We start from the raw sequence: 60,948 nt of genomic DNA, 5'->3' as shown, positions 1-60,948 counted from the left end.
TGTATTCACAAGTTTATAACTCTGAGTTACCAAAACCAACACAAAGTCCATTCCATTCCCTCATGCTACTGCCCAAATCAGATGAACTTTGACACAAATGGATTCAAGCCATAGTCTATTTATACTTCCACAGAGAATGCTATGCTGTGTTTTATTATGAGTACTAACATTGTTTCAATTACAGGTAAATTAAAATATTACACATATTATACAGTAATCCCCCGCTCCATCGCGGTTCAGTTTTTGCGGTCCCGGTAATTCGCGCTATTTTAATTAGGACCCATTAATTGGGATATCGCGGTCCCGGTAATTCGCGCTATTCTAATTAGGACCCATTAATTCGGATATCGCGGTAATATTTCGCCATTTCGCGGTTATGTAGCGGTGAATGAGAGAATCAGAGCGAGGCTGTGGTGGAACGCATGCCTCGCTCGTGGACCGCACCGAGCGCGGTGACGTTAGAGGGGGCGGTAACGCGATTCGGAGCATGTGCAGATGTGCTCCTTTGCCAACTACAAGCAAGAATGCCCGCAAGAATGCCACCCAAACGCCCATCATCTAAGGCTAAGGCTTCTGGCGAGCCAAAACAGAAGAGGAAGTTCCTTACAATTCAGGAGAAGGTGAAACTTCTTGATATGATAAAGGAAGGACAGAGTTATGCTGCTGTAGCCCGCCATTATGGTATGAATGAATCAACGATTCGATACATCAAAAAGGATGACAAGAATATCAGGGCAACTGCTGCACTGTCCATAAACCAAGCTGCAAAAAGAGTTGTTTCTTCCCGCAATAAAACCATTGTTAGGATGGAAACTGCATTGGCCATTTGGATCCAAGATTGCAGAAAAAAAAGCATCACATTGGATGGTAACATCATCAGGACACAGGCAAAGAAGCTGTACGACACTTTTGCCAATGAAGGAGGCTCTGAAGAAGGCTCTGCCGCAGCCGAACAGTCAGACAACGACAATCCTGATCAGCCTTCTACTTCTAGTACAGGTACATCTTCATCAGGAGACTTTTCTGCCAGCAAGGGGTGGTTTGACCGCTTCCAGAAACGCTATCAGTTGAAGAGTGTTTCATTGCAAGGTGAAGCTGCATCTGCCGACAAAGAAGCTGCTGAAAGGTACACCAATGAGACCTTCAAGAGTTTCATCGAGGAGGGTGGGTACAAACCAGAGCAAGTCTTTAATATGGATGAGACCGGCTTGTTCTGGAAGAGAATGCCCAAACGGACTTACATCATGAAGGAGGAAGCCCGAGCCCCTGGATTCAAGGCTTATAAGGACAGAGTAACCTTGGTTATGTGTGGAAATGCTGCTGGGTTTATGATCAAGCCAGCCCTGATCTACAAGGCCAAGAACCCCAGAGCATTGAAGCATAAAAACAAGAACCAGCTACCAGTCTATTGGATGCATAACCCTAAGGCTTGGATGACTAAACGCCTCACAACTGAGTGGTTCCATAATTGTTTCATCCCAGCCGTCAAGGTCTACCTTGCCGAACTTGGCCTTGATTTTAAAGTGCTTCTGCTGATGGATAATGCAGGTGGCCATGCCATGGATCTATCGTACGAAGGAGTGCAAGTTGAGTTCCTTCCACCCAACACCACGTCTTTAATTCAGCCTATGGACCAGGGTGTGATACGAGCATTCAAGGCTCTGTACACTCGCAACTCCTTGAATCATCTTGTTGAATCCATGAACAATGATGATAATTTCAATTTGAAGAACTACTGGCGTAATTACACCATTGCAACTTGTCTGGAGAACATACAAAAGGCCCTCAAGGAGATGAAGAAGGAGACCCTGCATGCCTGTTGGAAGAAGCTTTGGCCAGAAATTATTCATGAATATAAAGGGTTCTCTCCTGACGAAGTTCATCATTCAGCTGTGGACAAATCAATTAGGCTGGCGAAGTTGCTAGGAGGTGAAGGTTTTCAGGATATGACCCAGGACGATGTCAATGACCTAATTGAAACCCATTCAGCTCCACTAACCGATGAGGATCTGACAGAACTCACCAAGTCAGCGAGTGAGGAGGAAATGGAGGAACATGAGGGGGAGGAAGAAGAGGAAGGCTTGTCAATTGAGCGCCTTGGCAGGGTCATGCGTACGGCCAATGACCTGAAACAGATGTTAGCTGATTGGGATCCTGACATGGTTCGTTCACTGCAGTTCCAAAACAGCATTGATGGAGCCATTCAGGTGTACAAGAACCTCCTCGCCCAAAAGAAGAAACACGCCCAGCAACTGCCTATAACTATGTTCTTCACAAAACAGAAGAAGGCCACATCCCCCCCAAGTACCTCCACAGGCACCTCTGATGTAGAAGTGGAGGTCATGGAGCAGCAAGAAGACAACCCACCTACACCAAAAGAAGCGCCTGCTGAACCTGCGCCTTCAAAAGGACAGTAGCTGCTCTTATTTGCTGCTTATCGTCATCTTCTTTTCTGCTGAGTACAGTACAGTACTGTACAAATACTGTACAGTACTCTTATTTACTACTGTACATTATACAGTACTGTACTTTTAGCACAATAGTTTTGTGTTTTTACAATGCTCTTGCTCTCTCTCTATACAGTACTGTACAGTACTCTTTTTTTTACTACTGTACAGTACACAGTACAGTACTGTACTGTTAGCACAATACAGTACAGTAGTTGTGTTTTTACAATGCTCTTGCTCTCTCTCTATACTGTACAGTACAGTATTTTTTTACTACTGTACAGTATACAGTACTGTACTGTTAGCACAATAGTTTTGTGTTTTTACAATGCTCTTGCTCTCTCTCTATCTTTTATGTGTTTTTATTGCTTAAACGTTTGTTTAAAGACCTTTAAATGCTATTAAAAAGTTAACAAAACATGCCTAGGGTGTATTTAAATAGGGTCTTTCTATTTCGCGGATTTTCACTTTTCGCGGGTGGGTCCGGAACGTAACCCCCGCGATGGAGGGGGGATTACTGTATAATGTTATCTGTGAACTGTGTTAAAATTGAAAGTATAAGTTCATCTTTAAAAAAAAAATAATACATTTTGCAGGTAAAAAAAAAAATGTGCATTTATTTGCACACTAAAAGGAGGCATCAATGAAATACCACACTGCTCAACAGTGCTGTGGTAGTTCATTGAGAACTACAAGCCAATAGCTACAAAGGCTGCCGGACATTGAAACAAATTGAATAGTTGGTACAAGGCTATGCCGAACCAGCCCAAACTCCCTTCCCCACTGAATTCATGGAAGAAACAACTATAGGTGTCCCAGGGGAATTTGAGTGGAGGGGCTGGAGATAGTCAGTATAGTAATAAGAGATATAAAGAGGAATATATAAAAATTATACATTTATTGATTTATATTAAAATTCAACAGAATAACAAAAGATAAATTTTAAAATAAACATTCCATATACATATCCTGGTAGGGATAATACATTAGGGGTTCATGGAGCAGGTGAGTGTGTCCTCCAACATGTTTCGGAATTTTTGTTCATATAATTCCTTCTTCAGGGAAGTTATGTACACACAACCGTGCATTCACCACCTGTGTATCTACGGATGTATAGAATATAGGCAATATTATTTTGAACAGGTACATAAACAGAGAGGCAAACAGTATATCTCATCGTCAACAGGGAGTCCCCATAGTCCCATAAGGGTAGAGGATACCCATAATAGGCATATATATGTATATATATCCTTAAAAATGGACAAGAAATGTAAGGATATCAACTTACCCCTAGGGGGAGTATGGAGCAAAAAACGTCCTTCCAGTTGTCTCCTTACAGAGAATGTACTAAGGAAATGACTGTTTGTATAGCAAAGGATACCCTGCAAAAATACAATGTCCCTGCCGGACATTGTATTTTTCTGCTCACCAAACTCTGTGAATGAGTGATGTGGCAGGGTGGCGCAGAGAATAACAGAGTGCTGGGGAGGAAGATCGCCGGGGAGGTTTGGGGGCCGCTGGATTTGAAACATGTTACATGTTACACCCTGAATATGGGTGTAACGTGTAACATGTTACAAAAGGTAAACTTTTCCTTTAAGCGACTGTGAAAAAAATGCTGTAAAGTAGGAATCATTTCAAGAATGATATTATGAAGGATGATGAGTGAATCTGCCCGGGTTTGGTTCGAAAAAGTTTCAGAAAACCCAGTGTGGAGAGACTGTGAAACCCAAACTTAGCATTGAACCCTACTGAAGTCTATAAGAGGCAATTTTTTTCTGTTTTTTAAGACCAATAATCCTTGAAAAAAGGAATGAGGGCTCTGCCATATGGGACATGTGCCAATGCAAAAAAAAAAAATGTTTTTAAATACTGTACAGCAGGGAGAGGGTCTTTAAAACTACTGTGCAGTCAAGAAGCACTTGTAGTTTATAGAAGACTTTATCCAGATGTAGGTTATTCTCTGCTTCCCCCTATCCTATCCAGAAACAAAAATTACCAACCTGACAGATCTGTCCCATCTTGACATACAAGCTTGTAGGCAGGTGCAGTCAATTTTCTCCACTGTAGGCGGCGCTCAAACGCAGCTGAATTGCAGTTGGAGTGGAAGTTGAAAGGAACATGGTTCCTCTATGATTTTGTGGGTCACTGGGGAAGCTATCCAATTGGATGATGCCGCCCCATGTGACTCTGGCAGCCATCTTGGGTCAGGCAGAGCCTACTTAAGGCCCTGGCTCCCAGGCTTGGCACGTATTTAGGTAATGTAGGGACAGGTCACCTGTCTGACAGGGACAGTGATTAGCGACAGGGAATGGTTCCAGATTAGTTGTGAAAGAATATGGACAGGCCATCCTTCCTGTAGACCTCCCCATTTGGGTATGGATTGGCCAGGTTCAAGACAGATGCTGTCAGCACACCCAAGGCCTGCTCTGCTACATATCGCTGTTGAATTTTATGAGCGTTCCCAGGCAGGTACCGTACCCATCAGGCTTGTTGTGAATTTCTGAACTTTAACTTTGTTACAAATTCTGTTCTTGCAACTAGACTCTGAGTGTTTACTGCTCCGGCACCACATTGCACCTCCCCACACTTGACAGAAATCGGCAGGATATGTTTCTTCTTGTAGTGCATGCAGAAAAAGGAGCAAGAACCATTATGGCACAACAGGATAGACTAGAAATAGTTGTGTGCCTATATCAGGTTCCCATTCGAAAAAAAACCTGACACAACTAGAGGGCCTCTTTGGACAGAATGTGACGATCCCAGAGTTGAAGCGCAGATTCTTTTCTTGGAGGCAGCAGGAGGATGAAATCCTCACTCATTTTGCGGTAGCACTCCAGAACCTCTGGAAACAGCTAGAGAAAGAGGGATGTACGCAACTTTGCTGCTATCACTGACTCGAATCACCTGTTGAGGGATCAGTTTGTGGTAGGACTGAAGGCTGGTAGTTATTATCTATTGTACATGAAAGAGGAGACCCTAGCCCCCTTACCTCTGTCAGCCATACATGCAGTGTTAAGGGAACTCGCCCTAGCAGCATGTATACGTAATGAGACCAAAACTAGCTGATAACTCTCAATTACATATTTTTAACAGTAAACTAAAGCTTAACAGTTTTGTTACGGTTGAAAGAGATACTCTGATCAGAAACCAGAAAATTGTCAACATGAAACTTACTTTATCCCTACAGGTGGGATACTACCAAAGGCTCTTTCTGATGTTTGCCAAAAAAGCCACCCAGCTTACCCAGCTTCTGAACTGCCTTGCCAACCAGAAGAAAGGTAGTTCTCAATGCTCCATCCTAGCTCAGTGTCATTAACCCCAACAACAGGACTTGCTTGAAATGCTTAAACAAAAATTTACTTCGGCACCATTATTGGCCTATGCAGGCTATTCAAAGCCCTTCCATATGTGCATGAATGGGAGTTTTCAAGACCTGGGAGCTGTACTGGCTTGGATAAAAGATGGCTGTGAACGGGTGATCTCATAGGGGAGGACATAGAAGCCTTCCCTGACAACAACCCCCTTGCCTACTTGGACACAGCAAAGCTAGGGGTGCTGGAGGAAATGTGAGCCTCCCTCCTGGCATGATTTATGTATAAGATCCCCCAAAGACCTGGAAAGCTTAACGGGCACGCTGATGCTCTGTCCAACTATCTGGTGGAACGCCCAAGGGAGGATATGGACTTTTGCCAAGAAAACATTGAGGTAGCCCCCGACTTGCCCATGGCAGCCACCTCGTGCTCACTCAAGGAACAGGAAGCGGTCCCCCCTGGCATAGTCTACTGAAATTTACAGTCAAAAGGAATGAGGGTTGATACAACGGAAGGACCCATATCTCATGCAGGTGCACTTCCGTTGTCAGCAGCGCAAGCTGTCCTCACATGAGTGTCAGAGACTGTCCGTTTGAGCGATTTTGCAGCTTCTACCACCGCACCACGCTGCGTGTTACCTGCCGCTACCCCACGCTGCACATCTCTGCAAGCTTCTATCAGGAATCAGGATGTCTGGATGTCGATTTTTTAGCAAGGCTTGGTGAAAGCAGAGATTGGCCTACAGATATGTCATGTGATCTAAACTGGACTATGTTTTGTTTACAGTACTAAGGCCCACTGACACTGTACACTAAGTTGAACCCCACCTTTAAAGCTGCACAACTAGATTTTAGTAAGGCTTTTGACACTGTCCCACATAGAAGAACTTATCAATAAACTGCAGTCATTGAGCATGGGCTCCCATATTGTTGATTGGATTAGGCAGTGGCTGAGTGACAGACAACAGAGGGTTGTAGTCAATGGAGAACATTCAGAACAAGGTCATGTTACCAGTGGGGTACCTCAGGGATCTGTACTGGGACCAATTTTGTTTAATATCTTCATAAGTGATATTGCAAAAGGCCTCGATGGTAAGGTTTGTCTTTTTGCTGATGACACAAAGATATGTAACAGGGTTGATGTTCCTGGAGGGAAACGCCAAATGGAAAAGAATTTAGGAAAACTAGAAGAATGGTCAGAACTCTGGCAACTGAAATTTAATGTGGATAAGTGCAAGATAATGCACCTGGGGCATAAAAACCCAAGGGCAGAATATAGAATATTTGACACAGTCCTGACCTCAGTATCTGAGGAAAGGGATTTAGGAGTAATTATTTCAGAAGACTTAAAGACTTAAAGGTGGGAAGACAATGTAATAGAGCAGCACGAAATGCCAGCAGAATGCTTGGATGTATAGGGAGAGGTATAAGCAGTAGAAAGAGAGAAGTGCTTATGCCGCTGTACAGAACACTGGTAAGCCCTCACTTGGAGTATTGTGGGCAGTACTGGAGGCCATATCTCCAGAAGGATATAGATACTCTAGAGAGAGTGCAGAGAAGAGCTACTAAACTAGTACATGGATTGCAGGAAAAAACTTACCAGGAAAGGTTAAAGGACCTTAACATGTATAGCTTGGAAGAAAGAAGAGACAGAGGGGATATGATAGAAACTTTTAAATACATAAAGGGAATCAACTCGGTAAAGGAGGAGAGCATATTTAAAAGAAGAAAAACTACCACAAGAGGACACAGTTTTAAATTAGATGGGCAAAGGTTTAAAAGTAATATGAGGAAGTATTACTTTACTGAGAGAGTAGTGGATGCATGGAATAACCTTCCTGCAGAAGTGGTAGCTGCAAATACAGTGAAGGAGTTTAAGCATGCATGGGATAGGCATAAGGCTATCCTTCATATAAGATAGGGCCAGGGACTATTCATAGGATTCAGATATATTGGGCAGACTAGATGGGCCAAATGGTTCTTATCTGCCGACACATTCTATGTTTCTATGCACACAGTATTAGGCTCCTTTCACACGGCCGCTCCGTGTGAAAGGTCCGCTGCAGGACTTTTTTTTTTTTTTTTCCACGGAGCGGATGACATTTCTGTCATTCGCTCTGTGTGCCCGCATATCATCCCATCCGTTTGCAGATGATATGCGGACATAATGTAAGTATATGGCATTGCGGATGTCAGCGGATGACACCACTGACATCCGATTTTCCTTCCTTTCCGTTTTTTACACGGAAGGAAAAATAGGGTTCTGTTCCGTTCATAAAAACGGAACAGAACTGACAGGAGGAAAATCGGGTGTCAGCGGATGGTATTCCGCTGACACCCGCAGTGCCATTCACTTACATTGATGTCCGCAAATCATCCGCTTACATCATCGGCTTACCTGAACAAGCCGAAGTTAGGAGCTGATTGGCTATCATGCACAGTTGAACCAGATGATGGGTTCTCCAGTTTTAGTAAATCTTCCTAAAAGTGTCAGTTAGCATCCGTGATGTGCCAGTTAGTGGCAGTGTTAGCGTCAGTCTGTTTTAGGTGAGATTAAAAAAAAAAAAGGTTTTATATTTAGTGTCAGTGTGTTTAGGTAGGTAAATAAAAAAATGCATAGAATTGTTTCTTGGCCCTACTACGAGAGCATCCCCAGTAGAAGTCATCTGTGACGAGCGCATTGGGTCCGGCGTGCTGACGTCGCCACGCAACCCGGAAGGACAGGCTATACTATGAGCCGGCCGGCTATCTGATTTATGCGAATATTCTGTTTTATGTGAGTGCAATTTTTATTTATTTAATGAATGTGTGTTTTGCGGTTTAACACTATGGAGCCTATTATTCTCTTATGTGACACTACCGGAGACAACATCAGGGATTAGTGCTTTGGAACAGCGTTGTTTGTATGCTATATACCACCTGTGGCCATAGTGGATCTGCCGAGGAACGTGTTTATTAATGAGAAGTGGTGATATGAGTATTGGCTTTACACAGGCTCTATTTCATTTAATCTCTGGTAAGCGCATATGCATGCCTATTGATTGAGCACCGTGGTGGAAGTCAGCAGCGTTGACAGTTATCTTCACTTATACTTTCTTATCATTCACCACCTTGGGACTCTTATTATTTGGGACTCTTTCATACTTACAAGAGAGATACACTCTATTGATTTGTTCACATCACTTGTGATTCAATTTTGTTCACAATATTTGTGATAGTTTTTCCTCATTTAATTTTTGTGATTTATTGTACTTCACTTATATTATTGGTCACATTTAATATTTTCAATAATTTTGTATTATTCACAACTGAGATATTTCAGTAGTTCTTCTTCAGATTAGCGCAGCTTGCTTTTTTCTTTGTTAACGTTTGGTGATATCTCACTTTATGAGCCCATTCAGACTAGTGCGACACGACTTTGGGGGGCGACCTGTGAAGTCGCGTGCACCGCGACTTCGACGCGACTTGCAGAGACTTCACATAATGGAAGTCTATGCAAGTCGCTCCGTGGTCGCCCCAAAGTAGTACAGGACCCTTTTTCTAAGCCGGAGCGACTTGTGTCGCTCCTATTAGAATGGGTCCTGTGCTAATCAATGGACCGCGACCGAGCGCGACTTGTCAGGCTGACAAGTTGCCTGACAAGCCGCGCTAATGTGAATGGGCTCTAAAGCTGCAGCTGTTGATTATTTGGATTTATTAGCGCGGTTACACACTGGTTACACACTGGTTACACAAAGAACAAATTACACACAGATGTGGTATGACTGGGATTGTCAGGAGTAGGAGAATTTATTTTGCAGGTTTTTGGTGGTGAGTCATTGTAAAGGCATACAAATATACAGCAACATTTAAAAAATTATTTTTCTTTACTATTTAGGGACAGTTTTCCTTTAATAATAAGGATTTTAGGAGATATCCATTAATAAAAAGCCACCAAATGAAAGCCCAATCTGACCTGAAAAAAAAAAGGTACAATCCACCTGAAAATACTAACTAGTTGCGATGATATGTACGGCTATACTAACACATGTCAAAGTTGCAAAATTGGCCTTGGCTGTAAGGTTTGTCTTGACTCTGGTCATGAAGGGGATCATTTACATAAACCACTATCAAAAAAAAAAAAACTTAAAAAAAATATATACATATAATTATTAGTATTTTTATTTTTATTAATTAGGAAAAAAGTTTCATATGCGAGAAATGGACTTGTTTTATAGGCAAACTGATAAAAATGTCACAGCCCACAAGTCATTTCTTTACAGCCTCAGACTTTGCACTATGGGAATAGTTATTCTGGGCGCTTTCTTCCAAGAATATATTTCACTTGGTTCAGTTCAACTGTTGGAATCAAAGGACATGATGTCAGAAGGGGTGTGGCTACTATTCTGACCCCTCCCAGTCCCTGTCCTGTCAATGATCCCTGTACAAACAGTGTGGATTTCACTCTTCCTTCTGATTCCTCACTACAATGGCTGCATGTAAGAAGCAGGCTGTGTTCTTTCTGGTCTTTGCACTGCAGTTCCTCTCTATGGATGGGGCCAAAATCCTGACAATCTGCTTTGTTGGTGAGTCCTTTCATATATATTACATATAGTATTTTCTATATAACATGTTCATATAATGTTCAGATAAATTCACACTCCTGACTTACAAAGACTAAAAATTAAAAACTATTCCTGTGTTATCCATCCTTTTTTTTTTATTGCCCACATTCTTTGTGTTATGTACTTTGACATAATTGAGGAAATTTCAGTATTTTGCAAGTCCAATAAAACTGCAATTTTAGACATAATCTGCATTTTTGAGCAATTTTCAAACCAGAAATGAGCAGTATTTCAATCAAAATTATATTTTTAGTGTTTGTAGAACTTTTCAAAGTGAGCAGTTTTTTTTTTTTCAACCTCAGAGTGTGAAGTGAACTATTTGCAATATACACATTTATGGAATGCATTTATATATAAAAAAAAATCAGCATGCACATTTGCTTTGTGCAGATTCAGCAAAAATTAACGTTCTTTAGCCTATTTTCTCTTCTGAACGAATGCTGTTTTATTATGGGCAATAGAAAAATTCCACAATATGGTCATAAGATTGAGCTGAGGAGAAGAGGAAAAGCATATGTCTTTTTAACAAGAGATACCATGTAACAATTGGTTACCATGTAATCAGTGGTTACATTTATTTGCTAAACCTAGGTCCACACTAGTGCTGCTGCATAGCTATGCATCTTACAGGGCATATTTGTAATGCATTTATGCAAATTTTTTTGCATTTACATGCTTCATGCCTCCTGCAATATCTGCCATGGCATTGTTAGAAGGAGGAGACTTTAAAGGGTAACTCCACTTTCATGGGGAAAGAAATAGCAAATACAGAAAAAAACTATAGCGTATACAATTGCGACACAAAACATATTGTAATTGAATGTTATTAAAAATTAACTTTCCTTATCAATCTGCAGCTGTTGTAATATTTGGAAAATGCAATGCAATATGGCTACCTGAAGCTGTTCTGTACACAGAATGTATACTGCCCACACCCCAGAAACATTTGCTGCTTGTATGATTGGCTCACCAATTTTCTCAGAAGTCTGCACTAAGATGCAAGTCAGATTTCAGGCATCCCCTGCAACAAAAATGTCATTTTTGGTGAGATACTCCCAATAGCAACACATCTAAAGGGATGCAGGCCCAGCATTTTCCTCATTAGTGCTCTGCAGCTGCCACAGCTGAATGATAATTATGAAACCACTCCCATTTGACCCACTCATCACAGAGGAACAAACAATGATTTCTTCAGAATAACATAAGGTAGAAATCTGCAACAAAATTTTGGAAAATTTCTGCAATGTACATAGATCACCCAGAGAGGGAAGTTTTTTTTCTCAAAAAAAGTGGAGTTACACTTTAATTTAAAAAAAGCACCAATGCATGTACATGTGTTTATTTGCACTCCCATTGAATGTGTGTTGTCCAGGCAGGGTCTAAGGCCGGCCATACATGTTCAATTCTCTTGTGCAATTTCTGTTAGATTTACCACAAACCACATAATATGAGGTCAAAGCTAAACAACACTTTCACTTGTATCCAATTAGGGTCAGCAGGGCAGAAAATGAGGGGTCAGTAAGACAAAATACATGGGTCAGCAGGGCAGAGGATGAGGGGTCAGCAAGACAAAATACATGGATCAGCAGGGCAGAGTATGAGGGGTCAGCAAGACAAAGTACAGGGCCCAGCAGGGAAAAGTACAAGGGGTCAGCAAGACAAAGTACAGGGCTCAGCAGGGCAGAGAATGAGGGGTCAGTAAGACAAAATACATGGGTCAGCAGGGCAGAGTATGAGGGGTCAGCAAGACAAAGTACAGGGTCCAGCAGGGCAGAGAATGAGGGGTCAGTAAGACAAAATACATGGGTCAGCAGGGCAGAGAATGAGGGGTTAGTAAGACAAAATACATGGGTCAGCAGGGCAGAGTATGAGGGGTCAGCAAGACAAAGTACAGGGTCCAGCAGGGAAAAGTACAAGGGGTCAGCAAGACAAAGTACAGGGCCCAGCAGGGCAGAGAATGAGGGGTCAGCAAGACAAAATACATGGATCAGCAGGGCAGAGTATGAGGGGTCAGCAAGACAAAATACATGGATCAGCAGGGCAGAGTATGAGGGGTCAGCAAGACAAAGTACAGGGCCCAGCAGGGAAAAGTACAAGGGGTCAGTAAGACAAAGTACAGGGCCCAGCAGGGAAAAGTACAAGGGGTCAGCAAGACAAAGTACAGGGCTCAGCAGGGCAGAGAATGAGGGTTCAGTAAGACAAAATACCTGGGTCAGCAGGGCAGAGAATGAGGGGTTAGTAAGACAAAATACATGGCTCAGCAGGGCAGAGTATGAGGGGTCAGCAAGACAAAGTACAGGGCCCAGCAGGGAAGAGTACAAGGGGTCAGCAAGACAAAGTACAGGGCCCAGCAGGGCAGAGAATGAGGGGTCAGTAAGACAAAATACATGGGTCAGCAGGGCAGAGAATGAGGGGTCAGTAAGACAAAATACATGGGTCAGCAGGGCAGAGTATGTGGGGTCAGAAAGACAAAGTACATGGGTCAGCAGGGAAAAGTACAAGGGGTCAGCAAGACAAAGTACAGGGCCCAGCAGGGAAAAGTATAAGGGGTCAGAAAGACAAAGTACAGGGCTCAGCAGGGCAGAGAATGAGGGGTCAGTAAGACAAAATACATGGGTCAGCAGGGCAGAGAATGAGGGGTTAGTAAGACAAAGTACAAGGCCCAGCAGGGCAGAGAATGAGGGGTCAGTAAGACAAAATACATGGGTCAGCAGGGCAGAGTATGAGGGGTCAGCAAGACAAAATACATGGGTCAGCAGGGCAGAGTATGAGGGGTCAGCAAGACAAAGTACAGGGTCCAGCAGGGAAGAGTACAAGGGGTCAGCAAGACAAAGTACAGGGCCCAGCAGGGCAGAGAATGAGGGGTCAGTAAGACAAAATACATGGGTCAGCAGGGCAGAGAATGAGGGGTCAGTAAGACAAAATACATGGGTCAGCAGGGCAGAGTATGAGGGGTCAGCAAGACAAAGTACAGGGTCCAGCAGGGAAGAGTACAAGGGGTCAGCAAGACAAAGTACAGGGCCCAGCAGGGCAGAGAATGAGGGGTCAGCAAAACAAAGTACATGGATCAGCAGGGCAGAGTATGAGGGGTCAGCAAGGCACAGCACAGGGGTCTTCAGGATACAGACAGCCACAAAAACCTAACAGAGGTTCTAATCCTGCATCCCTCTACTCAGAACTAAAAAATGGTATGCTGTAAAGCGGTATGATGTATTAGTTGCTTTGTTTGGTTTTTTGAATTATAGTAAAACTTAAATACTGCTCTGGAACAAACATGCACTCAATGAAATTAGAGCTTTTGTCAGCAATAACAACACCCTCTATATTATTTTTTTTCCATACCTTTAAAGCTATACCTTTAAATCAACCTTAAATCCACCCACCTGTGTCATCCTAAGCTACACTGTGCTAACCCCCTGTTGCAGATGCTTACTTAGAGCTCTGTTCCACCCCGATGGTCCTTAAACACCAGCTGCATAGAGGGGGTTTGTATAGATTGGTTGGAGGAAGGTGTTTATTTTATACTGGAGAAAAATACGATTTTATCTTGAGTTTCTTTGTCTTAATTTCTAAGACTTCTCCTAAGATGTCAGAAACGTGTTTTGTGTTTATTTATTAGAAGGATTCATCATATACGTAGTACCAAAAATATGCACAGTGCTATATGTACAGTATGTGTATTGTACAGCCACACTAGTCCCTGACCTCAGGGAGTTTACAGTCTAAGGTCCCTATGTCACATACTGTACATATAAAGTGCCTTGCGAAAGTATTCACCCCCCTTGAACTTTTCAACCTTTTGCCACATTTCAGGCTTCAAACATAAAGATATAAAACTGTAATTTTTTGTGAAGAATCAACAACAAGTGGGACACAATCATGAAGTGGAACGAAATTTATTGGATATTTTAAACTTTGTTAACAAATAAAAACTGGAAAATTGGGCGTGCAAAATTATTCAGCCCCTTTAATTTCAGTGCAGCAAACTCTCTCCAGAAGTTCAGTGAGGATCTCTGAATGATCCAATGTTGACCTAACTGACTAATGATGATAAATAGAATCCACCTGTGTGTAATCAAGTCTCCGTATAAATGCACCTGCACTGTGATAGTCTCAGAGGTCCGTTTAAAGCGCAGAGAGCATCATGAAGAACAAGGAACACACCAGGCAGGTCCGCAGGTCCGAGATACTGTTGTAGAGAAGTTTAAAGCCGGATTTGGATACAAAAAGATTTCCCAAGCTTTAAACATCCCAAGGAGCACTGTGCAAGCGATAATATTGAAATGGAAGGAGTATCAGACCACTGCAAATCTACGAAGACCTGGCCGTTCCTCTAAACTTTCAGCTCATACAAGGAGAAGACTGATCAGAGATGCAGCCAAGAGGCCCATGATCACTCTGGATGAACTGCAGAGATCTACAGCTGAGGTGGGAGACTGTCCATAGGACAACAATCAGTCGTATACTGCACAAATCTGGCCTTTATGGAAGAGTGGCAAGAAGAAAGCCATTTCTTAAAGATATCCATAAAAAGTGTAATTTAAAGTTTGCCACAAGCCACCTGGGAGACACACCAAACATGTGGAAGAAGGTGCTCTGGTCAGATGAAACCAAAATCAAACTTTTTGGCAACAATGCAAAACGTTATGTTTGGCGTAAAAGCAACACAGCTCATCACCCTGAACACACCATCCCCACTGTCAAACATGGTGGTGGCAGCATCATAGTTTGGGCCTGCTTTTCTTCAGCAGGGACAGGGAGGATGGTTAAAATTGATGGGAAGATGGATGGAGCCAAATACAGGACCATTCTGGAAGAAAACCTGATAGAGTCTGCAAAAGACCTGAGACTGGAACGGAGATTTGTCTTCCATCAAGACAATGATCCAAAACATAAAGCAAAATCTACAATGGAATGGTTCACAAATAAACATATCCAGGTGTTAGAATGGCCAAGTCAAAGTCCAGACCTGAATCCAATCGAGAATCTGTGGAAAGAACTGAAAACTGCTGTTCACAAACGCTCTCCATCCAACCTCACTGAGCTCGAGCTGTTTTGCAAGTAGGGATGGGCAAAAATTTCAGTCTCTCGATGTGCAAAACTGATAGAGACATACCCCAAGCGACTTACAGCTGTAATCGCAGCAAAAGGTGGCACTACAAAGTATTAACTTAAGGGGGCTGAATAATTTTGCACGCCCAATTTTTCAGTTTTTTATTTGTTAAAAAAGTTTGAAATATCCAATAAATTTCGTTCCACTTCATGATTGTGTCCCACATGTTGTTTTTTTTTAAACTCAGCATTTTATTGTTTTCCAAATACATTACATATTATATACATATATACATTGCATCACTCAACATTTACATAAACACTTCTCCCAGCCTCCCCCCATCCCAACAAGAAATGAGCAATACAAGAAAAAAAAAAGCCTCCTTTAGAGGATGCACACCATATAATTCCCTTAGTGCACTCTGGCCTTCAGCCCAACGGACAGAAGGCAACCTGTGAAAAAAAAAAAAAAATAAAGACGAAAGACGGAGAAGGAGAAAAAAAAAATAAAAAAAAAAAAAGAGGACCTCCTTTGGAGGATACACACCATGTAATTCCCTTAGTGCACTCTGGCCTTCAGCCCTACGGACAGAAGGCTACCTGTGAGAAAAAAATAAAGATAGAAAAGGGAAGAAAAAAAAAAAAATTAAATAAAAATACCTTCTTGAGTTTCCATTAGTGCACTTTGACTTTCGGCCCAACGGGCAGAAGGAAATTTGTAATCTCCAAACAGTGAGTGAAAACATAATGTAAAACCAAAAAAAATAACATAAGATGAGGGGGGGTGGAGCCCCTCCCAACTCCCCCCCATGTCATGTGCCAAATGTCCCACATGTTGTTGATTCTTCACAAAAAATTACAGTTTTATATCTTTATGTTTGAAGCCTGAAATGTGGCAAAAGGTTGCAAAGTTCAAGGGGGACGAATACTTTTGCAAGGCACTTTACATGCTATGTCCAATTACCAGCATCTTTGAAGTGCTGAAAACAAGAGTACCCAGAAGGAACCCACACAAGTGCAGGGAGTACATACAAACTCTATGCAGGTAGAGTCATGGTTGGGGTTTGAATCACTGAGCCTAGTGCTACAAGGCAAAAACCACTAAGCCTCTGTGCTTTTCATTGCTTGTGTTTGCAGGTGGGAGTCATTACCTCCTGATGGATGAAATCTCCCGAATCCTCCATAACAATGGACATGAAGTGAGAATGTTTCTGCAGCTCGAGGAAGGAACACTTCCAGGTGGGTTTACAGCAAAATGATGTATCTTGGAATAATAATAATTACAGCTGGAGTCAGAGAGACATTTTTGTTCTCTGCAAAAGTTCCTACAAAATGGTATCAAAAGCCAAACTCCAACCAAACTTTTTTTGCTTTGTTTTAGAGGTTCAGATTCTCCCCCAATTTTCTTTTGGTGTCTGGTCCCCATTTGGTTGATACCAGACAGACCAAGGAATGAAGGATAATCTCCCCACTTCCATAACGGGAAGTGAGGGCATATCCCATAATAGGAAATAAACCGCACTAAAGATGTAGCGCTCTCCTCTAGTTAGGCTGTTAAAGTGGTTGTAAACCCACTTTAAAGACTTTTACCTATAGGTAACCCTTTATTAAGGCTTACCTATAGGTGCTATAAATATCTTCTAAACTTGCACCGTTTAGGAGATATTTACAGTGCATGCAGCCGACAACATCATCGGCGCATGCGCTCTGAAGGAACAGCCACCCCCGTGCCGCTCCTTCAGAGCCCTGTGCCGTGAACGGCGGCTCCCGTTAATATTCAGTGCCAAAAGCGGTAACCTCGAGCCACACTTGGGATTACCCCAGAATGAAACTCACCTTCCCCTGCGATCCCCCGCCGTCCTCCCCAGCCTTCCTCCATCAATCCTCCCGCTGTGTGTTCCGCCGATGCCGGCACCTTCTTCCGGTTCCTTTCCCGAAGAAACGCTGCATCGCAGGGGGTGGAACCGGCAGGAGATTCAAAAAATAAATAAAAAAAATGACATGATACAGTGTAATCTGTTTACAACTTTGTATCATGCCATTTCACCTAGAGGCTTTTCCAGTGCCCTGCCTGTACTTTTTGCAGTACTTTGTGCCTGGAAAATTGATAATGTCCATGGCGTCCAAAAAGCGTTCTTTTAGCTCAAGAATGCTTTTGGACGACCTGGAAAACAGCGACGATGAATCGGAAATATTTGAAGAACTGAGCGATAGCGATTGGTGGGCAAATTCATCATCAGGTACTGAAAGTGACAACATCGATGATTCTGCGACTGAGCTCAGCGATGTGCGGACTTGGTGCTCTATTGACTGTGGTACAGATCAGGTAGCTCCCCCAAGATTCCCATTTACTGGAGCACCTGGTATAAAAGTTGACGTTAACCATGACAACCCCTTGGCATACCTACAATTATTTCTGACCGATGAGGTTATTGAAAAAATAGTTACCGAGACAAACCGGAATAAAGAGCAACAATGCGCTACGCATCGGAAGTTTGCAAGATGCAGAAAGTGGGAACCACTGATCAAAGATTTGGAAATTTCTGGGCCTAATAATTCTTCAGGGAAACCCCTGCAGAAGTGGTATTGGACAACCAATACATTACTTGCCACTCCATTCTTTGGCACGGTCATGTCAGAGTACAGATTCTCCCTCATAATGAAATATCTCCATTTCAAAAAAAATTAAGAATTTGATGAAATTTATTATTATTATTTATGATTTCTTGTTTCAAACTTTATCATACCCGGGGTGTCTACTAGATTCTTGTTTGGACAGATTTAAGAGAGTTATTCCTAAGAATTACAGGCCTAAAATATACAGTATAACAACATATTTCCATGCAAAACAATGTACGGCTTTTAGCACAAAAATTCTGACATAATCAGGTCGCCAGGAAGGTTAAGTAAACACATTCTCAGCTGCATAAGACCTAGCAGCACAATGATCTTCCCAGTGAATGGCTCTGCAAGGGGTGTTTGTCAGGACAAGTCTGATCATTGGAGGAGCAGCACAGATAGAGAACTGACCACACTGCCTAGTGTGGTCGGTTTTTATAGGAAAAAAGAGGGACTGACAGGAAAACCAGGTATTTCATACAAAGGAAGCAATACAAAGAAAGCACATGGTACAGCAGGCACATATCAGGAATATGAAATGTTGGGTTTGCATATTCTTTAAGTAGGTTTGCTTTAAAGTGAACCTGTCGCCAGAGAGTAATTTGTACTCAAGGCAAAAATCTGTAAAAGATTAGGCAATATACATACCTTTTTTAAAAGCCTGTGTCTTAAAATACCATTGCAAATGTTCCACACTGTCGAGTGTGAATACTTGCTCTCCAGCCACACGCTGTGGTTCCTTCCTCTGGCTCATACATTACTACAATTCTTATGGGGGTAACAGATATTCAACCCACTCAATGGGTCAATTACCTACAGGGGTTTATGGGGAAGCAAAGCACCTTTGTTTCAACAAACGGCCACCAGAAAGCTGCATGTACTATATCACCATTTCACAAGACTACAAGATTTTGTCTTGTGTACAAACAACCCATGGTCAATTTTACATGTCTAGATATGGGATAGTGAAATCAAATCAAAAATGCTGAAAAAACTGTCGACTTTTGTTGGTGTCCTTGCTTTTTCTATCGCTTCCAATAGAAAGAGATACTGTATGTATTTTCAGGGCTGCAAGTTGCTAGCCCAGCCAGGTGTGATGGGTAATATACCAGATTACTTATTGGCTGCAGGATCCATTATGGAAATAGTAGACCTAGTACATACAACTAAAAAACTGTTTTTGATGTTCAGGTTACAAGCGACAACCAAGTCCATATCCAGTGACCACCTTTTCCCTGGATGAGAAATATCTTCAGGAATTTATGGATCTTTTTATAGAAGATCAGAAAAAGTTCCTTACGGGCAGGTATGGTAAAAATTATTCGGCAGGTGTCCGGGAGGGGGTGGGCGGTGGGGTCAAGGAAAACCAATAACATATTCAGTAAAGATTCAGATGGAGAAATCAGAAACATACCTGGTAGGAGGGGCAGGGGCATACCAAGCGGTTGGCAAAACTGGCCCCCGCCAAAGGCGCAGGCCGGGGCGCAAAAATCAGTTGAGCCACAACACGTTTATTCAGTGGTGTAACCATAGCAGTCACAAGGGTCACGATCACCAACCGGCCATGCTAAAGGGGGCCCCGTGCAGGTAAAAAAACCCCAAACAACTGAAATTCGAGCTCTTTAATGATGGGGGGGCCTTTATACAGCGTTTAGCCAAGGAGCGCTGGAGACCTTAGGTATGCCTCTGAGGGGGGGAAATCAGAACCATAATATTAGGCCTTCAATTGATGGGAGAAGACATATTCATTAGGGGTCTGAGGGGGAAGTTGAGTGATGTAAAATGGACTTAGTTTGGAAGGTTTTCTCATGGTGAAAAAATATATCCAGTGGAGGTCCAAGGTGGGAAAGGAAACCAGAGACATATTTGGTAAGGGTCCAAGTGGGGAATCCAGAAACATTCCCACTAGAGCTCCAAGTTTAGGGTTTGGGACCCCTAAGCAAACCATCAGGGCTTTGATTATGTGTGTGTGGGGATCACGTTTAGTAGGGATGTGGTGTACAAACTGAGTGCTGTATATTAGACTTAGATTGGAAGGTTTTCCTGAAAAAAAAAACATATTCAGCAGGGATCAAAAGGGGAAATAAAACAAGAAACATATTAAGGTTTTCAGTGTGGAAACCAGTAACATACTTGCTGGAACTCTGAGGTGGGAAAGAGGGGGACCCAGAAACATAACATTAGGGGGTCTAAGGGGGGGGGACCAAAAACATACCAATAGGGTTCCAGGGGGGGCTAAAAACATAGCATCAGGGCTCCATGGCTTAGGTAGACCCAGAATCATACCACTAGGACTCCAAGGGGAGGGGGGGAACTTGAAACTTATCATTACGCTTTACGGATTTGGGGGACCCAGAAACATACCATCAGGGCTACATGGGGCTCTGCTTGCATTTCTGTGCTTAGTAGAATTGACCTGGTTGAATGTTAAGCTGCTTGATCACTTGTACTGACAGATAAGTGCCCCCCCCCCCCACTGACAGATAAGTGGGCCCCCCCATTATTATTATTATTATTATTATGCAGGATTTATATAGCATGGTCCCAAGTCCCCTGTGAACCAGAGACCCCTGCAAGGAGATTTAGGATGGTAATCCGTACAAAATTCTATAAATCCCTGTTCATCAGTCTCCTCAATGTTGAACCCCAGAAAATGTTCACTTTAGAGCTTCAAGATAAAAGCTACAGTAGCTGGTTCATGACTCCCCTCCTTGTTTCCAGTGTTACCAACATTTTTGAATATTTACCTTTTTCTGTTCCTTTGAGATCTTTGTTGTGCAGACCTGCCCGACACAGCATGGCCTTTGCTTTAAAATAGTCCCAGCTAGGGATGATCGAACGGTTCGGGTCGACCATCGTTTAAACCCGAACATTGACTGTTCGAGGTTCGGCCGAATTTAGAACTTTTTGCTGAAAAAGTTCGGAATTCGGCAACCAGAACCGACCAAAATGCAATGGGGCAGGAAATGGGCTTTAAAAGCCCATGATTTGACCAGAACCATTAGTAAAAGCCAATTGAGGGGGCAGGAGAATGCTAGGAATGTGATTGGAGTGACTAGGGGGTCCAGAGGCCAATCATTAGTGAATACGCCCCCCAGTATATAAGATAGCCCCCCCAAATTCCTAGCATTTTAATACAGGGATGTGGAAGAGAGTGGAAGCAGTTCTGTTACTTCTGCTTCAAAAGTGTCATTTAGCAATTATTAGTGTGAGGAAAGGGATATCTAGTGTAGTTAGGGTGCTATTTTCCACTATAGTTAGCTTCATAAATCTAGTTTCTGTAGGGAAAGTGTTAAGTGCCAGGGTGACCGTAGTGTAGTGTAGGGTGAACTGACACTGACTGCTATGGCATGGTGACCAAACCCTTCCATTTCAGGGTGACCGCTATAGAGAAAAGATCGTTTTTCTTATGTGACTTACAGAGCAGCGATATGGCTTCTCGCCGGTCTTGCGCTAATGAAAAAAAATGCCCAAAAAAACGCCTGCGCCAAAAAAAGCCCGCCCAGGTGTGTTATTGCAGGCATTTTTTTGGGGCATTTTTTTGGGGTCTTTGGAGTCAGGCATGACATCTGAACTTGTGTATAGGGGTATATATACACACACACATATGTATTATACACATACACACATATAGGTGTGATAGGAGTGGAGCCATATGCCTGTTAATTATTTCATTAGTGCAAGCATAGTGTTCTGCTCTTTTCACACCTATATATGTGTAGGTGTATATATACATACATGTGTGTGTATATATACCCCTATACACAAGTTCAGATGTCATGCCTGACTCCAAAGACCCCAAAAAAATGGCCAAAAAAACGCCTGCGCCAAAAAAAAACAAAAAAAACGCCCAGGTGTGTTATTGCAGGCGTTTTTTTTGGGCATTTTTTGGGTTCTTTGGAGTCAGGCATGACATCTGAACTTGTGTATAGGGGTATATATACACACACACTTATATGTATTATACACATACACACATATAGGTGTGATAGGAGTGGAGCCATATGCCTGTTAATTATTTCATTAGCGCAAGCATAGTGTTCTGCTCTTTTCACACCTATATATGTGTAGGTGTATATATACATACATGTGTATGTATATATACCCCTATACACAAGTTCAGATGTCATGCCTGACTCCAAAGACCCCAAAAAAATGCCCAAAAAAAACGCCTGCAATAACACACCTGGGCGTTTTTTTTGGCGCAGGCATTTTTTTGGGCATTTTTTTAGAGTCTTTGGAGGCAGGCAAAACATCTGAACTTCTGTATAGGGGTATATATACACACACACTTATATGTATATATATACATACACATATATAGGTGTGAAAGGAGAGAAGCCATATGGGTGTTAATTATTTCATTAGCGCAAGCATAGTGTTCTGCTACTTTCACACCTATATATGTGTATGTGTATATATACATATAAGTGTGTGTGTATATATACCCCTACACAGAAGGTCTGATGTTATGCCTGCCTCCAATAACCCCCAAAAAATGCCCAAAAAAACGCTTGCTACAAAACCGGCAAGGTGTGAAAATAGCGGAGCCATATCCCTGTTCTATAAGTGACCTAATAGAAACAATCTTTTTTTTTCTGGTTCTGGACATTCTACAGAGCTTAAACTTCACAGGTACACTTTTTAGACCCCCCCCCCCCCGACACTAGATCCAAAGTCAAAAATCAAAAAATCTCATTTTTTTTTCAATAATTTTTTCAATAATTGGCTCTCTATCAAAAATGACAATTTTTAAGAACTTTTTTTTGTGTGATTAATAGTCTCTGGGGCATGACCCAGAACCCTAGACACTTTTTAGGGGCATTTATTGGGTTTTAGGGCTTCAAAATGGGTTTTTTTGATTACCGAAGTTCGGATCCCATTGATTTCAATGGGGTTCTGAAATCCGGGCCGAACTTTCTGGAAGTTCTGGTGTTCTGGTCGAACCGAACTTTTGAAAAGTTCGATCATCCCTAGTCCCAGCTGAGCCTTGCATCAAACTGTAATACTTTTCACTTGCACACCTGCAAAGTAATATTTAAACAGAAAAGTAAATTGGACTTTAATCCCTTCACTGCTAGGCCAATTTTTTTTTGTTTTCACACAAGCAAACATGCAATTTTTTTATTTTTTACATAAACATACACTTAAGGCTCCATTCACACTAGTACGACTTGTCAGGCGACTTGTGTGCCCTCAAGTCGCCCCAAGTCGCTTGTCATAACAAATGCAATGTAAATTAATGAGAGCCGTCTTAATATGCACTACTGAAGTTGCTCCGACTTCAGAAAAGGGTCCTGTACTACTTTGAGGCGACTTGTATCCGACTTGTGTCAATAGACTTCAATGGGAGTCGCCTCCAAGTCGGATCCTTATCTTTTGTCAAGCGACTTGTTATCAGACTTTCCAGGAAGAAGAAAGAGATTAGCCAGGCATTCCCCACATTGCAGCCATGCCTACAGTTCCTATATACCAGGGATCCTCAAACTACGGCCCTCCAGCTGTTGCAGAACTACACATCCCATGAGGCATTGTAAAACTCTGACATTCACAGACATGACTAGGCATGATGGGAATTGTAGTTCCTGAACAGCTGGAGGGCCGTAGTTTAAAGACCCCTGCTATATACCATTATCTCTGCCTGGTCTGTGTGAGTGGCACTGGTGGACACTGATACGTGGCACTGATACATGGCACTGATACTTGGCACTGGTGGACACTGATACGTGGCACTGATACGTGGCACTGGTGGACACTGATACGTGGCACTGGTGGACACTGATTCGTGGCATTGATACGTGGCACTGATATGTGGCACTGGTGGACACTGATACGTGGCACTGATATGTGGCACTGGTGGACACTAATTCGTGGCACTGATACATGGTACTGATACGTGGCACTGGTGGACACTGATTTGTGGCACTGATATGTGGCACTGGTGGACACTGATTCGTGTCACTGATACGTGGCAATGATACGTGGCACTGGTGGACACTGATTCGTGGCACTGGTGGACACTGATTCGTGGCACTGATACGTGGCACTGATATGCAGAGTTGTATAAAGTACTCGAAACCCATACTTGAGTAAAAGTACAAGTGCTCGATCAAAAAGTGACTTGAGTAGAAGTGGAAGTGCTCGATCAAAAAGTGACTTGAGTAGAAGTGGAAGTGCTCAATCAAAAAGTGACTTGAGTAGAAGTACTAAAGTATTCAACATTTTTTGTACTTAAGTATTGCAAGTAGTTTTTTAAAAATTTTGCTACTCAAGTACTGAAAGTAAAAGTACCAGTAGTTTTGAAAAAAAAATGCTATTCAAGTACTGAAATTAAAAGTACAAGTACTGTGTTATGTAGTTATTAAAGAAAGAAGTCAAAAGTTTGAACATCATATTGTTTTTTATTATTTTAAATGCAGCTTTTATTTATACATACAGTAGCATTTATTTTCGTATGCGCTGATAATACACATGTTTTGAGCTTCATGAAACCTGCCATCTACTCTTCTGGCAGTGGTAATTTTTATAATTGTAACGAGTAACTATGCAGCACAAAAAAAAAAATATCGGAGTAGAAGTATTGAAATCATCGAAAAAATATAGTGAAGTAAAAGTGGAAGTAGGAGAAAAAAATTCTACTCTAGGAAAGTACAGATACCGCCTTTCGGTACTTAAGTACAGTAGTGAAGTAGTTCTACTTAGTTACTATACATCTCTGCTGATATGTGGCACTGGTGGACACTGATTCGTGACACTAATACGTGGCACTGATATGTGGCACTGGTGGACACTGATTCGTGACACTAATACGTGGCACTGATATGTGGCACTGGTGGATACTGATTCGTGGCACTGATACGTGGCACTGGTGGACACTGATTCGTGGCACTGATACGTGGCACTGGTGGGCAGTGGCACTGGTGGACACTGATACGTGGCACTGGTGGACACTGATTCGTGACACTAATACGTGGCACTGATATGTGGCACTGGTGGATACTGATTCGTGGCACTGATACGTGGCACTGGTGGACACTGATTCGTGGCACTGATACGTGGCACTGGTGGGCAGTGGCACTGGTGGACACTGATACGTGGCACTGGTGGGCAGTGGCACTGGTGGACACATACGTGGCACTGGTGGGCAGTGGCTCTGGTGGACACTGATACGTGGCACTGATACGTGGCACTGGTGGACACTGATTCGTGTTTTTTTTTTTTCCAGAAAAACATACACTCAACATAATTTCTTTTACACTATATAATCTCAAAGATTTTTCTTAAATGTAAAAGATAAGACTGTGTCGAGTAAATAGATACCAAATATGTCAAGCCACAAAAATACGCACATCCACAAAAAAGTGTCAAATTACTTTACTCAAAAGTGTCCATAGGTGATAGTTTCAAAGCCTGTCATCAATTTAGTTAACCAGAAATGTTGACCTATAATTTAATCCTTTCACTTCATTGTGCAGGGCAAAACCCAGTATGTGTTGCGCAATTGCCGTTTAGATACCCATGTGCTTCATCCGTGCTTGTTTGTGTTTGTATGTAAAGGGTGTGGGGCACATGTACATTTTTTTTTTTTTATTTATTTTATATTTACTTTTTTAAAACAGTTTTGCTAAATGGCATTGCGTCCATATTTTACTGTAACTGACAAACACTATATGTAACAGCATATCTGAAGAGGCAGGTACTCTTTATAAAGGCATCACGGGTTGATTAAATGCCTAAAGGCTTCTCCACATGTCTCGAGTATCTGTTATTTTTGCAGTTGGGGTCAGACAGCTCTAAACTAGTGAGTGTTCAGAGATGAGCACTTCCAGGTTCATACCTGAAAGAAAAACTAGGCAATAGACTTCCCTTGGCCTCCTGCTGTTCTCCATCTCACCCATGAGTGTTTTAGTCTTCCACAAGACATGGGATTCCAGAAAATTGAGTGCAAATTTCCTAACCTTTAGATGTGATCCAATAAACATGTTTTCTGTAAATATTATTAATTGGTATTTTATGTAGACCAAGTTGTAATAGATGATAGCTTACCTAATAAACTAACTAGGTGGAACAAACTTTTCTTTTCAGACAAGGACTTCAGTCCATCCTTACATTTTTGAAGGAGCTGTCTTACCAGTGCAACATAACTTTGCACCAGACAGAAATCTTAAACTTCTTGAAGGAGGAACATTATGACATTGCGGTGGTGGACGCATTTAACCCCTGCACTTTTCTGGTCTCTGAGAAGCTTGGACTCCCATTTATTGCTTTCTTTCCTGGGATGATGGCCAATGCTGACCGTGTAGGAATGCCAACTCCTCTGTCCTATATTCCATTGTTCCAGACACAGCTTTCTGACCAGATGGATTTCTTTGGACGTTTAAAGAACACAATGATGTTTCTGGGTTCATTAGTAATCCAGAAAAAGATTGACTCATTGTATGATGGTGTCATCGAAGAACATTTTCCTGCTGAGTCTAGACCAACCATAGCTGATCTTCACTTGAAAGCTGAGCTCTGGCTGTACAACATAGACTTCACCCTTGAGTATCCTCGCCCACTTCTGCCTCACGTTCAGTACATTGGGGGATTATTGGCCAAACCTGTAAAACCATTATCACAGGTATGTATCCCTGAATAACCTTTATTTTAATAAAACATGCTGAAGGGATATTAAAATTCTCGTGCAATAATTTTTTTTTATTGGTTTTGGATAATGATAAGGGGTCAGAGTATTTGGCAGGTTTTCATGGCTGGGAGAATTGAACAGAAAGTAGCAGACAAGGACATAAACCTGGGAGAAGCTCTTTATTCACTTGCTTCAATCCCTGGCACTAACCATGACTTACTGTAACTACAACCATAATCTTAAAGAGGTTGTAAATGCATTTTTCTTTTTTTTGTATCATAATGATTGTGTTTACTTACCTGCTCTGTTCAATGGTTTTGCACAGCGTGGTCCTATACCTCCTCTTCTGGAGTCCCCCTCTGGTACTCTCGTCTCCCTCTCTTCTTGGTGTAGGTCCTTGGTATTATGCTGTTGAGAATTCAAAAATTTAAAATAACCAGACTGGTCCATGTTTCCTCTAATGCAGGTCATACATAAAGCAAATTTCCTTCCCTCAACCACAGTCAGTGTTGATGATGGAATCCCTCCCACAGCGCTATTGTTTCCTGAAGGGAGGGAGCAAAGGAAGCCTTCTTCACTGGCACTGGCAGACTATAATGATAATCGGGTAAAAAAAAACAAAAAACAACAGGCTGGTTGGACTGACGTTAATCAATGAATTGGCTTTAGTACAACCAGCCTGCCCATAGACGGATTGAAATTTGTGCGGTTCCTGCTGACCTGGCCGAATTTTGATCCCTCTATGGCCTCCACATGTAAATGGCAATAGTATCACACACAGTGGTGTATTTAGGTTTTGTGCTGCCCTAGGCCTGACTAAACTTGTGCACCCCCTAATTTAAATATGACCCACCCCCTTCCTGTAAACGCCACACCCCTTCCTGTTTATGACCCGCCCTATCATCTGTAAACCACAGACTACAATCACAGTGTATCAGTGCCCATCAATGTAGCCTCATCAGTTCCCATAAGTTCAGCCTCATCAGTGCAGCCTTATCAGTGCCAGCTCATTACTGCCCATCAGTGCAGCATATCAGTGTAGCCTCATCAGTGGCCATCAGTACAGCCCCATCATTGACCACCAGTGCAGCCTAAGATATTTGGACTTGTGTTTGCTGCCACTAAATTGTAATCATAGGATTATTTCACTTATTTGTATAATGACTAGGAAGTCCATAGTCATTATACAAATGAGTGAAATATTCGGTGGCAGCAAGCACAAGTCCAAATATCTTATGAGACTGGAGTAATCTTACTAACCCAGTGACATATTGCGATATGAGGTAAGCAGGTCCAAAATATTATTGCCATCATATACACTTAAAATTCTTAATTCTATATTATGCAATTCAATATGCTCGCTCAAGGACAAGGATGTTTAAAGAAATGAAATTATATTATTGACATGATGCCCGCCATACCTGGGGGCAGAGGAGGGTAGGTGGAGCATTAGGCTGCAGTGCCACACTAATTAGCATTGGAGGCCGTTGGGCCAGTTGTAAGTGTGGTCGGTGGCCTGCAGTCTGTCCGGTCCGAATGTCCTCACCCGCCGGAAATATTATACCGGCAGGGAGCAGTGTGACCGCTTTATGAGGGTGTCAGACTGATTTGCCTCCTGGACCCTGCCCTGCAGTGAGAGCGATAATTCTGGGCCATAATGCACAGTTAACTCTAATCTAAACATCTGAAAAGGCTTTTAAAGCATTGTCTATGGGCAATTTTAGAGTATCAGTTTTTTGCTATTTTATGGATGCAAGCAATTTTAAAGCTCGATATGCTGGGTATCTATTTACTTGATGAAACACCACATTTTATAATTCACCAGCAAATACATTGTATAATATACCAAAAAATTAGGTAGTATGTTGTATTTGTGTATAATAAAACTTATTTTCTTTTTTTTTTTCTTTTTAATGAAAATGTATGTTTAAGTTGTGCAAATAATGTGCTACATAAAAAGATTATAACTGCCACCATTTTATTCCTAATGGCCTCTGCTTTCATAAAATATATATCATTGTTTGGGGGTTTAAAGCAATTTTTGTTTAGCAAAAATGCAGATTTTTATATGTGTGTGAATAATTAAAAGACTACCCTGGCAGACGAGTGGTTAAATGTATGCAAATACATATATCGGCAGGTTGTGGTTTGAAATTGACATTTCTTTATCCTTGGTGGTAGAGTCTTTTAATTTGACTTTTTTACTCTATGTACTGTTATGAAATTCTACTTACAACTCCAGGTTCCAGACATCTGTTGACTTCGCTATTGCTGAGAAATATAAAGAGCTTACAGTGTATTTCCAATTTTGCAGTCAAATTTGAGAATACCCAACAATATGTTTGTTATGTGTTCCCATTCACACGGTATGCCTTAAAAATAGTTTTTTAAATATTTTTTACCTTTTAAGATGTTTCTCAGGAGGAGGTGTCAGGGCTGACTGCAAGGTATTTTGAACAATGGTAGGGTAAGCCTGTCCCAAGTCTATCCTCGTTAACATACACTGAATGCAAGAGGCTCAACCTTTAACACTTTGTTAGGACAGACAGTGTTCAATTTTAGTTATAATTCATAATAAAGATTAGGGATGGGCCGAACACTCCCTTGTTCAGTTTTCACTAGAACATCTCGAACAGGGGAAATGTTCTAGTGAACATGCAAGCTCTTTTAAAGTCAATGGGAAACGAACATGAAAAATCGAAAGTCCTCATTTTAAAGGTCTATATGCAAGTTATTGCCATAAAAAGTGTATAGGGACCCGGTTACTGCCCTGGGGGATATGTATCACTGCAAATTTTTTTTTTTTTTTAAAACAATCGTTTTTAAAGAAGCAGCAATTTTAATGATGCTTAAAGTGAAACAATAAAAATGAAAAATTCCTTTAAATATCATGCCTGGGGAGTACCCTTAATGTGCCTGTAAAGTGGCACATCTGCACGATGTATAGAGCCTGCTGCAGCAATACTAACATTTCTGAAAGAAAAAATGTAATTTAAACTTGCTCGCGGCTCTAATGTATTGCTGGCTCCTGGCAATACAGATAAAAACAAACAAAAAAAAAAACCCGTCAAAATAATAAAAAAAAAAAAAAGAGCGTGGGGTCCCCGCCCACATCTATACCAGACCCTTATCCGAGCATACAGTCTGGCAGGCCAGGAAAAGGGGGAGAATCAGCGAGAGCCCCCCTTCCTTAACCATACCAGGCCGCTTGCCCTCTACATGGGGAGGGTGGTTTGGGGTGCCCCAAACCCCCCTCCCCATGTTGAAGGCAAGCGGCCTGGTATGGTTCAGGAAGGGGGGGTGCTCGCTGACCCCCCCCCCTTTTCCTGGCCTGCCAAGCTGCATGCTTGGATAAGGGTCTAATATGGTTTTTGGGGGGGACCCCAAACCTTTTTTTTAAGTTTTGGTGTTGAGTTCCCCTTAAAATCTATACCAGACCCCGATTTTGGGGGGGGGGGACCCTGCATCATTGTTTTTTAAAACTCTGTCATAGAGTGCCCCTTAACCACTTAAATACAGGGCGCTTTCACCCCCTTCCTGCCCAGAACAATTTTCAGCTTTCAGTGCTCATTGGCAACTATGGGAAATCTTAGTTAGCTTGAAATGGCACTGCTCCCTCTCTTTAAATGGGAGCTCCAGTCTCCATGACCTTTTTTTTCTTTAAAAGCACCACCCTGATTGTTACTACTTGTACGTCAATAATTGGCTATTGTTGTAACTGTACCCATACCCATATGAATACAGATGTTGTTACATCTGTAATCGATCACATGATCTCATCAGCAGGCAGGGGCCATGGTGGATGTGGGCATTTGAAGCCCGCCCCTGTTTACTTCCGGGAATCCGTGCAGTTGGCTACCCAGCATGCACCTCCCGATCTCGCGCCTGCGCAGTAATGACACTGCAATGCGCAGTTTGTTTATTGCAGAAGACAACCTGGGAGTCAGCTGCGGTTGGGGAAATAACACGAGACCCTGATTTCCCAGTAGTCCAAGGGATTTGCCTCATGACGACATCGCCTAGGCGGCCGGACCGGAAGTGCTGCATATACAGATAAAAATAAGGTATTCGGACATTAAAAAAAAAAAAAAGTTTATCCTTTAATAAATGCACTGTGGGAGGGGATGTGGATGAAAGCAACTTTTAAAAATTGGTGGCACTCCGCTTTAACATTCCCATCTATAGGAAATCTTGGTCAGCATGACATGGCACTGCTCCCAGTCTTTAACATTGGCATCTATGGGAATTATTGGTCAGCTTGACATGGCACTGCTCCAGTACCATGAGTGACAGGGACACCAAACTTGGGGAGCACCAGGAGGGGATCAAGGACTACAACACATCCATACATTTTAAAAGTGGAATATGCCTGTACACTACACTGACTGCACTAAACTAACTGAACACACAATACACTACCTACCTGCCTAATCTCTATTGTCACACACTATACACGGCTGCCGTGTAAGCAGTAGCCTTATATAATGTGGGGTGTGGACTTAGCCCCTGAGCCATGATTGGCCAAAGGCACTCTGCCTTTGGCCAATCATTGATCTCACAGTACATTGTGCTGTGATTGGCCAAATCATAAAGGTCAGGTGCATGCTTTGGCCAATCATCAGCAATCAATGCACTGCAACAGTGCAGTGCAATATGGGGCGCTTATCGGCGGACGAACTTCCCGCCGAGCGCCCTATTCATTTGTGTGTTCAGCGAACACACGAACATCTGATATTCGAGTCGAACTTACGTTCCACTCAAACACAGAGCCCATCCCTAATAAAGATCAGTTTACACAGGACAGACTGGGTTTATCATGGCAAACACAGCTACCCAGCCCTCTTCCCCTCCATAAAAAAAGAGAACTAAGTAGAATTTTCCTTGCTGGAGTGTCCAGAATAGAGCATTTAAAAAGGTAAGCTGCATTTTTAAAAAATGCTTTGCTATGCTAAGTAGAGTAAATGAGGACATGTGACAAACATAAAGTAGATGTTGTCCCAATTTGGCTGCAAAAGTGGAAATAAACTTTAATAGGAGGGCTTCCTGTACTTCTCCTATAAATCATGCATATAAAATGAAAGGGGTGGTGAACACCGTAAAGACTGTTTGTTTTTTTTTTTTTAATTGTATTTTTCCTTTTTTGTCTTAATTGATTGAAGTTTAAGGTTAGGGCAGAGGCAGATCCTGAGTGAACAGGAGAGTTAATGAGCAATGAAATAGGTATTTTATGATGCAACATGTAAGATCTAGCAGTATGATCTTGTGATATACAATGCTTTGCAACCATTATACTGTTGTTCATGGAATTGTGATGTGTACTTTGTGCCTTGTTGTTCTGATTATCTGTTCTGTCAGCAATAAATAGAGATTATATAAAACACCAGAAAGACAATTCCTTATTGCCTAATGAAATAAAAAGCACTTTATAAATAAATATGTTTATTTTATTATATTCAGGAACTGGAAGACTTTATATCTGAGTCCGGAGATGCTGGTTTCATTGTGGTGACTCTGGGATCAATGTTGTCCTCACTCCCTCTAGTGGAATTCCTCAAGGAGATGAAAGGTGGATTAGCTAAAATTCAGCAGAAGGTGATCTGGAGGTATGAGAGGTCGAAATGGCCACAAGATGTGGAAATTCCTCCAAATGTGAAAATTTTGGACTGGTTGTCGCAGAACGATTTACTGGGTAAAAATCTTTTCATTATTACCTTTAGTAGCAATGTATAGTAACATGAAGTTACTATATTACTAGCTACCTACTGTACTTCCTTTACTATAAATTGTGGTACTTATTTTACCCTCTACAGATCCTACCATTCTACTCTCCTCTTTGCTGCCCTCCTATCCCTCACCTTCGCTCTGTCTTCCTTTCCTCCTTCTTGATTTTTCCCTCTCTTTTCTAGACTAACTCTGTTCTTTTGTCCCCTAACCTAACTCCAGTGATGGGACAAGGTCTTAGAGCACCCATAGTGGAAAGGCACATTCCATGAGCTGTAGACTACTTTAGCAGCATGCGCCCCTACTCCTTAAGCACCCAAAGAAGCTGTCTCTTCTGTCTACCTGTCTTCTGGTCTGACCCTGCTCTGTTCTCCCTTCCTTCACCTTGATTCTGTCCTTCCTTCCACCACCCTAACTTCATCATTCCCTTTCCTACCCTAACACTTCCCAATCCTAACATTTTCCTGTCTTCCTCCACCCTAACTTTGTCCTCTCTTCCTCTTTCTTAACCCTGTCTTCCATTCCTTCACCACAACTCTGTCTTCATTTCCTCTACACTAACTCTGTCCTACCCTTTCTGCACCCTAACCCTGTCCTACCTTTCCCCACCCTAATTCTGTCCTTCCTTCCCCTACTTTAAATCTGTCCTCCCTCCCGCAATCCCAAAGCTGGCCATAGATGGTTAGGTTTTTTTCTGTTCAAACAATGGATTACTCCATCCACTTTAACTATCAAAATACACTGATCAGCAGCCACAGCCCGTTTTCCATCATGCCCCTCCAACAGACGTTGATTAAACAACTGTCTTCTGTTGAGCAGGGACTCCTACACAGTGATCAACGTTTGACTGGTCACTGTTGAACTGGACAACTTTCGATCCCTGTATAGCCAGCTTTATTCTGTTCTATCTTCTCCTGCTTCATCTCTGTCCTCTCTTCCATACCCTACCTCTGTCCTTCCTGCCCCTCTCTGATCCTCTCTTCTCCCTCGCTACGCTTTCCTCTTTTGGTCTGATTATTTATTTTTATTGTTTATGCAATTTCAGGGCACCCCAAAGTACGTCTTCTGGTGACACATGGAGGAATGAACAGTTTGATGGAAGCTGTGTACCATGGTGTTCCTGTTCTTGGGATTCCACTTTTTGGGGATCAGTATGAAAATATGGCCAGAATAAAAAACAGAGGAATGGGAACCTATATTCCACCTGAGCAACTTAAAGCTGAAAACTTTGCCAGCAGTATTCAACACATCATAGAAAATAAAAGGTAATTGTTGGCAATGTTATATTTGGAAGACCTTGCGTAACACAGCACAGGTGGCACCTGACTCCCGAGTCTGACAGAGAATGTGTTGTTTCAGTTTTTAGCAGTTAAAACCAGGGCTGGATTAAGAGCATCATGGGCTTGGTGCTGAGGATTTTGAAGGGTCTTAAGGGCCGTGCCTTGGCATGCACCCAGAGGAGGAAGGGTGCAGCCATGCATGCCTAATTCAACATGGGATGCTGTCTCTGAAGCCCATAAACACATCCATGCATCGGCAACTGTCCCTCCTTGTCCGGCCTTCGTGCTGTGTGGGGAGGTTCTGAGGGTGCTGCCTGGGGAAGCGAGCATAGAAGCCAAACTTCTGTGTTTACAAGTGACAGAAGAGCGGTAACAGTGAATATGGCCAACCCGGGGCCTATATAAAAGGTAGGGGCCTGGAGCTGCAGCTCCAATAGCCCCTACGTTAATCTGGCCCTGGTTAAAACACAAGAAGAACCTTGGAGCTCCCCCTTCCCCCCAACACCAACCACTGATAAGCGAAGATCCCTATGTGGCAATTAACTCATGGGACCAAAACCATAATAACAGTTTACATTATCTAGCTGTTTTCAAAAGATCATGCAACAATGTTTAGCTGGCCATAGACAGGTAGTTGGCTGGCTGAATTACCCACTTCAATACCGGGCACTTTCACTCCCTTCCTGCCCAGGCTAATTTTTTTTAAGCTTTCAGCGCTGTCGCACTTTGACAATTACTCAGTCATGCAACACTGTACCCATATGAAATGTTATCATTTTTCTAGATAGAGCCTTCTTTTGGTGGTATTTAATTTTTTACTAAACAAAAAAAAAAAAAAAAACTGCAAATTTTGAAAAAAAAATTTTTTTTGGTCAGTTTCTGTTATAAAATTTTGCATATAAGTAATTGTTCTCCTTCACTGATGTGTGCGGATGAGGCTGCAATAATGAGAACTGATGAGGAGGCACCAATGGGCACTAATGAGGCTTCACTAATATGCAGCACTGATAGGCACTGATAGGCAGCACTAATGAGCATGCACTGATATGCGACACTGATGAGGTGGCACTGAGGGGCACTGATGAGGTGACACTAATGAGGCTGCACTGATAGGCGGCTCTGATGGGCACTGATAGGCGGCACTGATGGACATTGATAGGCAACACCGATATTCACTGATAGGTAGAATTGCACTGTTGGGGCTGCACTGATAATCAGAACACTGTTGATCAGTGCTCTGATTATCAGTGTAAATGTCCCCTGTCACGCTTGCCGGTTGCCAATAAGCGATAAACGATAGCCTCCCAGAACTGGATGACCGCACTGTATCCATCTTTTGGCTATAGCGCTGTCAGGAAGTGGTTAACCACTTTACGTCCAGCTGCCGCAGATGTACTGCGGCAGGCTGGCTCTCCCAGGCAAAGTCCCGTACATGTACGGCGCTCGCCTGGGAGGAGCTAGAGGGTGAGCCCAGCCATCCGTCCTTCTCCCTGAGATCACAGATACCATGCGATCCTGCTACATGTCTCTGTGGTCATCTCACAAGCCCAACCCCCCCACAGTTAGAATCACTCCCTAGGCTTACATTTAACCCCTTGATCACCCACAGGGTTAACCCCTTCCCTGCCAGTGTCATTAGTACAGTAACAGTGCATATTTTTAGCACTGATTACTGTAGTAATGTCACTGGTACCCCCAAAAGTGTCAAACATGTCAGTTAGGGGTCCGATCTGTCCACCGCAATGTCGCAGTCATGCAAAAAATCGCAGATCGCCGTCATTACTAGTAAAAAAAAAAAAAAACAATAAAAATTACATAAATCTTTCCCGTAGTTAGTAAACGCAATAACTTTTGCGAAAACCGATCAAAATACGCTTATTATGATTTTTTTTACCAAAAATATGTAGCAGAAAACAAATTGGCCTAAAATGTTAAATAATTGATTTTTAAATTTTTTTTTGGGAATGCTATATAGCAGAATGTGTTTTTTTTCAAAATTGTCGCTCTTTTTTTGTTTATAGCACAAAAAATAAAATTGCACAGGTATTCATATACCACCAAAAGAAAGCTCAATTTGTGTAAAAAAAAGGACATCAATTTTGTTTGGGTACAACGTCGCACGACATCGCAATTGTCCGTTAAAGTCACGCAGTGCCGAATCGCAAAATAGGGCCTGGTCATTAAGCAGCAAAATCTTCCGATCTTAAAGTGGTTAAAAAAAGACACCTCCAGTCACAAAAACAAGGTGCACAGAGGAATCCATGCTCCCCCCGGGAAAAATTTTATTAGAACAGCAGAACTCACGGATATCAGAATACACTTATACAACAAAAGTTTTATAGCACGCTCTTTGGACAGAAATTGTTCAAGCGATCAATTTCTGTTGAGCAGGGCCTAAAATACACTGATCAAGGCTTGGCTAGTCCCTGCATAAATTTGAAAGTCTATGGCCAGCTTCACTTTTGCATGACTGTTTATGATGGCTGGTTGCTGTCTGAGTGAAGAGTCATGCTGACTGAATAAATACGTCAATTACTTTTTCCTGAGGGCCATTAAATCATAATCTGGCCATACACTAGTAGACTTTGAAACGTTGAAATGAACATTCGCACAAAAATTCTCAGCACATTTAAAGACCTAACAAAAAAATGTGTTTGCTTTTAACATTTGATTTTGGAATGAATGGACTTTACCTAACATAAACCAAATACACTTTTAGAAACATTTTATATCCTGATAATTGGACATTTCTCCTCACTGGGGTCAAAAAAACACATTTCAATTCCACTAAGGATTGGAAATTCAAAGCAATGTTCTTAAAAAAAACATTCTACTAGTATATGGCCAGCATTAGCTACCTGATTTCTAGAGACAGTCTCAGACTTTGAAGATAAGTCCTATTGGCAATAATATGGTATGATAATTGGCAATTTTTTGTGAGTATTGTTTCCAAGATGTATGAAAATATCCAGCATGTCAATCCATAAATAAGAAGTTTCTCTCCATAGGAGTAGGAGTAGACGGAAACAAAACTTGACTACGCCCCTAGGGCAATCCTAGGACTTCAGTTTTTTCTGCCTAGTCAGGAGTAAGGACATGGCTCCCTGCTGGGATCTCTGGTCCTAACATTTTTCCTTTTCCTTCGAAAGTCCACCCATCACTTTGTGGGGGGTTCCAAGAGGCCCTGGGCTAGTAAGTCAAAAGAAGGTTCCATTAGTTCCCCAGACAAGCCCTCCTCTACCTGAAGGGGCGCCCTCACTCGTATCTGGGGTGGGGGGACATCTTTGTTTCTTTCCAAACCCGTGGACCTCTCTCATTCATAACAAATGGATCCACGAGTTGATTCTGTCCAGTTAAAAGATCAAGTTTTGGTCCTTGCCTCCGGCAAGGATCTTTCCTTCCAGCTTGTGCCTGTCCCTTGATTGGCTGCAGGTCCTATATGGGGTGGAGCAGGATCTGTTATCACAGGGAGTAATTGTCCCAGTTCCAAAGTTGGAATGTTACTGTTCCCAGGAAGGAAGGCAAGGTCTGTCTGATCTTGGATCTCAAGCCCCTGAATCGCTTTGTGCGGGTTCAGAAATTTCAGATGGAGTCCATTCGCACTGAGGTGGCTTCCCTTAATCAAGGGAGTTTACTGGCCTCTCTCGATATCAAGGACACTTACCTTCATATCCCAATATATGTAGGGCATCAGCGTTGTCTTAGTTTTGCCGAGGGAGAGGAACATTATCAATTCGTGGCGCAACCCTTTGGTCTCGCCTCAGCTCCTCGGGTGTTCACAAAAGTGTTGGCCCCAGTGTTAGCCTTGCTCAGGCAGAGGGGGAACACGGTCCTGGGGTACCTGGATGATCTCAATCTGTCTTAAAAAAAGATCTGAACATCACTGTGCGAACTCTGCAAGAGTTTGGCTGGATGCTGAATTTCCAGAAATCTGGTTCCGTCCAACAACCTGAACTACCTGGGCCTGACTTTAGATTCAGCCCGAGCCAGGGTGTTTCTTCCAGAGGCAAAACTGTTGAAGTTGCAGCATGGGATTCGGCTCCTGTTGTCTAACCATTGGTCGTCTCTCAGGACTTGCATGCAAGTGCTGGGTTTGATTGTTTCCACCTTCGAGGCAGTTCCGTTTGCTCAGTTCCATACCAGGCCTCTGCAAAAAGAAATTCTTGCCAAATGGGGCAAGAATCCTCAATCTCTGGGCAATCTGATAATGTTGAGCCGGGGTGCAAGGGGATCCTTGCTTTGGTGACTCTGTTCCCCGGCGCTTCGACAAGGGAAGTCCTTTCTCCCCCTGTACTGGACAGTGGTTACCACGGACGCCAGCCTGTCAGGGTGGGTGGGGTCTTGAGCATGGATTTGGCTCAAGGGGTTTGGACTGAGGAGGAGTCCGGTCTGCGGATCAATATCCTGGAGATTTGGGTGATCAGGCTTTGCCTGTCCCTGTTGACGGATTGTCTGCAGGGGTGTCCGGTAAGAATTCAGTTGGACAATGCCATGGCTGTGGCGTATATAAATCATCAAGGGGGAAAAAAAGTGCCCTGGCGGCCAGAGAAGTAGCTGGAATTTTAAGGTGGGCAGAACAATATGTCCCAGCCCTCTCTTCTGTACACATTCCAGGGGTGGAAAATTGGCAGGCGGCAGGCCCTGAGTCCGGGCGAATGATCTCTTCACCCAGGAGTATTTCGACAACTGTGTCTCCAGTGGGGGACTCCAGATGTGGACCTGTTGGCCTCTCTTCTGAACCGGAAGGTTCAGAGGTTTGTGGCAAGATCTCTGGATCCTTTGGCCAACGCCGCTGATGCTCTTGTGGCCCCTTGGGGTCAGTATCGTCTGATTTATGCTTTCCCTCCACTACATCTTCTGCCGAGGCTTCGGCGCAGAATGGAGGCAGAAGGGATTCCAGTTATTTTGGTGGCTCCAGACTGGCCTCGTCGGTCTTGGTACGCAGGTCTTGTAAGGCTGGTAGCCGATGTTCCTTGGAGACTCTCTCTGAGAGAAGATCTTTTGTCTCAAGCGCCGATCTTCCATCCTGCTTTACGGCCGCTGGCTTTAACAGCCTGGATATTGAAAGCCAGGTACTGAAGGATAGAGGGTTGTCTGATTCATTGATTCTTACACTGTTAAAAGCTAGAAAATCTACTTCTGGGAAGATTTATCATAGAGTTTTTGAGGGTGTACATTTCTTGGTGTAAGTCTTGGGGGGTTTCTACCTCTTCCTTTTCAGTGTCCCGTCTGATGGAGTTTCTACAACAAGGTGTAGATAAACGTTTGGCTCTGGGCACCATCAGGGGGCCAGATTTCTGCCTTGACAATTTTTTTCCAATGGCTGTTTGCTGCAAATTCTCTGGTTCACACTTTCATCCAGGTGGTTTGCCACTTGGCTCCTCCGATAAGGTCTCTGGTACCTCAATTTGGTACTGTCGGTTCTTCAAAAAACGCCTTTTGAAAATATTTGTGAACTTTCTCTGCTTACTCACAGAAGGCAGCTTTTTTGGTGGCTAGTACTTCTGTACGCTGGGTGTCGGAACAGGCTGCATTGTCCTGTTGGTCACCTTACCTGGTGGTTCACAGGGACAAAGGGGTGCTATGTCCCTGTCAGTCATTCCTTCCTAAGGGCGTCTCAGGTTTCCACTTGAATGCAGACATTGTGTTGCCTTCCTTGTGCCCCAAGCCATCATATCCAAAAGAAATTGCTTTGCATTCCCTGGATGTGGTTCGGGCAATCAGGGTGTACCTGGTGGTGACTGAGTCGATTCGAAAGTTGGATTCTTTGTTTGTCCTTACAGGTGGGTCTCTTAAGGGGCAGGCTGCATCTGTTGTGTCCATTTCCAGATGGATCAGGCAGACAGTGGTGCAGGTCTATTCCATTAAGGGTCATGCTTCTCCTTTCCCTGTTAAGGAGCATTCTACAAGAGTTCTTAGTGCCTCCTGGGCCTTCCGTCATCAGGCGTCAGTGGTTCAGGAGTGCAAGGGGGCCACATGGTCGTCTGTGCATACATTCACCATGTTTTACAAGGTGGATGTACTCGCCTCTGCGAATGCTGCATTCGGCCTGAAAAGTTTTGCAGGCTACTGTTTCAGAGGTTCCTGCCTCTTGAGAGTGTATTCTTTCTGATTGGTGAGCTCCAGTTGTTCCTGGTTGAGCTCCTGGTTTACCTGGCTGGCTATGTTTAGCCTTTTTGGGAATTATGTGCATTGCTGTGTTTTTCCCTCCCCTCATGTTGACACTGCTTTGGGACATCCCAAGAGTCAAAGAAGATATGGAGCTTTGTCCGTCAATGAACGAAAGAGAAAACTGGATTTTTATCTTACTGTAAAATCCTTTTCTCTGATGTTCATTGATGGACACAGCACTCACCCCTCTGTTGAGTTGGGTTATGTATTCTTCTGACACTGCTTGTTACAAACTGAAGTCCTATAGCGGGAAGTGGGAAGTATACCCCCAAGGACTGCATAGTCAAGTTTTGTTTCCGCCTAGTCTTACTCCTACGGAGAGCAGCATAACCCAAGGGTGAAAGTAGATATGGAGCTGTCCGTCAATGGACATCAGAGAAAGGGATTTTACAGTAAGACAAAAATGCAGTTATTCAGTGTAGTGTGATTTTATGATGATTAAAAGTGGTGCTATACGTAGTTAGTAAGAGTCCACTCATATGGTTAGGGGAAAGCAGGAGGGAAATGTAAAATGTTACTTTAGCAAACTTGCTTGATGTCCCTCAATATTTTTGTTACATGTGTCTTTAAAGCTTTGTTGTAAAATCACTCAGGTCAATTAAAATCTTTGTCCTTGATTCTGCTTGTATTCCGTCATGTGTTCACAGCTACAAAACTTCAGCATTGAAGCTACAAGCTATTAGGAGGTCACAGCCCTTTCCTCCAGACCAGCAATTACTGAGATGGGTGGAGCACATCATCCAATCGGGTGGAGGCGGTCATCTTCATCCCTATTCTTACAAACTGCCCTGGTATCAATATTGGCTGCTGGATGTCATTCTTTTCCTCTTCATCATTCTCACTGCGGCCATCTACCTCATTGTGACATTATTCAGGGCTCTCATAAGAAAATTATGTTCTCCAGGAAAATTAAAGAGAAACTAATGAAGCTTAGCATTGTTCTGTAAATGAAACATTGCAGCTGCTCCTCATTAGTCTCCAGGCATATTGTCGTGATCGAAGACTCTAATTTTTTACTTAAAGTCATTATTACTCTGATGACCTACATGTCCTTAAAGGACACCTTAATGTAGGGGATCCTTTCTTCTACAAAAATTCAAGAACAGGAATTTAAATATAGCACTGGAAAAGCAAGCAAATTTCACTAAAATTACAAAATTGTCATTTCTGAATGAATTCAAATTCCAGAAATATAAATCTGAGTTAAGTATGTATTAGGTCTATGTACAGGTTGTTTTATAACTAATGCAACCCAAAAGGGACATGCCTTTCAAATAGCTGTAAGTAGTTACATTTTAACTATAAATAATGTTGAAACATTTCATGAACAAGTCCTTTTCTTCAAGACTGGATAAAGGTGAAAGAGTTTTTTTTTTATCTTAGTGCATTTTATGCATTAAGATAAAAAAAACCTATGTGCAGCAGCCCCCCTCAGCCCCCCTAATATTTACCTGAGCCCCCTCTCTATCCAGCGATGTTGCAGGAATTTCTCAGCTGCCCAGGACTCCCCTCCTCATTGGCTGAGACAGCCCCTGCATCTCCTGTACCATGCCCGCTGCCTCCTCCTGTACCATGTCCGCAGCCTCTGCATCTCCTGTACCATGCTTGCAGCCCCTGCATCTCCTGTACCATGCCTGCATCCCCTGCATCTCCTGTACTATGCCCGCAGCCCCTGCATCTCCTGTACCATGCCTGCAGCCTCTGCATCTTCTGTACCATGTCCGCAGCCTCAACATCTCCTCCTGTACCATGCACACAGCCCCTGCATCTCCTGTACCATGCCCGCAGCCCCTGCATCTCCTGCATCATGCCCGCGGCCCCTGCATCCCCTGTACCATGCTGAAAGCCCCTGCATCTCCTGTACCATGCCCGCAGCCCCTGCATCTCCTGCATCATGTTCCCAGCCCCTGCATCTCCAGCATCATGCCCGCAGTCCCTGCATCTCCTGTACCATGCCCGCTGCCCCTTTATCTCCTGTACCATGCCCGCAGCCCCTGCATCTCCTGTACCATGCCTGCAGCCCCTGCATTTCCTGTACCATGCCCGCAGCCTCTGACATCTCCTTCTGTACCAAGTCCGCAGCCCCTGCATCTCCTGTACTATGTCCGCAGCCCCTGCATCTCCTGTACCATGTCCGTAGTCTCTGCATCTCCTGTACCATGTCCGCAGCATCTGACATCTCCTCCTGTACCATGCCTGCTGCCTCTGACATGTCCTCCTTTACCATGTCCGCTGCCTCTGACCATCTCCTCCTGTACCGTGTCTGCAGCCTCTAACCATCTTCTCCTGTACCATGTCCGCAGCCTCTGACTATCTCCTCCTGTACCTTGTCCACAGTCTCTGACCATCTCCTTCTGTACCGTGTCCACAGCATCTGACCATTTCCTCCTGTACCATGTCCGCACCCTTTAACCATCTCCTCCTGTACTGTGTCTGCAGTCTCTGACACGTCCTCCTGTACCATGTCCGCACAGCCTATGACCATCTCTTATAAAGCCCTATATGCTTTCATTTCTGTTTTATCTATATATATGGTTTTCCCTTTTATGAACAAGAAAATTATGTTATGCTGTTGGGCTGGTATAATAATGCTATGGGGCTCATATGAAATTATTTCCAGGGCTGTTTTTTATTCCCAGTCCGGCCCTGAACATGACTGCGCACCAGTGCACAAAACAAGGTCTATAAAGACATGAATGAGCGAGTTTGGGGTGGAGGAACCTGACTTGCCTGCACAGTCTTGATCTTACAAATGCACTTCTGGAAGAATGGTCAAACACTCCCATAGACACACTCCTAAACCTTGTGGACAGCCTTTCCAGAAGAGTTGAAGCTGCCATCAAGGGAGGAGGGGTGAGTAATAGGAGGGCCAATGAGAGCTGCAAAGCTGCAGGGGGCTGTATGAGGGCGGAGATAACAGGAGACTGCAGAGATCCATGAGTATTCATTAAGAGTAGAAATGTACAGGCAAGCAGTGGTGTGAATGAGTGTGTGTGTTTGTGTGTGTGTCTATATATATATGTGTGTTTGTGTGTGTCTGTGTAAATCCAGGAAGTGAACAGTCAGCAGCTTCATCTGCCCACAGTTAAAATGGCTGCAGCCAGACTTAGTGGAGGGAGATTTCTGTAGCATATTTGACAAGTACAGAATCACAGTACATATAAAATAAAATGCAAAGTGGTTGGAGGGAAGCTTCAAAATGGCAAATATTTTTTATGAGCAGACTGCAGTTCCTCTTTGAAAGACAAAAGACAAAACTGGTCAGGCATGGTCATGTCGCCACTGTTAGAAAGATTTTGGATGTTTTAAAAGTACTTTTTTATTTTTTTATTTGCTGCACTGGTCATGTGGATTGCACATTCTCCTTCAAATATGTTGAAAGGACCTCAGGACAGCTATAGATGAAAGGAATTTGGCTAAATGGTGCTGTGGAGCTGGTGCCCCATGCATTTCTATTGGGAACCATACTCGGGATGGCCTCCAATGGTCCCGAGGAGTATGACTCTCCCTGTAGGAAGTAATGGGGATGGCAAGGACTGCATGTGGATGGAGCTGTAGAGAATTTACTCCCAGTGCCCCACAGAGATAAAAATCAGACAGGCTAAGATCATCTTACAAATCAGGACACTTTTGACCTAATTTGTTCATAATAGACGTTTGTATGGAATAACATAACCTCCCTTCCAAGACAATGTTAATTCAGAATGCACAGTCCTGGATGTCATAGATTTAGATTTTGCCATAAAAATGGAGCCACCCAGTATGAGCTGCTCTGTTGTAAAAATGAATGTACAACCTTGCACTATTAATTAAAAAGGACTTCTTAAGAGTAAACATAAACTCAATTAGCAAAAAAAAAACAAACATTTTTGTAAATGTATGAATTGAAATTCAGAGTATAATAAACTCTTTTTTTCAGTGATGTGTTACTTTGTACTGCAAACATTATTATCTGGTGGAACTACTGCCCCGTGTTCTGAATTTCATATCTGCCTCAATGTCTTTGGTCTCAATACTTTATGAATCACGAATCTTAAACAGTTAATGTACAAGTGATATGGTTCACAAAATAGTTTCAGGTTAGTATTAGTATTACTAGTTAGTAATTAGTATTGGGATAGTAAATCAGAAAGCATTGAAGCCAGAGGGTCATCATGACAGCCAGTCACCTAAACTTTTCAAGAGGAGATCAGCAGTGGCAACCTCCACATTTGTCTCATGATACATCTCCTTTAGAGTCGGTTCACACTGAGGCAACACGACTCCTTACTACTTCGGGGGCGACTTGTGCATTACCATGCACCACGACTTCGGAGCGACTTGCAGGGACTTCACATAATGCAAGTTGCTCCGAGGTCGCCCCTGAAGTAGTACAGGACCCTTTTTCTAAGTCGGAGCGACTTGTGTCGCTCCTATTAGAACGGGTCCTGTAGCGGTCAATGGACCGCAAGGGAGCGCGACTTGTCAGGCTGACAAGTCGCCTGACAAGTCGCGCTAGTGTGAACCGGCTCTTAAGGTTCATCTCTGGGATACTATAATTTTTTTCCTTAAAGCGGTTGTATCCTCATGAAAAAATAAAAAATAAATAAAACCCTGCAGGACAAAGGCCTAATAAGCTAGTGTGCATCGCATACTAGCTCATTATGAAATACTTACCTTAGAACGAAGCCCCGACACGGTCGTCTAGACAACACTGAGGTGCTGTCATGTTCCCTCGGCGTCTCTTCCTGGTTCGGCGGCTCCGACACTGTGAGTGGGTCAGAGAAAGGTGAGGCATGTGTCATGAAGTAGAGGCTAAACTCCTGGAACAGCATTTCTCAGCCAGGGATTTGGGACCCCCCGTGAATACATCAGGGCATACAAGGTCATATCTTAGATGCTCATTGATCCTTTTCCCCATTGGGGAACTGAGTCCTTTGACAACCCAAAAATCTAGCTATAAAGCCAGTGCAAGACCCATTGGCCCTTTCCCCTAATTGGTTTCTGCATAGACCATTACAGAGAGATAACATTCAGCAATAACTGAATAAAATATGTTGTTTGTTTAGTCCCCTGCTGTTCCGGGGCATGCAACTAATTGTAACCTACTAATTGGAATTAATTAGAGTAGCTTTCAGCATCAGGACAGCTATTCTATGGCAAACAGAGAAGATAAAAGCTGGGAAAATGTTCAATTAAAACAAAATACTCTGTTCAGTTTAGAGAAAACTGAAATAGGAAGGCTGGAGCAATAGTATATGCTTGAGACAAAGAGAACTATTTTCAGAGCGGCACGTATCCAATGGCTATAACGGGAACCAGACAAGACTGAGCTTATGAGTCTCACATTGTTGTGTTTGTGAAAGCTTACCAACAGCATATTTAAATATATTCTTAAGGCCTCCTCACTGCCTGTGTAAACCATTAAATGCCTGGAGAATCGCTCTGAAACTGCCCGCTTTACACTTTGGTGCCTTGCGGTTCTATGCATGTGAATGGGTCACATTTGACAGCAGTAACACTGGCTAAATGTAACAAGTAGAAGTCTTGCCATGCCATGCATCAACCATGGCCAGTTCATTTTTTTGTTCAACCAGTGGGTGGGATGGCGGAATCCCAGGGTCCTAGGGTGACAATGCTGTTCCTTTATACTCTAGGTCAGCCTTTTTTAACCAGGGTGCCTTCAGGTTTCTTCTGAGATGACTTGGCAAAATACCTTAAAATTGTCCAAAGGTTGTATACAAGCCAGGGGGTGGAGAAAAACTGAGGGAGAAGAGAAACTTAGGAATACTAGTCAGTAACAGTTTGCAAAGGTGTGTTTGCTCTGGAAGAATAAATCACCTCTGATGTTGGAAGTTCTACGTGTGTAAGTGTTGCTGCGTTATGTAAAACTGTTGGTTTTGTTTTTTCCATTTTAGAATGGGTTGCCTCGTGATTGTGCAGAATTTTAAAGGGCGCCCTAACTAAAGAAAGTTTGAAAAACACTGCTGTAGATGCAGTACAGTGACTGAGTGCTCTCACCCTAGAAAAGGAAGTATATTACTGGCAGGATCACCAGGTAACAAAAGAGGCTGAAAAAAAAACGAATGCAGCCACCACATCTAATTAGTGTCCTCAAGTTTCAACTCGAGTTAGTGGAGTGTCCTACAGTCACTCTACTTCTTTACAGGTTCAAGTTTTGCAATAAAGCATATCACTAGATTGTTCATTGAGCCAAACAAATATATATATATATATATATATATATATATATATATTTTATTTATACACTGCATGCAAAATTATTAGGCAAGTTGCATTTTTGAGGATTACTTTTAATATTGAACAATTACATTGCTCTCTGTCAATCCAAAATGTTAAACCTCAAACCTGAATATTTAAGAAATTAAAATTGAGGTTTTAGCTTTCTTAGGAGAATATCCATGTGTGCACAATTATTGGCCAACTTTTAGTGTGAGGAATTATTATGCAACTAAATGAAAAATTAAAGTTGGCTCATCTCACTTGCTTATTTGTATCTGTTAAAGTGAGAATAAGGAACGAACAACTCAAAATGTACAAACAAACATTTCTGACATGTAAAAAAAAAAAAAAAAATCAGTGACCAATATAGCCCCCCTTCTTTTTTAATAACAGTCATAAGCCTTTCATTCATGGAGTCTGTCAGTGTCTTCATCTGTTGACGATCAACTTTTTGTGCAGCAGCAACCACAGCCTCCCAGACACTTCAAAAAGGTGTACTGTTTCCCTTCACTGTTAATCTCCCATGTAAGAAGGGCCCACAAGTTCTTAATGGGGTTTAGGTCAGGTATGGACGGTCCATGTCATTTTTTTTTCATCTTTGGGACCTTTACTGCTGGCCATGCAGTGGAGTACTTTGATGCATGCGATGGAGCATTGTCCTGCATAAATATGATGGTCTTCTTGAAAGATGCAGACTTTTTCCTGTACCACTGCTTGAAGAAAGTGTCTTCTAAAAACTGGCAGTAGGTTTGGGAGTTGATTTTAAATCCATCTTCACCCTGAAAAGGTTCAACTAGCTCATCTCTAATAATACCAGCCCATACCAGTACCCCACCTGCACCTTGCTGGTGTCTAAGTCGAAGTAAAGCTCTGTGCCTGATACTGATCCAGCCACAGGCCCATCTGTCTGGTCTTTCTAGAGCCATTCTCATCTCATCAGTCCATAATACCTTTGAAAAATCTGTCTTCAGCTTTTTTTTGGCCAGTCTTGAAGTTTCAAATTATGTGTTTTGTTCAGTGGTGGTCGGGTTTCAACCTTTCTTACCTTGGCCATGTCTCTGAGCACTGAAAACCTTGTACCTCTGGGCGCTTCAGGTAGGTTGCAGTTCTGGAATATGACAGCACTGGAGGATAATGGGTTCCTGGTAGCTTCACGTTTGATTCTTCTCAAATCTTTGGCAGTTAATCAGCATCTTTTTTTCTCAACACGTTTCTCAACACCACAGTCTCAAAAGCATGGAGCAGATTCCAGAGAGGAGGCAGTTACTCTAGGAGAGCTGGACAGGGCCATAGAAGGTCCTTAACCCATTAGCAGGACTGGTATTTGCTCCTTTGTGCAAGGAGAAACAGAATGAGCACTGCCAGAGCCCTACAAAATGACCTCCAGCAGGCCACTGGTGTGAATGTCTCTGACCAAACAATCAGAAACAGACTTCATTAGGGTGGTCTGAGGGCCCGACATCCTCTAGTGGGTCCTGTTGACACTACTCGGCACTTTGGAGCTCGATTGGCATTTTCCATTGAACACCAGAACTGGCAGCCACCACTCCACCACTGGTGCTCTGTGCCTTTCACAGATGAGAGCAGATTCACCCTGAGCACATGACAGACGTAAAAGGGTCTGGAGAAGCCATGGAGAATGTTATGCTGCCTGTAACATCATTTAGCATGACCGGTTTGGTGGTGGGTCAGTGATGATCTTGGGAGGCATATCCATGGAGGGAAAGAGTTAGTATGCAAAGCGCTGTAAAGGTCTAGAGTGGTATGAATTACTGCAGTTAGGGGAGGTTAAATGAAGGGGGCTATTAGGGATGCCCATGTGGGGGATCCGGTATGATATGGACCATGCTCATAGACCTGAAGCACTGGAATCCACTGGCGCTGCTGGCAACGTGACACTCGGAGGGTGCCATGCTGCTTTCCACATGGACCTGCAGGAAGTCACCCTCTACATGCTCCTTAATTTCTACCTGTCTAAGTGCATGACAATAAAGTGTACCATTGACTTTTAAACTCTACACTTAGATTGACGCTGCTCTTTTGTTTTAGATTTCAGAAAATAGTGTTGCGCGACTCTTAAATTACTAATAAAATCTTGTGATGTTCATTAGTAAGTGTAATCAATATTTGAAAGTATCAATGTGTTCCAAACAAAATGTTGGACGATAAATCAAAAAAATCTTAAATACATATAAAAATCAATAAACCATGGTATATCTTCAAAAGTAAAGTGCAAACAGTGTGGAACCTATCATAAAGTGCACCATGCAAAAGTGCAAAAATAAAAGCTGAAATTTATGTGGAAAATTAATTGGAATACAAAACACTTGAAATGGCCTCATAAGTGATAATAGAATCTCTTCATATATATAAAGTGCAACGTGCAAAACTGCAAGCTTCAAAGGATGTATTAGTCCATCAATCAAGGTAGATAATCCAAAAGAATCCCTTCACCAGTGTAAAAGACTGGTACCGCTGTGCTTGCTGGCCTCTCACCTTAATACCACTTGGATTAAGTGTGTAGTATCAATGCATCCCAGAACTGGCCATATACTTTTCTTCCACTAGATGTCCTCAGTGCTAATAGTTCCAAGAACCTGTCAGCCCTATTTCTGGCTGCTGTTCTCCGAGGCCTTGCAGTAAGATAAAAACAATTTATTAAAAATGCAGCAAACACACTTTAGATTAAAAACGTCCGGCAGCCTACTCCCAGTAGTACAACGTCCCGTCCGGCAACCTCCGTCCAAACCCTACGTGTTACGTTACGATCACGTGACTTCTTCAGGGGATAGCAGAGGTTCTAATTGTATAGATTTATGTACCCTAACACAATCCCGATTATGCGCGGCAATTTGCCTAGGTACTGATCTTTGCTGTCAAGATGCCATCATTGTGTAGCCACCAGTGGAGACATAAAAGCCAAGATCAATGTAAAAACATTATGTCGATAAAAAATATGTAAATATGTGTATATATTCAGAGGCTAACGATCCTGGTAATCAATTTGTAAATCGAGGGTTCCCGAGAAGGACGTATATACTCACAATATATCATGTAAAAAGCCCATTTAAAACATCTTATTGTATTACTAAAAAGGACAATAAGTAAGGATCAAAATTAAACTCTTTAATGTGCAACCACTCTAGGCCAAACTTCCATATATATATTGAATGGTATTCTTCCTCTCAAAAACTATTGAAAAAAAAAAAAAACGAAATATTCTTGAAACAGCATACAATATTAAATAAAATCAAATAAAACAAAAATATACATAATAGACAATGACACCCTGACTGCCATTTGGTATCGGGATGAAATCCTTGAACCCATTATCACACCCTACGCTGGTTCAGTGGGTCTTGGGTTCCTCCTGGTGCACGACAATGACCAGCCTCCTATGGCGAGAGTATGCAGCCAGTTCTTGGATGATGAAGGAATTTATGCTATTGAATGGCTCCCATGTTTGACTGACCTAAATCCAATAGAACACCTCTGGGACATTGTGTTTTGGTCCATCAGAAGCCACCAGGTTGCACCTCAGTCTGTTCAGGAGACCAGTGATGCCCTGGTCCCGCTCTGGGAAGAAATACCCCAGGACACCATCCATCGTCTCATTAGGAGCATGCCCCGACATTGTTAGACATGCATACAAGCATGTGGGGGCCATACAAACTACTGAGTACCATTTTGAGTTGCTGCAAAGAAATTTCAGCAAAATGGACTCGCCTGCTGCATCATTTTTTGACTTTGATTTTCGGGGTGTCTTTGAATTCAGCCCTCTGTAGGTTGATAGTTTTCATTTCCATCAAACGATGTGGCAACCATTCGTTCCTAACACATTACCCAGTCCATATCAGTATAAATATCCACCATGATATGTACTCTCGCTACATGGGGCCGGGCATTGTTGTGTACCAAGAAGAACCCAGGACCCACTGCACCAGCGTAGGGTCTGACAATGGGTCCAAGGATTTCATCCCTATACCTAATGGTAGTCAGGATGCCATTGTCTAGCCTGTAGAGGTCTGTACGTCCCTACATGGATATGCCTTCCCAGACCATCATTGACCCACCAACAAACCGGTCATGCTGAACGGTGTAACAGGCAGCATAACCTGCTTTCATCTGTGAAAAGCACAAGGCGCTAATGGCGGACCTGTCAATTCTGGTGTCCAATGGCAAGTGCCAATGAGCTCCACAATGTCGGGCAGTGAGCACAGGACACACTAGAGGACGTTGTGCCCTCAGGCCACCCTCATGAAGTCTGTTTCTGATTGTTTGGTCAGAGACATTCAAACCAGTGGCCTGCTGGAGGTAATTTTGTAGGGCCCTGGCACTGCTCATCCTGTTCCTCCTTGCACAAAAGAGCAGATACCGGTCCTGCTGATGGGCTAAGGACCTTCTAAAGCCCTGTCCAACTCTACTAGAGTAACTGCCTGTCTCCTGGAATCTTCTCATGCTCTTGATACTGTGCTGGGAGACCCAGCAAACCTTCTGGCAATGGCACATATTGATGTGCCATCCTGGAGGAGTTGGACTGCCTGTGCCACCTCTATAGGGTCCAGGTATCGCCTCATGCTACCAGTAGTGACACTGACCGTAGCCAAATGCAAAATTAGTGAAAAACATTTAGAAAACATGAATAGGGGAAAAAAATGTCAGTGGCCTCGACCTGTAAAACCATTCCTGTATTGGAGTCGTCTCATTGTAGCCCATCTAGTGAACTTGTTGGTAATATTCATTAACACCAAAGCAGCTGCAACTGATTAACATCTCCTTTTGCTACTTTACTGACCAGATCAATATCCCATGAGTTTAGTTGACTTGATGCTATACTCTGATTAAAAAGTGTTCCTTTAATTTTTTTGAGCATTGTGTGTATATTTATATATATATATATATATATATATATATATATATATATATGTAGAGAGAGAGAAAACCATCTAGCAGCAGCCCATAAATTGTATTCACGTATCCTTACACACTGAAGAAGAGAAGCAGAGAAACTTTGCATGGCGTGCTCAAATGACCTACACTGCATCTAAGCATGGTGAGTAAATAGGGACTTCACTACTCTAGCATCTGTAACTATAGAAGAAAGTGAAAACATCTATTGACTGGAGGGGGTAATGGTTTGAATAATACATATATGTAAACCACTTGCCGCCCACCCGCTGTGTATATACTGCGACAGTGTGGCTCTATGGTACCTGTAGGTCGTTTCGTTCAAAAGCCTCTAGATGGCATGACTGCACCGTGATTGGTTAGCGGGGATGTCAATCAACGGGCCCAGCAGGCCCAATGTCCGCCGGCCACCCACTAATAAAAATATTGCATAGTTTGTAGACACTATAACTTTTGCGCAAACCAATCAATATACACTTAGTGGGAATTTTTTTTTTTTTTTTACCAAAAACATGTAGTAGAATACATATTGGCCTAAATCTATGAAACAAATAGATTTTTTAAATTTTTTTTATTGTATGTTTTGTTTTATAGCAGAAAGTAAAAAATATATATATATATATTTTTTTTTTATTAAAGCCCAACAAATAAAAACTGCAGAGGTGATCAAATACCACCAAAAGAAAGCTCTATTTGTGGGGAAAAAAAGGACGTACATTTTTTTTTTTTGGGTACAGCGTCGCACGACCACGCAATTGTCAGTTAAAGTAACGTAGTTCCGTATCACAAAAAATGGCCTGGTCATTAAGGGGGTAAAAATTTCCGGTCCTGAAGTGGTTAATGAAACACTAACATTAGGATAGTGTTACTATAAGTGAAGCAAAATACAACTGCAATCAATAACATCAGCTTCTGTGTTGTACTCCTCCCTCTAGTGGTCAAAAATGCTAATGTTCTTTAGGAGAATGTAGCAGGACTTTTGGTATTTTGTCACAATCGTAAATGCTATGTTTTTTTTTTTCCAATCATTCCAGTCAAATGATGGCAGACAGTTATAAATTAGGGAATACTGTTCAACAATTAATATCACAAATGTCATTTGACTTCATAGGTAGCCATTTATTCTGTAACTTATTTATTATTGGTATTTACTCTACATAGCACCAACAATTTTCGCAGCACTTTACATATATATTGTACATTCATATCAGCCCTTGCCCCCAGGGAGCTTACAATCTTAAGTCCCTAACTCACTTTCATGCATACATATATTAGGATCAATAAATCTACCAGCATGTCATTGGACTGTGGCACACGAGGCAGGAGGGCACAGTACATGACAGCAGCGCACATATTTACATGGTAGCAGAGCACATGATTACTTGAGAGCAGAGCACATGATTACATGAGAGTAGAGCACATGAGAGCAGGGCACATGATTACAGGGGAGCAGGGCACAGAATTACATGGGAGCACATAATGCACAAATCACAGACTACACACATTCTATAGAGCACATTCAGCACAAAGATTATGTAGCACAACACGGAGAACACACAACACATCTGTGTGGCCCAATGTCCCTTCTAGGAAAATGAATGTAGCACCCTCTAGTCTAGTGTGTGCTACTAAAAGTGAGAGTAGGTAAAAGCATTTTTCTGGCCCAGGAATAACCTGAGTCTCTGAATCTGGTTCAGGGTTATTAGAGGCCAAGGCTGAATGACTCCTCTCTGCAGCTATTTGGTGCTCCCCCCTGTTTCTAGAATGTTGGAGAACATTCTAGAATATAGTGGATGGAAGCTAGGAGGGGTTGCCTTGAATATTTATGGGCTCTCAGCCAATCCCTAGAAGAGGGCCTGGGAGGGGACTGAGAAGCCCATAAATAGACATGGGCCATGCCAGCAAGGGAGTCAGGTGGAAGATGGAGAAGCAGTGCTGAGTAGAGGCTGTCGGTGGCCCTTAAAGGACCCCTGCACGGGGGAGGTTTTACCTCAGGCTTGAGCGCGGGATGCTGGCCTGGAAGGATCCCACCACAGAAAGCATTTGGAGGGAGCAAACAGAGACATTGAGTAGATCAGCACAGTACAGGGACAAGACAAGGCGAGAGACTGTCAGCTGTACCAGTGTTCTCTTGAAGACCGCAGTGTGCCAAGTCTTCATCTAACCTTGCCATGGGGAATCTCCATGTGTGTGTACCAGTTGGGAGGACTGAGGGAAGCAAGCAGTCAGGTTGGCTGGTGATAGCCTGGTGGGCTAGCAGTTTTCTCGGTGGTAGAACTGGGCTCAGTGTCTCTGTGGCGGTTTTAGGCATGGGTGAACGGAGCAGCCGCCCGGGGCAGCATTTTTTCATGACACGTGGGTGGTGACACACGAACTTGGAGGAAAAAAAAAAATCATCTGTGCTGCTAAGCGGTTTTCTATTATCTATGATACCTGCGCCGCCCCTGCCGCTGAAGGAGCCGCACAGAAGCTGAGCGAGCGGAGGGAGGGGATGAGGGGCGGGGGGCGGGGGGGGAGGCGCAGAGTACAGTTCACCTCTCCCAAATGAAGCGGACAAGGAGGGGGGCTAAACTATGTCAGTGACACACCTGACTTTCTTACAAATAATGCACATTTCATTCAAAATATTTTAAACACAGACCAATAATTTGCACATTTTTTTTATTTATTTAATTGTGTGAAATGGCAAAAAAAAATAGGTAATAAAAAACGATTATGATGTGGAGGTGAATTGGTTTAGTCTTGACTTCTGGTCATGAGTGACAGCATTGGGGAATGGGAAATCTGTTGATTGCCGATTACTTAAGCCTCGTACACACGTACCGATCGTCGGCCGAACGATCGGCCGTCTTTTGTCCAGGGCTGTCGTGTCTGTTGAAAACTGCAAAAAACTGCACACGAATTTTGTCGGCCAACAACAGCCGACTGCAGAAGTGATGTCATGTGATGGTTAACTTTCCTTGTCTTTTTTCTTTTCTGAGCATGCCCAGTCTTGCTAATCTGCTGTCTGTCAGCCGAAATCTGTACTGACTGGCGAACAATCGGCCGTTCTGGTGTTGGCCAACAAAAATTTTAATGCCTGCATGACAGATTCTGTTCGGTCGAAAATGCGCTGTCGGAAGCATCATACTAACAAGCCTACAATCGGCCGATCAGTCGTCGGCCGAATATTTACGGCCGACAATCGGTACGTGTGTACGAGGCTTTAGTAACCACAGCGATGGAGAGAAAAAGGCCAAAGCTGTCAGGTGCCCAATTTAGGAAAAAAAGAAAAGAAGATGAGGAGAAACGGGAAAAAGATAAAGGTATGCAACAATATTCTCTCTGTATGATTAAGGTATTCATGTCATTGTGTAAATTAGTGGTCTAACGTTAACTCTTAGGTTTTTGTTAGCCTTCTTGCTTATGATGCATGCTATGCTTACTTAAAAAAAAACACAGTAAAAGCCTAATATACAAACCATCACAGAAATTCTAATGGTTTCTATTAAATACCATTGAGAACCATTAACTTTTTTCCAGTGAAACTATTACAAAATTCCTTATTGTAGTGTGTTTTGAAAAGTTTTTTTCAATAATTCTGGACTGCACTCCAGATATAAGCCACATAGAACAGTTGTCAGTGGTCATTAGAGTGGTGTCACTGATGGAGAAGCCCCATATCAGGGAACATTTTATGGGATTTTTGAAGACAGAGGAGTCCACAGGGCAGCACTTGGCATCCATGATCCTGACAAGACTTGAGGAGTTGGGAATTCCTTTTGACGACTGCAGAGGACAATCATATGACAATGGGGCAAACATGAAGGGCAAAAATAAGGGAGTTCAAGCCAGGCTCTTAGAAAAGAATCCCAGAGCTCTGTTTGTGCCATGTGGGTGCATACATTAAATTTAGTTGTGTGTGATGCTGCTAAGCAGGGGAGGACTGGCAGCCTTGGGCCTGGGGGGCAAGTCCAGTCAAGTGGCCCATTGAACCACCGAGCTCACCATCTATGCCCACCTGGTTTATAACGGATATTGATGTTATAAAGCAAGACAAATATGATACAATGTGGTAACATAATTTAATGTTAATAGCAACAAAGGAGGTTTAACAAAAATAATGCATCAATGCAGCCTCACCAGTGCCCATCAGCCCAGCCTCATCAGTGCCCATTAATGCAGCCTCACCAGTGCCCATCAGTCCAGCCTCATCAGTGCCCATTAATGCAGCCTCACCTGTGCCCATCAAGGCATCCTGATCATTGCCCATCAATGCAACCTGACCAGTGCCCATCAATGCAACCTGACCAGTGCCCATCAATGCAGCCTGATCAGTGCCCATCAATGCAACCTGACCAGTGCCCATCAATTCAGCCTCACCAGTGCCCATCAATGCAGCCTCACCAGTGTCCATCAATGCAGCCTCTCCAGTGCCCATAAATGCAGCCTCACCAGTGCAGCCTTATCAGTTCCCATCAATGCAGCTTGATCAGTACCCATCAATGCAGCCTCACCAGTGCCCATCAATGCAGCCTGATCAGTGTCCATCAGCTCAGCCTCATCAGTGAAAGAAGATTATTGGTGAACCCAACAAAAACTGCGCAAAATGAATGTGATGTATAAATAAATAAACACTACTCATATCTATAAATTTGTTTAGGGTGAAATTGCTTCCACTCTGCGAGCTGCAAAATCAACGTGAATAACGTGACAAATGAAAAAGTGAAAAAATGTGGCGCTCAACAGTTTGATAAAACACAAAGTAAATTATTCCAATGTGCAAACGTTCATGCAAAAAAACTGTTTCTAGTGTCCAAAAAAAAAAAGGGCTAAGCAAACAGCCAATGATGGAAACACAGACTTGATAGGAGTGAATCTCAAAAAAGCCTCCACCTCCACACGATCACCCAGTGAAATGTATAGGTACCGCTTACCAGAACCACTGGACCCCTTAGTTATAGGGGGTCAAACACGCTTATTGATCCACATCAGATCCGACCTTGCACATCCCCCTCTCACACAGGCGAGATAGGAGCCGCCGCTCCACGCCTGCGTTCCTTAGACCCTTAGATTGGGAACGTGAGACCGTAAACTTCCGGGTCTAAGGAACGCAGGCGTGGAGCGGGGTCTCCTATCCCCAGCAAACTGAAAATGATCCTTTGATGAGTAATACTGCACCATGAGAGCCTGTATGTCATTTCTCTCCATCTATGACTTGGTTCTTTAATGCTCCATCGATTTGGCTACACACTGTCGCCTGTGTGAGAGGGGGATGTGCAAGGTCGGATCTGATGTGGATCAATAAGCGTGTTTGACCCCCTATAACTAAGGGGTCCAGTGGTTCTGGTAAGCGGTACCTATACATTTCACTGGGTAATCGTGTGGAGGTGGAGGCTTTTTTGAGATTCACTCCTATCAAGTCTGTGTTTCCATCATTGGCTGTTTGCTTAACCCTTTTTTTTTTTTGGACACTAGAAACTGTTTTTTTGCACGAACGTTTGCACATTGGAATAATTTATTTTGTGTTTTATCAAGCTGTTGAGCGCCACATTTTTTCACTTTTTCAGCCTCATCAGTGTCCACCAGTGCAGCCTCATCAGTTTCCATCCATGCAGCCTCATCAGTCCCCATCAACGCAGCACCACCAGTGTCCATCAGTGCAGCCTCATCAGTGCAGCCTGATCATTGCCCATCAATGCAGCCTCACCAGTGCATATAAGCTCAGCCTCATCAGTGCAGCTTGATCAGTGCCACCTATCAGTGTCCATCATTGCCACCTACTAGTGCTGCATATCAATCCAGCTTAATCATTGCTCCTGATCAGTGCTTACCATTGCCGCCACATTCTCTGCCCTGCTGACCCCGTCCTATGTCCCACTGACCCCCATCCTCTGCCCTCATGTCCCAGGGTCTGATAAGGAAGCCGCAGCCATTCATTGTGAACAGCTGTGGCTTCCTCGTCAGACCCTGAGACAAGAACAGTATACTGTGGCTGGGGTGGGATAAATGTAGATGGGGGTGCCCGATTTAAATCTTGCCTAGGGTAGCACAAAAATAAAATACACCACTAGACACTGATGCATTAGTGGCTAGTGGCAGTCATTAACCCCTTTGTGCTGCATTAGTTGTACCAGTGTCAGTGTTTATTAACCATCTCATGCTGCACAATACAGGGGTTAATTAACACTGACACTGGTGCAACTGTCACTAATGCAGCACAAAGGGGTTAATTAACTGTCACTGGTCACTAATGCATTAGTGGCCAGTGGCAGTACATTAACCCCCTCCATGCTGCATTTTACAAACAGCATTGTAAATTAACTCCTCGCCTCAATGAGTTAATTACTTGAGCCATTTCACACATCTACAACACTGACATAACATTGCCTTATGTAAGGTGTATTATCAGCCTGAGCAGCCTCTGAAAACTCACTATTCCACAGGGCTTCACTGGGCTGGCTCCTCGCAGTTCCTTGCAGAAGCACTCTCCTCCGTCCTTTCTTCCCGCCTCCTGGCCTCTGGATGACATCACACTCGGCCGGGACTAGAAAGCATCTGTCGGGTGGAGATCACTCCGCCTGACAGGGAAGTGACTGGACTCACCAGTCAAAAAGGCCACTCGCTCCGCACCGATTCCACCCCTGCAGACAGGCATGACACCCGCCGGCCGCCGCTACATTATAGTATACTTGCAGAGCTGCAGCAGAGCAGTGATGCTCCGCAAGTATAACACAATGTAGCGGCGGCCGGCGGGTGTCATGCCTGTCTGCAGGGGTGGAATCGGTGCGGAGCGAGTGGCCTTTTTAGGAAGCATCAGAGCGGCCTGGAGGGCAATCGCCTCCCTGCCTCCCGGCCCAGTCCGCCTCTGCTGCTAAGGGATCTGTGGATGCTATGAGCTATTTTGGTGTACTGCAAAAGCTTTACACATAATTTTCAGCCTCCTCCCAAAGATGGTCCATTCTGAAGAACCATGTGAGCATCACCTTAACGATGTGGGCAGAAACAAGGTGGGAGAGCAAGGTCAAGAGCGTTGAGCCCATGAGGTACCATGGAGCTGCCATGAGAAAGGCTTTAATTGAGGTGAGAAACAACACCAAAGACCCTGCTATAAAGGCTGAGGCCCAGTATTTGTCTGAGGAGGTGGGGTCTTACCGCTTCAGCATCTGCACGGTTGTTTGGTATGACATGCTATCTGCAATACAGCATGTCAGCAAACTCATGCAGTCTCCAAATATGCATGTCGACCTAGCTGTGAATCTTTTGAAGAAGACTGAGCAAGGTCTCCAGAGCTACAGGGCAAGTGGCTTTGTGACTGCACAGATGGCGGCCAAAGACATTTGTGAAGAAATGAATGTGGAAGCTGTTTTGAAACAAAAAAGGCTGAGGTCCACAAAACGCCACTTCTCATATGAATCACATGATGAGCCTTTCAGTGATGCCCTTAGGAAGTTGGAGATTGGATTATTCAATGTTGTTCTTGATGCAGCCCTGTCAGCCATCGCGGAGAGATTTACCACATTGGAAAATGTGGAAAACAAATTTGGGGTTTTGACAAATTTCCCTAGTCTTGCAGATGAGGAGCTGGCAGAGCAGTGCAATGCACTAGGTACCACACTGCACTTCGAAGGGCATTCTGATTTGGACAGTAGAGAGCTTTTGCAGGAAATTAAGAACTTCCCTCACCTGCCATCAAAAACCATGAGCCTCCTTGAGCTTATCACTTTCATGCACGATAAGGATCTATCTGAGATCTACCCCAACTTTTGGACTGCTCTCAGGATTGCACTTACCCTGCCAGTGACTGTGGCTCAAGCAGAGAGGAGCTTTTCCAAACTGAAGTTAACCACTTTACCACCGGAGGATTTTGCTGTCTTCCGTCCAGGCCACTTTTTGCGATTCGGCGCTGTGCGACTTCAACTGACAATTGTGCGGTCTTGCGACGCCGTACCCAAACGAAATTTATGTCCTTTTTTTCCCCACAAACAGAGCTTTCTTTTGGTGGTATTTGATCACCTGTGCGATTTTTACTTTTTGCGCTATAAACAAAAAAAGAGTGTTTATTTTGAAAAAATAACAATATTTTTAACATTTTTTTATATGAAATTCCCCCCAAAAAACATGTAAAAACCAATTTTTTAAAAAATTTTTGGCCAATTTGTTTTCTGCTACCTATGTTTGGTAAAAAAAATCGCAATAAGCGTATTTTGATTGGTTTGCGCAAAAGTTATTGCGTTTACTAACAAAGGGAAAGATTTCTGTCATTTTTGGTGTTTTTCTTTTTAACGCGTAATGGCGGCGATCTGCGATTTTTTTTGCGGGACTGCGACATTGCGGCGGACAGATCGGACCCTTGACTGACATTTTTGATACTTTTGGGGGTACCAGTGACATTACTGCAGTAATCAGTGCTATAAATATGCACTGTTACTGTAAAAATGACACTGGCAGGGAAGGGGTTAATTTTATTGGAGAGGGAGGGGTTAATGTATGCCTGGTGCTTACTGACGTGTGTGGGGGGAGGTGACTGAGTGAGTCATGGACAGATCGGATGTCCAGCTATGCTGAACAGTCCGATCTGTCACTCCCTGTCACTATGGAGATCCGCCCGCTGTGTTTACACACAGCGGGCGGATCTCCAGACTCGATCCCCGACGATCGGGTAAGAGCAGAGGCGATCACCGCTGCTCCTCCCCTGGCCCGACTCCCGCTGTGAATGAAAACAGCGGGAGCGAGCCTCCGGCGGCACGCAAGCGCCGCCCAGAAGGGGGAGTGTCTGACGACATAGTACTACGTCGTCAGACGATAACGAGTCACTCTGCCGCAGTAATATTACTGTGAGCAGTCGTAAAGTGGTTAATCAAGACATACCTGAGGTCAACCATGTCTCAGGAACGGCTCACTGGCCTTGCTGTCATAAGCATTAATCATTCAGTAGGGGAGCATATCTCATATGATGGCATTATTGATGACTTTGCATCTAGAAAGGCCAGAAATGTCAGATTTTAGTTTCAGTTTGTGTTTTCTGTTCTGAAGTGAAATAATTTAATTTTCTTTAGTGTGATTTATTCTATATTTTATTTGTATATTATTCTTAATAATTTAAAATAATATAAGAATATATTTTAGTTATGAGCAGTTTATTTATTTATTTATTTTTTTTGCAAAAATTGGTCTGTTACGGAATAACATAGTATTACTACAATAAAACGTGTGGTGTGTACAAAATGTGAAGTTTTGTCATGTTATTTTTTGGGGGGGGGGGGGGGGCACCGGGAGGGAGTCGCGCCCGGGGAGCAATTTAATGTAGAACCGCCACTGCAGTGTCTACAGGGAAGCAGAAGGAGATGCTGTTCACTGCACAAGTGCTACTTTATCCACAAAGGGACAGGAAGTTCCTAGCTTGTAATGGGCTGTCGCTGAATTGACAAAAGACTGTTAATACCACCAGGAGTGATCAGCAGGGGCTGTACATAGTGAACCAAGTTTGTGCAAGAGAAAGGAAGAAGAGGATTTCTGTGTAAATAGGGAGGAAGTTGTCTGTTCTGTGTGCTGGATATTTTCAAGTTGTGCATCCCATAATTCTTTACTCCAAGGACTTATTTTCTGTGTTTGAGTAATTGACAGAAATGCTACGTGACTGGCTGTGTAGCAGTGGGGACCTGGACACCAGCAACTCCTACGGGAGTAGTGCTTCACTGAGAGAGACTGAAAAGCCACTCAACATTGCCTTCCTCTATTTGGGTGGATACCATCAGACACATTTTTATTTGTGCATTAGATTCAGATAAAAGGTTGTAAAAGATTGGTAATCACATGCTTAAAAATATTATAGTGTGTCTCTGGGTATCTCTGGGCAAACCAGTTTTTCTTTCGGTAGGAATAGAGAATGGCTTTTTTGTGGCCAGGTTGTAGGCAGATGCAGTTTGCTAGTCTGCCACAAGGTGGCTCTGTTTCCAATTTATATACTAAAGCAGGGGTGTCCAAACTTTTTTCAAAGAGGGCC

At 43.0% G+C, this 60,948-nt stretch overlaps 2 protein-coding genes across 2 annotated transcripts; both read left to right on the top strand.

The window, feature by feature from the left end:
* Positions 1–536: 536 nt before the first annotated feature.
* On the top strand, positions 537–5,344 carry LOC309543727 (tigger transposable element-derived protein 1-like; the record flags this gene model as incomplete). Its single annotated transcript, XM_082242984.1, has 3 exons — positions 537–800; positions 888–1,740; positions 5,148–5,344. The coding sequence occupies 3 exons, from the start codon at positions 537–539 to the stop codon at positions 5,342–5,344; spliced, it is 1,314 nt and encodes a 437-aa protein (XP_082099110.1).
* A 4,863-nt stretch (positions 5,345–10,207) lies between these two features.
* On the top strand, positions 10,208–40,792 carry LOC309558281 (UDP-glucuronosyltransferase 3A1-like). The gene is made up of 7 exons (XM_082261337.1): positions 10,208–10,325; positions 16,554–16,655; positions 19,227–19,341; positions 26,121–26,655; positions 32,119–32,350; positions 33,428–33,647; positions 40,481–40,792. Exons 1-7 carry the CDS (start codon positions 10,229–10,231, stop codon positions 40,755–40,757), a joined length of 1,578 nt encoding a protein of 525 aa, XP_082117463.1. The 5' UTR covers positions 10,208–10,228; the 3' UTR covers positions 40,758–40,792.
* Positions 40,793–60,948: the final 20,156 nt, after the last annotated feature.

Source organism: Pelophylax lessonae (genome assembly GCF_965119305.1).
Source record: "Pelophylax lessonae genome assembly, chromosome: 1".
Classification (NCBI taxonomy): domain Eukaryota; kingdom Metazoa; phylum Chordata; class Amphibia; order Anura; family Ranidae; genus Pelophylax; species Pelophylax lessonae.
This window is presented reverse-complemented; position numbering and strand designations above follow the sequence as displayed.

Coding starts and splice junctions, on each gene's coding strand:
- LOC309558281 (XM_082261337.1), top strand. CDS start 10,229: ATGGCTGCATGTAAGAAGCAGGCTGTGTTCTTTCTGGTCTTTGCACTG. Junction 10,326..16,553: donor CCTGACAATCTGCTTTGTTG/GTGAGTCCTTTC, acceptor TTGTGTTTGCAG/GTGGGAGTCATTACCTCCTG. Junction 26,656..32,118: donor CTGTAAAACCATTATCACAG/GTATGTATCCCT, acceptor TATTATATTCAG/GAACTGGAAGACTTTATATC.